The sequence below is a fragment of the Rhinopithecus bieti genome, unplaced genomic scaffold (assembly GCF_001698545.2).
Source record: "Rhinopithecus bieti isolate Rb0 unplaced genomic scaffold, ASM169854v2 scaffold_27006, whole genome shotgun sequence".
NCBI classification, from domain to species: domain Eukaryota; kingdom Metazoa; phylum Chordata; class Mammalia; order Primates; family Cercopithecidae; genus Rhinopithecus; species Rhinopithecus bieti.
Genome location: NW_016813373.1, coordinates 767,023 through 839,111, shown reverse-complemented (window position 1 = coordinate 839,111; position 72,089 = coordinate 767,023). Strand labels below are relative to the sequence as shown.

Below are 72,089 nucleotides of genomic sequence, written 5' to 3'. Positions count from 1 at the left end.
CCCTGACTCCTTGAGCCAAGAAGGCCATTCGTGTGGTTTCTCTGTGTGGCAGGGCACTGTGTATGTACAGGGAATGCAGGCCTTAGAGGAGGGGCTGTGTCTTTGTTGAGGGCGAATGTGTGATGGATGCATGAGGTTTCAGTTGTGTCAGCCAGCGCCCATTTAAGCAAACACCCAGGACTAGATGGAGCAGGAAACCATGAGCCTCTGTGGCTGACTTGGGAGATACCTTCTTTCTTTACAAGTCTGTTTCCGAGTCGGTGGTGCTCCTGCTGCTTCAGCTGGGCTCAGGACACCGAGTGCAAGATGCAGTTTCAGGATCTGGAATATGCAGAACCAGTGGGCTGCTCCGGGGAGGCTGGGAGAGGTGTTTCTCTCACTGATGCCATGGATGGCGTGGGTTCTGCTAGGTGGCTTGGTGAAGGAAAGGGCAGGATCCCTCTCACACATTCCAGACACTGTGGGGGTCAAATGTGAAGAGCAAGCTTACTTTGTCCCCCTGATATTTCTCTTGCCTCCTATAAAACAGAATGTATATTCTCTTCCCACCACTCATCAGAGCATCTTACAAATATTCACTCTGTGTGCTAAAGGCCTACCACGGCTGCAAGGGCCCAGGGAAGCTCAGCCAAGCTCTCGGGCAGATGTTGAGGAAAGGGAGGAAGAGGACCTCTCTCAGGGATCCTGTCGCAGAGATGCTAGGGAAGGGGCCATCAATAATTGCCAGAACAGCTTCCTTACAGCCAACGATGCTAGCCATGGCACCCAGACCCAAGTTACGGAGCCCACTGGCTCTGCGGATTCCAGATCCTGAAACTGCGTCTTGCATTTGGTGTCCTGAGCCCAGGTGAAGCAGCAGGAGCACCACTGACTCCAGAAGAGACTTGTAAACACACTTCATCTAATGGATGGGCCCAGCTCTGTGCTAGAATTCAAAGCTTAAATGAGACTCGGGCTTGCCATTGAGGAGGCACAAGTCAAGGGGAGGAAACAGGCCGCCAAGCAGATATAGATATACACAGTGCTTCACCCCACCCACAGGCAGAAGCCCCCTCTGTCTCTCTGCAAGGTCAGCAACTCAGGGGATGCGACCTCTGCCACAGCCCACAGGGTCACTTCCCTCACTTTCGGAGGAGCACCCAGTGAGCACTCAAATCAGCACCCTGGGTTTAGCAACCACTCTGTGATCCCAGCACCATGGAGTGCTGTTGGAAACCTAAACATTTATTCTTTCGCTCAAAACGCTGAGCGCCTGCCAGGTGGCATACATTGCACTGAATGTCAGAGCCAGGGATCCTAAGGCTCTGAGGTGGGGAGGACGGAGCTGGAGGCAGATTACACACCTTAAATGTGGGTGCAGAGGTGGGCAGGGAACACCACTGGGATGTGCCCATGAGGATGAGCCAAGAGGGAAGAACTGCGACTTGTTTACCAAAAGGCATTGACGGCTCGATGCTCCATCTTCCGTGGGAATTCACCCAGCTCTGTTCAGATCTTACTACCTCTACCCTTCCCAGTTCCTACCCCATGAAAGGGCATCTGAAGGTGCTGACATCAGAAATGGCAAGTCAGGACACACGTGAGTTACACAAGGCTTCCTGCTGCCCCACCCAGCCTCTTTGCAGCCACCTCCTGCAGCCCCAGGCACAGGCCTGATTTTGGTAGACTTGAAGTAATGCCCCAGTTTTGCCCTGGACTGGGACTGCTGCCTGGGGCAATAAGGGTGGCTGTTTTCCTCCTGTGGTTGCCCTCCTGGTTACCTTAGTGACTCATGGAGGCAGTGGGCCAGCCTGGGACAGAGGAGCAGGGGTCTGGTCCAGGGCCAGCCTGGGGCTCCGATCCGGGGCTTCCCCAGATGTCCAGGTCTGACTAGGAGCTATGAGGGAGGAGCATGCTCCCATATAGCCATAAGTTTTCTGTTCTGAGCTCATCAGTGTGGCCTGACAAAGGCTACAGAGAGGCCCTCAAGGGGGAAGAAAGAAAAGGCAGGGAGATACACCTTTTTTAGCCAGAGCTCCATCAGTGAGTAGAGGAAGAGAACATTCTCCTAGGAGAAAGCAAGGCACACTCTGTCCTCAAGGTGCCATTTTCCCCAGGCAATCGAGGCAAGGCCAGATGAGCTGTGGTGGGCCGGAAGATGAGCTTGTGGCTCCCCGCCCTATCCCTCGCACGCACACCCACCCTCAGGGGCTGAGGTTGGGGTGGCTGACAGGGGAATCCCTGGTTCAGGCTTTCCTTGTCTTACGCAAACTGAGAAGGAAGCCTTGAGAATGCCGGTAGTGCATGCAGGGTGGAGCTGAGAGGGTGGAGAATAAGGTTTTTCACCCACCCTGTGGGCCCTCCTGTTTCCTCCACCCTCCCTGTAATCTCCTCAAAACATCCTGACTTCACTGAGCCAAGGCCCCAAGCTTTTCATAGAAGAGCAGCAGCTTGCAATAGCTCCAGAGTCTGGAGATAACATCTCCCTCGGGATGGCAAGAAAAGGCAAGGGTGCTTAGGAGAGTGCAAAAGTCCTCAGGCCCCAGCCAGAAGTTCTGCCTCTGAGGTCCTCAAAGACACGGGCTCCATCTCCTGCTGTTCCCGCTTTGATTTTAGGGTGTCACTTTGCTGCACTAGTGCCAGTAGACGCCACACTGCAACTCTGCTTCAGGCACAAGGATTGGGATGGGGCCCTGTGTCTGCTCTGACAGCATTTCTGCCTCCAGCCCTCTCTTGGTCCTTGTCCTTCATGTCCTTTTTCAGTGTGAACGGGGTTCAGGAGAGAAGCCCAGGCCCTGCCATCTGAGGTCAATCCACACACTCCAGGAAGCTGTCTTGGGGATCAGCCAGGGGCACCCACAAAATGGACTAGGGATCATGACTGGTCTTTCCCACCCACAGACCACCTTCATTCCACCCAAAATAGCACAGCACTGACTCTACTTAAGAAGGATGCTCTGATCGCATGCTGGTGACTTTCACCTAGAAATGGAATCCATCCTTCAGGGCCCGGCCCCCTTCCTGACTCCGTGATGAAACCTTCCTGTCCCTTCCTGTCGACCCTGAGGCACCACCACCTTCTCCCTCCCGTCATGTACTCACAATAGTTAACATTCATGGGTCTCTTCCCCTGCACTAAGGGCTGGGATGGGTACGGAACAGAGTGCCCTCTATCCCTGAGGTGCTTCCCACGCAGAGATGTGGTGTATACAGAAACAGTCATCACGCATGGTTCCATGAGAGATTCCAAGAAAATGCACAGGAGGTGCAGGAGCCCCCAGGTAGCATCTGAAAAATGATTTCCTGAAACACGTAGGGTTTGGATGGTGGGGTCAGGAGAGGAAGGACTTTCTGGCAGAGTGGAGATGGGAAACAGCGGATGGATGTGCAGGGAACCACCAGGAGCTGGTCCCGCCAGAGTGGGTCCCAACCAGGCCAGCCATCCAGTAGGCGCCATGGGCACCCGAGCTTTCCTCCCCCGGGCTTCACTCTCTTTGGCCACTTTCTGCCCAGGGCCATCTGTGGGCAGTGACTTGGGGAGACTGCAGGAAGAAGAGACAACAATTGAGTCACTTGTTGTTAAAACCAAAAGCCCACCACCCTGGGCAACATTTTCCACGTGGGGGTAGCCCTGCCAACGTGTGCCCCCAGTCAGCATCAAGATGTCCCCCACGGGCCTCAATGTCACAAAGGACTCCTGAAAATACTGCCTGTTTGAGAGGGGACAGAGCTAACTGTGAAATACTCCTCAGCTTCCCTGCTGCTTACCCAAGAGTTGGGTTGAAGCTCAGCCTGGGGCGCCACTGCTGGGGTGGGGTGGGCTGTGTCAGGAGACAGGACGAGAAGGAGAGCGGGGAGTGCCCACCGGGGGCATAGGGCTGTGCCCAGGAGGGCACTGTTTGTCTTTGCAACCTAGCCGCCATCTCTGGCTGGATGCCTAAAATACCTTGGTCAGCCTCCCAGCTGGAGTGCCCAGAGGGAGAGCAGGAGGCGTGCGCTGGGGTCTGCATTAGGTTTTCACAATGGATAAAATCAGTTCTCTGATTGAAAGGTGAGGCCTTGAGAAATTAGTCACACAGGGGAAAACTGTGCCTGCCTCCATCAGAATCACCTGGGGATTCCCAGGAACCATCCAAGAGATTCTGATGCAGGGGTTCTAGGTTGACGCCTGAGTCCCTTCTCTCCCTCCCTCCCTCTCTCCCATTCTTCCTTCCTTCTTTCCCCATGTAAAGCCCCTAGAAAGCTGGGGCCAGGTGTGGTGGCTCACACCTATAATCCCAGCACTTTGGAAGGCAGAGGCAGGAGGATCACTTGAGGTCAGGAGTTTGAGACTAGCCTGGCCAACATGGTGAAACCCCGTCTCTACTAAAAATACAAAAATTAGCCGGGTGTGGTGGCGGGCATCTGTAGTCCTAGCTACTCAGGAGGCTGAAGCATATGAATTGCAACCCAGGAGGTGGAGGTTGCAATGAGCCATGATTGCACCACTACACTCCAGCTTGGGCAACAAGAGCAAAACTCTGTCTTAAAACAAACTCTGTCTTAAAAACAAAAAACAAACAAACAAACAAAACCACACTGGATCCTCACATGGCTAGAGATCCCTACTGTGTGCAGGGCAGGTGGCATCCTGGCCCTCTGAGACTGGCCTAGAGGAGGCTTCCTGGTGACTGCCTCCCAGAGCTAGACAGGTGTGTCCTTTGCCTCTGTCCTGCTGAAGGGAGTCCCTCATCCAAGGGGCAATGCTGCCACCTCCTGGTCAGTCTTAGAACTGTCCCCACTCTCAATGCCTGGTGTAAATAGAGACAGGGAGCCGGGAGAGGCCTGCCTGTCCTCCCTCTCTGGTTCTGCCTTTGAATATCTTATTCTAAGAGGTGGAATGTCCCCCAAACACGCGCCTCTTTTGGTGCCTCTTGTTTAAGCCTATCTTCCCTGGGAAGCCACCAGTCAACAGGTGGATCGCGCTCACCCACCACCTTGCCTTGAATTCAGTGCAAGTCAGCGTGTGTTTGTGGAGCACTTGTTATAAGGGGGCTGGCAATGCAGAGGACAATAACGCAAAGCCCCGCTTTTGCAGAAGGGAGTGAGAAATGGGGGTGATTCATGAATATGAATAACATCTCTGAGGAAATGTCTGAGCTGAGTTCTGAAGATAAGCCAGTGTTAACCAGTTGAAAAATGGAGAAGATTCCAGGTAAAAGGATGAGCAAGATATGAATTGCTGGCCTTTTTAATAGAAATTTAATTGCTATATTTTAATACACCTCTTTGCTGCCCCAAGAGGACAGACTACAAACCTTTTCCCTCAATTTCTGGGCAGGTTTAAAAGGTTAAGAGAAAGGAAAACAAGTTTTCAGTTGCTAATCATTAGGGTTTAGGGGCCTTCCAGGTCTATGGTGAAAAACAAGAGGGAGGCCTGGGTTTGAGAGACAAAGCAATGCAACCCAAGGAGGCAGGAGGCAGGGAAGATGCCTCCCCCAGTAGACAATTCTCTGGGTCAGTGTGGGGAGAGGATTCCAGGCCACTGCCCCACCCTGGTCCCCGCAGTGCCCCACAGAAGTGTCAAGGCCCAGAGGGAAATGTCTGCATAGTGCCAGGAAGCTCTGGATGTCAGCCTTGCAATGAATTCCCAGGTCCTCAGAATGGCAGAGAGGCATCCTGAAGCCAGAGACCTGTGATACAGGCTGAAAGAGCCCCAGAGGTCACCCTTGTAACCCATGTGGACAAATGGCCAAGGATCAGCCTCCTTGACTCTATGAGGGACTCAAGAACCTTGACATTGTCCCAGAAATAGAGAAATACAAGTTCAAACCCCAAAGAGGAAATAAAGGATCTCAATGTTCTTGCAGCAGGGTTTAGAGCAGATTCATACAGGTCATGGGTGCAAAGGAGATCAAGACAGGGCCCCTGTTATTGAAACAGTTACAGAGAGAGCAGTACACTTCTGAGTGGTGTGGAGCAAACCGCTCACCCTCTTGGCCTTGGTTTAATTTTCAGTGACAGGATGAGGAGGAGGAGCATAGAATCTCGAAGCCCTTTCCTGCTGTAAGAGTCTACGGGAATGCAGACCACATGTACTGTGAGAGATCGGGGGAGACACAAGGTGGGTCAGAATGACCAGAACAGTCTTCGTGAATGTGATTTTGAAAGCGGGAAAGAGGCAAAGGAATGATGACAACAAAGAATTTAGGGTGGTGGGAGTGGTCTGTACAGGGTGCTGGTGTGGGCCTGTGCAGGTCACAGACCAGGCCTGGCCAGTTGGGGAGGGAGTTTCTATGGAGGAACAGCCCGGAGACAGCAGGAGGGCAGTCAGTGAGTGTCAGCACTCTCTCTCCCTTTAGGAGAAAGGGAAAAGGCAGTGTTCACAGTGGAGAAAATAGGGAAGTTGGACCTGAGAATCCGAACTATATATATATGCGTGTGTGTGTGTATACATATATTTTTTTTGAGACAAAGCCTCCCTCTGTCATTCAGGCTGGAGTGCAGTGGCGTGATCTCGGCTCATTGCAACCTCCTCCTCCTGGGTTCAAGTGATTCTTGTGCCTCAGCATCTAGAACAGCTGGGATGACAGGCATGTGCCACCATGTGTCTATTTTTATTTTTTTATTTTTTTTTAATTTTTAGTAGAGATGAGGTTTCACTATGTTGGCCAGGCTGGTCTCAAACTCCCGACCTCAGGTGATCCGCCCGCCTTGGCCTCCAAAGTGCTGAGATTACAGGTTGAGCCACCATGCCTGGCCCCCAGTTACATTTCTAGCAACTTTCATGTTGAGCAGATGCTCCCCAAAGCCCTTCCTGAACAAGTCCTCAGACATTTGTGCTTCTGCCCTTGACTGGTAGAGACATGTAACATGTGATGAATGTGTTTCCATTGACACTGTGTGTACACTCAGGGAGAAAGCACAGGAAGGCTGTGGGCTGTATAGACACAGACCACCATGCTCCGGAGCCCCCCGCTGAGCCAGCCAGTGGGAGCTGAGAGCAGGTAGCCCATGCTCTGCTACCTCCTTTCCCTAGAGCTTTTCTTTAGATGCCCCCAGTCTGGTCAAAAACAAAGGTTCTGAGCTGTGAAATGTTCTGGTCATTGGTCCCAGAGAAGTTTTATAAAGTCTTGAACACAGCCAGGTATGCCTCACTCCCACACTGCTTGAACCTGAGTTAATCTTACTGTGACAACTTAGAAGACAGCAGCTTTAGAGGTGGTATGAGTGTTGGTATAGACCATGGGCTCTGGAATCAGACTCCATGGGTCTGAATCTTTGCCCTGTCACTTATTAGCTATGTGACAAAGGGTAATTTACTTAACCTCTCTGCCTCAGTTTCCTTTTGTACAAAATGGCGATGAAAGCATCTGCTTGTGTTGTTGTGATACGGGCCTGGCACCTGCTAAGCACACAATAAATGTAAGTCACAGTCATCTCACAAGGCATCAGGGTGTAACTCTGTAGTCTCGAGTTAGAGAAAGGAAGTCTCAAAGCTTATAGTTTGGAAGGGGACTGGGAACATTTTATAATGATTCCATTCAATTGTTATCTTGCTTTGTATCTTCTTGTCATTAGGATAACATGGAGAAAGTGTCCCAACTACAAAGCTGGTGAATGACACTGGGTGGTGGGTGGGAGGCCACTAGTCCAGGACGTTCTGCAGCTCTGGCAGTTCTACAATCCCAGCCAATTTTTGCCCAGACAGCACTAGGCCTTGTCTTGTGCCCCAGAAAGTTGTGGTCACTGGGTTCCCAGATGGCAGCTCTATACTTGTTCTAGGGCCAAACACAGAAGGGGCCAAATTTGATAATACTCTGCTTCTGGTCATAATTATTCTGCAAAATATTTATATATATATATACCTCTTCATGTATAAAGACAAAAAGTCATCCTTTAATGGCCCCCAGAGACCTCAGGAAAGAGCCCAATCCATAGCATGTCCTGCAAGTCTGCCATGGCACACTCACCCCTATAGCATCATCCCCCCATGCTGCTACATTCCAGCCATCCTGACCAGCTCATGGCTCCCCACACTCTCTCAGTAGCCCCCACCCTCTCCTCACTAACTCCTGATAATACTCAGGCCTCTGTTTAACCATTGTATGAAACTCTCCCACTGCCCCCCACCCACCTCCATTACCATCCCCACCCCCACCATGGCTCAAGTAATAGTTTCTTCTGTGTGCTCCCACATGCTCTGGGTTTACCCCATTGAAGCCCTTAAGACACTTTCAAACCACCTGCTCCCCTCTTTGCTTCACCAGACTGTAAACTAACTTGGAGATAGAAACTGTGTGTGGATTCCTATTGCTTCAGTGGCGCCAAGCACAGCACCATGATTTAAAGAGGGTGTTCGGCAAGGTTTCTTAAGGAAATGACACTCAACATGAGACTTAAGGGATGGAGGTGGGGAAGAGGTACAATTTCAAGAAAGGAAAGAACATGCCAGCAAGTGCAAAGGCCCCAGGGTTGGAAAGAACTTGATATATCCAAGGAACATGCTAAGGATAGTGTGGCTGGAATGTAGAGAGGTAGCGGGCTAGTGGCAAGGGATTTGGTTTGGAAGGTTCAAAGCATGGTGAGAAGTAATTGAAACATGTTACACTGGATAGAAACAATATCCTATATCCTCAACATCTTCTCTTCCCCTTTTTGCTCTCATGAAACATGGCTCTCTTCTGAGAATAGTTCCCTGCAGACTTCTCAAGTGGAGGATTAATTTTCTCTTCCACATCCCTCCTACCACTGGGTGGGGCAAGTGTCTTCCTCACTCCTTTGCTATTTCAGACAATTCTTCCTCTCTTGAAACTCCCCAGCTTTGAATAAGCAGACTGCAGCATCCACCACTCCTCCATGAAGTCTCCCACAAACCCCAGATGGCTTCCTCTCATTCCTTATATGGATCTCAGCACCTGGTTCACCATCATTTTCACCAACCCCACTTTTCATCATTCTAAGAACTACAACTCCGTGAAGCTGGCTTCTTGCTTCCCTGAGTCTGTGAGCTCCTCTCCTCCAAGAATCTTGTCCTTTACTCTATCAAATATGCAAATGGCCCAAATCTAAAGCTTGTCATCAATAACTGCACTCCCTCTGCAGTCTTAGTTTGGTGCAGCTCCCTCTCTGGCCAGCACCTCCTTAAACTTCCCAGGTCGCTGCCCCTGAAATCCCACCACCACCAGTCCTTCCACCCAGGAGGAGCCTGGCCCTTCCACCTTTTTAGTCATCCTGCTACCCTCAGGCTTCAATTCCATGGTTCATCACGTTAGTCACTTTTTTCATAACCCCTCATCTTCAGTACCTTTCTTTAGTTTCGTTGCATTTGTCTGGCAAAACTCTAACAATGGTGAACTCCAAGCTTCTGCCCACACAGCCAACATGCTGGGGGAAAGCACACCATCTTCCCGGCTGGCCTAACTTTAATTCATGACCACTAACCTCGCGTGGGCCTTTATTGCTGCCTGGCAATTATGAACCCATTCACTCTGCAAATGAATATTTTATGCCTTTTTTCTCTTTAGACTTCCCACGCCTCCTCCACTATCATCCATCTCAGCCAACGACCTTGCTTCTTATTTAGACAAAGCAACCCTAGCAAGAGTACTTCCTCAAGCTGCCACCTCCACATCTAACCACACACCTGTGCCTGTGTCCATGACTTCCGCTCTCCTTTCCCTGTGAACAAGTTGCCTGTGCAGAGGTCACTCCTGTATGGGCCCTGAGTCCCATCCTCTCTTACTTTCTCAAGGACACAATCCCATTTCTCTATTCCCACGTAATCACTCCTTGAACAATCTGTTTAGACTCACAGACTACAGTTCCTCTCCTCCCTTAAATCTACTCCAATCAGGTTTGATCCCCATGTATCTTAATTGGATGGTCAATTCTTAGTTCTCATTAATAGGAATTCTCAGCAATGTTTGACATCATGCAGCACCCCCTTCTCCTTGAACCATTTTCTTCCCTTGATCTCCAAAATATCACACACATCTGACTTCTCTTCAAACCTTTTGTCCACATCTTTTCACCTCTTTTGCTGGGCATTTCTCATCTCCCCTAATTATGAACTTTGGACTGGTCCAGGGCTCAGTCCTTGACTCTCTTCACTGTATATGCTCCCTTGGTGACTCAGAGAATCCGATGGCTTTAAGTGCAATCCACACATTGATAATTCAAATTGTATTTTCTACCAAGATCCTCATCTTGAAATCCAGATGCCTCTCCAATTGTCGCATCGATGTTTCCAAGTGGAAACCTCGTCCAAACTGAAGCTCCTGGACTTTCTCTCCTAAACTCTGTTTCTCCCATAGTCTTCCCCTGCTCAGTTAATGGCAGCTCCATCCTTCTGGTTGTTCAGGTCAAAAACCTAAGAGTCGTCCTTGACTCCTCTCTTTCTCTCACACCCCATAGCCAACATATAACAAAATCATGTTAGCTCTAACTTCAAAACATATCTAGAAATTGACCATTTCTCACCATTTGTGACAACTCTGGTCCAAGCCACTATCATCCCTTACCCAGATTACTGCAAAGCCTCCGAACTGATCCTCCTGAGTCCACCATTGCTCCCATCAGCTTTCTTAAAACAGTAGCCAGAGTGATCTGGTTAAAATATTACCCAGAGAAAATGCCAAACTCCTTTCAATGACCTGCAAGACCCTGTGTGATCTGGCCAGGACTGCACCTCCTCCTGCTCTTCCCACTGCCCATTCCACCCACCTAGGTGTCCTTGACCCGCACACTTCAGGCCTCTGCACTGGTTCTTCCCTTTCTGGCTTATCCCAGATATTTGCACATCTTACTCCCTTGCCTCCTTCAAGATTTTGCACGAAAGTCATCTTAATGAGATCAACTTTGCCCCTGGAATTTAAATTGCAGTCTCTACCCCTACACTTCCAATCCCCTTAACACTGCTCAATTTTTTCCCAGAGCACTTATTTGGGGAGGGGGTGTGGGTAGGGAGGTTTTAAAATTAAAATAAAAAATTATTTCCCTCCCATGCTACATATTCACTATGAGCAGCAGAGATGCTCTGTTTGTCACAGCCCTCCTGGGTTCCTGGCTGATGGAGCTGCCACCATCTCGAATGTTAGTTACTGGTTGCCCTGCGAGAAGGCAGAGGGAGCTCAGAGTCCCAGAGAGGCAATTACATGCTCTGCCTGAAAGACATGCTAGCAAGGGAGTGTGGGGAAAAGAGAGATCAGCCTGTTACTGTTACTGTGTCTATATAGAAAGAAGTAGACATAAGAGACTGCATTTTGTTCTGTATTTGAGATGCTGTTAATCTGTGACCCTACCCCAACCTTGTCCTTGCAAGAGACATGTGCTATGGTGACTCGAGGTTTAAAGGATTTTGGGCTGTGCAGGTTGTGCTTTGTTAAACAAGTGCCTGAAGGCAGCTTGCTGGTTAAAAGTCATCACCATTCTCTTAATCTCAAGTACCCAGTGACACGCACACTGCCAAAGGTCGCAGGGACCTCTGCCTAGGAAAGCTAGGTATTGTCCAAGGTTTCTCCCCATGTGATAGTCTGAAATATGGCCTTGTGGGATGGGAAAGACCTGATTGTCCCCAGCCTGACACCTGTGAAGGGTCTGTGCTGAGGAGGACCAGTACAAGAGGAAAGAAGGCCTCTTGGCGGTTGTTGGCAGTTGAGATAGAGAAAAGCATCTGTCTCCTGCCCGCCCCTGGGCAATGGAACATCTCGGTATAAAACCCGATTGTATGTTCTGTTTACTAAGAAAGGAGAAAACCGCCTTAGGGCGAAAGGCGGGACTTGCTAGTGCAATGCTGCTCTATGCACTAAAAAGGTTTATGGAGATGTTTACATGTGCATATCAAGGCACAGCACTTTTCCTTAAACTTATTCATGTCACAGAGAACTTTATTCATATGTCTTACTGCTGACTTTCTCCCTACAATGATCCTATTGTCCTGCCACTTCCTTTTCTTTAAGATGGTAAAGATAATTATCAATAAATACTAAGGGAACTCAGAGACCCGTGCTGGGTCCCCTGGGCCCACTTTTTCTTTCTCTATACTTTTGTCTCTGTGTCTCATTTCTTTTCTCAAGTCTCTCGTTCCACCTAACGAGAAATACCCGCAGGTGTGGAGGGGTAGGCCACCCCTTCAAGGGAGAAAACTGGAAATATATTTGATGGACAACATCAAATGATTACTAAGCAGTTAAAGAACACTTATTAAACAAACAAATCAATTTGAGGGAGTGACTCTGAGGTCTCTGCGTTGGAGAAGTCTTATTTAGTGGTAATTCAGACAAGGGAGAAAACATGCTGTGGGAGTCAGTGACTAATCAAACGTGCATGGTGTGAAAAAGTCCAGTTTGGCTGCCAGATTTTCAGACTGGGTGAGTGGAGGAAGGGTGATATCAACTAAAGAAAAACAGGCTGGGCACGGTGGCTCATGCCTGTAATCCCAGCACTTTGGGAGGCTGAGCTGGGTGGATCACCTGAGGTCAGGAGTTCGAGACCAGCCTGGCCAACATGGTAAAACCTGTCACTACTAAAAATACAAAAATTAGCCTGGTGTGGTGGCAGGTGCTTATAGTCCCAGCTACTCAGGAGGCTGAGGCAGGACAATCGCTTGAACCCGGGAGGCAGAAGTTGCAATGAGCCAAGATTGCATCACTGCACTCTGGCCTGGGCGACAAGAGTGAGACTTTGTCAAAAAGTAAAATAAAAAATAAAAAACAGAGACATAAGGAGGTACAAATTTAGGTGTGTTCCCATGTGCATGTTAGTAAAGTATAAATGAGACATCTACAGTTTATTTTCTATTTTTTTATTGTGGTAAAATACACAAAATATAAAGTTAACCATCTTAACCGTTTTTAAGTAATACAGCTCAATGATATTAAATACAATGATCCTCTATTTACAATGGCTCAACTTAAAAATTTCTGGCGTTACAATGGTATGAGAATGTACCACATTCACTAGAAACTGTACTTCAAAGTTTGAATTTAGACCTTTTCCCAGGCTAGCGATATGCAGTGTGATACTCTCACAATCTGGGCAGCAGCATCAAGCTGCAGCTGTCAATCAGCCATGCCATCACAAAAGTAAACCGTGATACTCTCCCGTGGACTGCGATGCAGATGATTCTGTTCAACTAGAGGCCAATGTAAGTGTTCTGGACATGTTTCAGGTGGGCTGGGCTCAGCTGCGATGCTTGATAGGTTAGGTGTAGTAACTGCATTTTCCACTTAGGAATTTTTTCACTTATGATGCGTTTATCAAGATATAACCCCATCATAAGTTGAGAAGCATCTGCACATTCCTATTGTTGTGAACCCCCATCTCCACCATCCATTTCGAGAGCTATTCTCATCTTATAAAACTGAAACTCTGTACCCATTTAAATAGTAATTCCCCATGCCTGTCTCCTTCAGCTCCTGGCAACCACCATTCTACTTTTTGTCTTTATAATTTTAACTACTCCAGGCACCTCATGTAAGTGAAATCATATAGTATTTGTCTTCAGTGTTAGTGGCTTATTTCACTTGGGATAATGGCCCCAAGGTTAATCCATGTTGCAGCTTATGTAAGAATTTACTTCCTTTATTTATTTATTTATTTTTATTTTTACTTTTTTGAGATGGAGTTTCACTGTGTCGCCCAGGCTGGAGTGCAATGGTGCAATCGCGGCTCACTGCAACCTCCGCCTCCAGGGTTGAAGCAATTCTCTTCCTCAGCCTCCTGAGTAGCTGGGATTACAGGCACCCACCACCACGCCTGGCTAGTTTTTTGTATTTTTAGTAGAGATGGGGTTTCGCCATGTTGGCCAGGCTGGTCTGAAACTCCTGACCTCAGGTGATCCACCAGCCTTGGCCTCCCAAAGTGCTGGGATTTCAGGCATGAGCCACCACATCTGGCTTTACTTCCTATTTAAGAATGAATAATATTCCGTTGTATGTGTATACCACATTTTGCTTATCTATTCTTCTGTTGAAGGATATTTGAGCTGCTTCCAGATTTTAACTATTGTGAAGAATGCTGCTATGAACATGGGTGTACGAATATCTTTCCAAGACCCTGCTTTCATTTCTTTTGGGTATATACCTAGAAGTGGAATTGCTCGACAGTAATACTTTTAACTTTTCAAGGAACCACTATACCATTTTCCACTGTAGTTGTACATTTTCACATTTCCACCAACAATGAACAACGGTTCCAGTTTCTCTGCATGCTTGCCAACACTTTTTATTTTCTAGGGTTTTTCTAATGGTAGTAGTTATTCTAATGGACGTGAGGTAGTATCTCATTGTGGTTTTGATTTGTATTTCCTGAATAATTAGTGACATTGAGCATCTTTTCATGTGCTGATTGGCCATTTGTATATCTTCTTTGGAGAAATGTTTATTCAAGTCCTTTGCCAATTTTTTAATAAGGTTGTTTGGTTTCTTTGTTGTCACATTTCTGGAGTTCTCTATGTATTCTGAATGTTATTCTCTTATTAGATATATAATTTGGAAGTATTTTCTCCCTTTCTGTAGGTTGCTTTTTCATTCTGTTGATAGTGTTCTTTGATGCACAGAAGTTTTTAATTTTTATTAAGTCTAGTTTGTCTATGTTTTCTTGTGTTCCCTGTGTCTTTGCTGTCCTATTCAAGAATGTATTAACAAATCCCATGTTGTAAAGCTTTTGTTCTAGGTCTTCTTCTGAGTTTTACAGTTTTAGCTCTTATATTTATATCTTTGATCCATTTGGAGTTGACTTTTGTATATGGCATTAGGTAAGGGTCCAACTACAATATTTTGTAGGTGCAGGCCTGGTTTTCCTAGCACCATTATTTGAAAAGGCTATCCTATCCTATTGAATGGTCTTGGCATCCTTCTCAAAAATAATTTGACTATATATGCAAGGGTTTACTTAGGTTCTCTATCCTATTCCATTGTCTGTGTCTGTCTTTATGCCAGTATCACAGTTTTGATTACTGTAGCTTTGTAATAAGTTTTGAAATTAGGAAGTGTGAGTCCTCCAACTTTGTTTTTTTCTTTTTCAAAATTGTTTTGGTTATTTTGAGTCCCTTGAGATTCCATATAAATTTTAAGATTTTTTCATTTCTACAAAAGTGGTTATTGGGATTTTGATAGGAATTGTATTAAATTGGTAGATTGGTTTGGGTAGTATTTACATCTTAATAATGTGTCTTCCAATCCATAAACATGAGTTGTGTTTCCATTTATTAAGTCTCCTTTAATTTCTTTCAAAGACGTTTTATAGCTTTCATTGTAAAGTCTTTAAGCTCTTTAGTTAATTCCAAAGTATGGTCTTCTTTCTGATGCCATTGTAAATGAATTTGTTCTCTTACTTTCTTTTTAACATTGCTTATTGTTAGTGGGTAGAAATATTGTTAGTGGATAGAAATGTATGTTGACTTTCTATTCATCTTCTTTGCTGAATGTGTTTATTAATTCTAATGGCATTTCAGGGGACACCTGCATTTTGACCTCACTTTTTTTTTTTTTTTTTTTTTTTTTTGAGATGGAGTCTCACTCTGTAGCCCAAGGTGAAGTGTGGTGGCGCCATCTTGGCTCACTGCAACCTCCGCCTCCCAGGCTCAAGCGATTCTCATTCCTCAGTTTCCCGAGTAGCTAGGATTATAGGTGCGCATCACCATGCCCAGCTAATTTTTTGTATCTTAGTAGAGACAGGGTTTCACCATGTTGGCCAGGCTGGTCTCGAACTCCTGAGCTCAGGCGATCTGCCTGCCTTGGCCTCCCAAAGTGCTGGGATTACAGGCATGAGCCACCACACCCGGCCATTGACTTCACTTTTTGCTGGATAAAATCTATTATTTTGGCACCAGGCCCTTTCTCAGTATAGTGTTTTTATTTTATGGCCAGTCACAGGGGACTGGCTAGGAAAAAGATCTGGTCCCTGCTCTAAAGGAACTTCCAGCCTGTGGTAGCGACACTGACGGTTATAGAGAACTTCAACAAATATGGAGAACAAGGAGGTGTTTTAGGGATATGCAAGTTAACTTCTAAGTTATAAAATTTGTAGGGACAGAGTTGTTCATAACATTTCCTTATTATCCTTTTAATATCTGTAGAATCTATAGAGATGTCATATCTTCTGTTCCTGATGGTTAAATTTAGGATGTTTTCTTTCTTTTTTACCTAATCAGTCAGATCAGAGGTTTTTCAGTTTTATTGATTTTCTCAAGAATCAGCCTTTGGTTCCATTGTTATTATTTCTCTGTCTTTCTTTCTTTTTTTTCTGGGATGGAGTCTCGCTCTGTCACCTAGGCTGGAGTGCAGTGGCGTGATCTCAGCTCACTGCATCTCCTCCTCTCAGGTTCAAGCAATTCTTCTGCCTCATCCTCCAGAGTAGCTAGGATTACAGGCGGATGCCACCATGCCTGGCTAATTTTTATATTTTTAGTAGAGATGGGGTTTCACCATGTTGGCCAGGCTGGCCTCGAACTCCTGACCTCAAGTGATTCCCCCCCTCCGCCCCCCGGCCTCCCAAAGTGCTGGGATTACAGGTGTGAACCACTATGCCCAGCCAATATTGTTGTTTTTCTGTTGTATTTGTTTTCTTTTTTTTCCTTTTGACTGTAATCTTTATCATTTCCTTTATTCTAATAACTTTAGATTTATTTGATCTTCTTTTCCCTAGTTTCTTAAAATGGAAACTAAGGTCGTTATCTGAGACCTTTCCTCTTTTATAGTATAGGCTTTTAGTTCTACAAGCTCCTGATGGTACAATTTGTGTTTGTTTTATTCACTGATAAAACCCTGAAGCCCAAATTGGTGCATAGAAAGTACTAAACAAATATTTGTCAGGTGAATGAATTGATGCCTCCCTCTATCCGAAACTCTCTGAATGGTTCCCATCTGACTCCAGATAAAGCCAGTTCCTTACATAATCTTCATGGCCGTACACAATCAGACCCTTGCTACTCTGTCCTCTTTTCCTGCTGTCTTTCCCTCAGCCTCATTGGCTGTCTGTCAAACATGCCAGGCAGGATCTGAACTCATGGCCTTTACATTTACTGTTCTGCCTAGAACACTCTCTCTCTCTTCCCTTCCCTGCATACCCCAAACAAGAGAGTGACATGGCTTACTCCTTCACTTCTTTCAGGTACTTGCTGAAAGTCACATCAGAGTCTTTCCAGATGACCCTCTACTCACTTCCCATCCTCTTGCCCTATTACCACCCACTTCCCACTTGATTTGTCTCCATAGCACTTCATAGTTTTCATCACCTTCTAAAGCACTCTTTAGCCTATTTTTTTTTTTTTTTTTTTTTTTTTTTTGTCCTGGCAAGAAATGTGAACTCCTTGGAAGTAGAAAGGTAGCACTTTGTTTTCTTTTCCTTTTCCCCTCTTTTCTTTCCCCTTTCTTCTCCTCCCCCTCCTCCTCCTCCTTCCTCTTTTCTCTCTCCTTCTCTCTCTCTCTCTCCTCTCTCCTTTCTCCTCTTTCTCTCCTCTCTCTTTTCCTGCTCTATCCCCAGGCCTTGAGCAGTATCAAGCTCATAGTAGGCGCTCAATATATATTTAACAAACTCATAACTTACAAAAAGATCGCTGTGGTTGTTGTGTGGAGAATGGATTGTAGGGGAGCAAAAATGCTCACGTGAAGACCAATAACAAGGCAACTTCAGTATTCCAGGAAGTAGGTGATGATGGCTTGTGCTACAGAAGTGGCAATGGTGGTGAAGGGAAGTAAATTACATCAGTATACAGTTTGGAGATTAAATCAATAGGACAAACTGATCCAACAGACAAGGTGGTGAAAAAAATCAGGGTAAAAGAATAACTCCCAGGATTTTGGCTTAACCAAGCCGATTGTTGGTGTCATTTATTGAGATGGTAACATCTCAGAGAGGAGTAGATTTGGGGGATTCAGTTTTGAATGGTTACGTTTAGGATGTTAATGAGTAAAACCATGCAGTTGGATTATAGAAATCTGGAATTCAGAGATATATTTTGGCAGTTTTGGAATATAGGTGAGATTTGAAGCCATGAGCATGAATAAAATCACCTAGAGAGAGCATATGGAGAAAACAAGAGATAAGAAGAGAGGAGAGGAGAGAAAGGAAGAGGAGGGGAGAAAAGAGGGAAAAGGGGGAGATAAAGGGAAGGGGAAGAAAATATTAAAGAAGAGAAAAGAGAAGAGGAAAAGAGAGAGAAGAGAAGAGACAGAAGAGGAGTTAAGAGGAATGGAGCACTTAGGGCCAAATTCTGGAGAAAGCCGACATTTAAAGACAGGAAGAGGCGGAAAAGAGACATAGAGAGAGTGTAGTGTCATATGAGGAGGCCAGGAAAGGAAAGTGGGGAAGGAGGGAGAGGCCAACCATGTTTACTGAGGCTGAGCGTTTCAGTAAGAGACAAAAAATGTGTATTTTGGCTTTTCCTAAATGGAGGTCAGCGCCCTTGACTAGAGCAATTTCAATTAGAGGGAGGGTAGAAGCTAGAGTATAATAGGTTTGAAGAGTAAATGGAACGAGAAAAAGTGGAGAGAGCATGTGTAGATAAGGGTTTCTAGAAGCTGGTCTGTGTGGGGAAGAAGCAGTAAGAGAGAAAAGTCCTCTCTTACATAGGACAGCATTGGCCTCTGCAGCTGGGCTGAAGTGGAAATTGTAGATGCTACACCCGGGTACAGAGGTACACACATGGAGATATGCTGCCCAGATCTTCCTCCAGAGAAGCACTTGCTGTGCAGCTGTGGGGAATGCAGTCAACCGACGCCTTCTAGCTGTCAGCTCCTTCAGAGTTTGCCTCAACTGCAGAGAGCTGCCTTGTCCGAGATCATAGCCTTTCTAGTGCCTCCTATATCTGGTGACCCGGATATTGAAAGAGCTGGCCTCTCTAGCCCAATGCTGGGCACTCTACCCAAGGAAACTTGTTCCAAAGCTTTCTGCCAGGTTGGCTGAGACTTTGTTGGGCCTCATCTTCCTCTACCCAATTCTGTTGATCCCCCTTCTCTTCAGATATGTTGGCCCCTAATATAACATCTTGTACCCCCAAATCAAAATTCAACTCACAAGAGAAGTCCAGCTACCCAAAAATAGCATAGAAGAGATGTGACATGACCATTGCTTATGTACAAAATGCTTTGGGATGTTTCTTAACACTGAGGGGGTTAGGTGGTTGGGCCCATCAGCAAGGCCAAAGCTTTGGGGATACCAAGAGAGAACAAGAAATGAGGAAGAGCCAAGTCTTCTTTGCTCCATAATGGTCAGACCAGCTGCACCCAAAACATCGTGTTCAGTTTGGAAGCCATGTTTGAAGAGGTCCATAAACATCATCAAGTACTGAGTCCTGAATAGAGAAACTCAGACAACAACAGGACTGCAGTTCTTTTCTCATTTTTTTTCTCAGCTACCGGTCTCTCCATGTTTTCTACTGTTTGAAAACAACACAGCTGTTACGCATTGAGCTCTTGCACTGTGCAAGGTGATGATGCAATGTGTCTCTGCATAACACATATAGAAGTTCCATAAGAGAGACGCTGTTAACCCCACTGCCCCTCCTACACAGACAGGCCTGAGAGAAGCCAGAGAACTTCATCAAGGTCATACAACTAGCAAGTGGCAGAGCAGGGATGTGAACCCAAGCCTTTCTGACTCCAAAGTTGTACTCCATGCTCCTGCCTTTCTCATTATATAAGTTGAGTATCCCTTATCCAAAATACTTGAAATCAGCAATATTACAGATTTCATATTTTGGAATATGTGCATATACATAATGAGATATCTTGGGGATGGGACCCAAGTCTAAACACAAAATTCATTTATGTTTCATATACACCTTATATACATAGTCCAAGGTTAATTTTATACAATATTTTCAATAATTTTGTGTATGAAATAAAGTTTGCATACATTGAGCCACTAGAAAGCACAGGTGTCACTTTCTCAGCCACCCATGTGGACAATACATGGTTGTTTGGCATCATCATTCCTGACTCTAAATGTAGATGCTACCAATAAGCAATCATTTTCTATACTTATTCACACATAAGTAAACAGTAAAAAAGGAAGATATATTATTAATACAATAAAAAAATAATGTGTTCTGGGTAAGTAAGCAGCACAGTAGCATCACCAGAATACCTGTATCAGCTGTCAGACAACAGCAGCAACAAACAACAGGCTTTCAACTACAATGCTGTGTTTTGATTAAAAGGTCACTGTGTGCTGTAATTTGTTTTTGTTTTTTTCTTTTTTCAGATGAGGAGAAACATTCAAAGCAGTTGGGGGGCAGGAAGTTGGTCCCTTAGGATGAGGAGGCATTCTGAATAAACTGTGTGTTGTGCACCTGCATTTTGGCTATGACCTGTCACATGAGGTCAGGTGTAGAATTTTTCACTTGTGGCATTATGTCGGTGTTCTGAAAGTTTTGGATTTTGGAGCATTTCAGACTTTGGATTTTGAGGTTAGTGGTGCTCAACCTGTACTAAGCAGACAGATGGCCACAGTAAGGCTGTTCTGATGCTTGGCAATGTCTTCACCTTTTCAGAGGAAGAATCCTAATGGGTGAGGGTAAATCACCCAAGGAGTTGGTGTGTGGCCCGGAAACACAGAGCTGAACAGGCTCAGGAAGCCCCCATGTCCACTGAAGGTACTGAGACAGTGTCACTGGGACTGGGGTGAAACTATAGCGGGGTGCTACCTAAGGAGCAACCTTTACAGTGGAAGATATGTCAACAGGAGAATGGCCTGCCAGGGAACAGGAAAAGGGACCCGGCAAAGCGAGAACTCAGGTCTATCCCCAGTACTGCCCATATAGGTTGTATGAGAGCAAACCTGCAGCCGGGGCCACAGGTAACTGGGCCCTGTGCAGATATAACTGGGAACCTCTGTTTTAAAAATCACCCATTTCCTTTTCTTCCTTCCTTCCCCTGTTACCCCTTCATTCCTTCCCTCCCTAGACACTCCCCTCATCAGTGCATGCTTATCTAATTATGCTCTTACCTAAGAACTCCCAGAGGCTAATATTAAAACAATCCAGGTGCCCCACTCCTCCCACTTAGGGGGAATTGTGAACAACTGGGCCAAAATCAGGATATACCAACCAGACCTCCTGAGGAGCAATTAACCAAGATAGCCATCGGAACAAGACACACAAGCCCAGTACCCTGTACCACTCCCACATGTCCCCTATACCACGTATCCCCTTAAAAACTCTATGGTAAGTTATAAAATGTAAGATGGTACTTAGAATGCTAACTTGCCATCTTCTGGGTTTGCTGGCTTTGCTTTTCCTCCCAGCAACGCTTGCCTCTGGTTTTCCAGCAGCAAGCAGCTGAACTTGGGTCCGGTTACGCAGCTGTGTCCTTAGGGTGCAGAAGAGGCACCAGGCTCCTGATACCAGCCCCAGCTCTGATTCAGTGCTCTTGGTGCTGTAGTTCAGCTGGTCTACACTGTCCTATGCACAGAGCCAGGCTGGTGAGCCTTCAGGAGTGTCCTGGGATCCTCCGCAGTCCCGTTTTTCCTGGTAAAGAAGGACTGTACATCACTGTGCAAAGAGCCTCTGCCATCTCTCATCCTCCCTCCCCTCCTAAGTGAGAAAACCTGGCTGAAGGGCAGAAGCTTGCTCTCCAGAGTAGCCATGCCTGGAGCCCTCACACCTCTGGCCTTCCCTAACTAACCTGGGCACCTGGGGTGGAGGTGGTGGTGGGTGGGTGGGGGAACGGTGGCAAAATAGAGATTTTGTCTCTGCAAGGCCAAGGACTGGGGCTGGCCCAGGCACTTTCATCTGATGAGGCCCAGCTATTAGCAGATCATTGATACTTTTTATTCCAAATGTAAGATTTCAATTCTACATATGTACAAGAATGTAATTTGCTTCATTGATGTTTTCAAACATGATGACATAAAATTGCTCAAAGTATGCCTTTATATTTTTATACTTTACTTATATTTTATTTATTTTTAACTCACCCAGCCCCCACTCCCCATTAGATTTGCCAGAGGTTTTCATGGTCTTTTCGAAGAATAGACATGCTCACTGTTCAATACAGGCAAAACCAGGCCACAGCTCATCCTGCCAGGAGAATCCACACCTACAGAGGGATGCCGCACTCCAGCAGCCCTAAAGGAAATTTCTTTCAAGAAACTTGCTTCACACCCGTGGCCAGAGGGCTATGAAGAGAGGTCTTCTCTGGTTACGCTCAGTGCAGCAGTTGAAAAAGGAAAAGGGAGGTATGTTTTTATGGAAACCTCAAACGCCCCTCCACATCTCCTGTGAATTACTTCTGTGTTCAGGCAGCCGAGCTAGACAGCTGCGAGGAGAGGCTTGTGGTTTTGATGGGGGCCTTGGAAAGAAAAGGCCCCTTGTACCCTGGCCAGCGCATGTAGGTGGTGTGACCTGGAGGACAGCGGAGCCAGGAGCTCCGCAGCTGTGTTGGAAGCCAGGCTCCCAGCGGCAATGTTCCGGTGAGCCAGAGGAGGAGCCAGAGAGCCGGGAGGCTCCAGCCGGGTCCGGAGAGAAACAGGTAGCACCTGCCCAAGGCGGTAAGCAAGGATCAGGGAATATGGCGGAGAATTCCGGATGGTGGCGAGGCCCCTGCCCTCCCCTTCCTCTCTTTTCTCCTCTCCTCCCCTCCCCTTCACTCCCCTCCCCTCTTCTCTCTCCCCTCCCCCTTCTCCTCTGCCTCCTCTGCCCCTCCCCTGTGTTCGTTCCTTCCCTTCCTCCCTTCCTCCCTCCCTTCCTTCCTTCTTTCCTTCTCTCTCTTTCCTTTCTCTTTTTCCTTTCTTCCTTCTTTTATGTATTGTCTTGCCTCTTTCCTTCTTCCTTCCTTCCTCCTCCTTTCCTTCCTTTCTTCCTTCCTTCCTCCCTCCCTCCCTTCCTCCCTTCTTTTCTTTTCTGTATTGTCTTGCCTCTTTCTTTTCTTTTCTTTTTTTCTTTTCTTTTTTCTTTCTTTCTTTCTTTCTTTCTTTCTTTCTTTCTTTCTTTCTTTCTTTCTTTCTTTCTTTCTTTTTCTTTCTTTCTTCTAAGAACAGAGAGGAAAATTTTCTTTTCTTTTTCCTTTTTTTGAGACTTGGTCTCACTCTGTTGCCCAGCCTGGAGTGCAGTGGTTTGATCATGGCTCACTGTAGCCTCAACCTCCTGAGCTTAATTGATCCTCCTGCCTCAGCCTCCTGAGTAGCTGGGACTACAGGTGCGTACCACCACATCCAGCTAATTTTTTAAAATTCTTTGTGAAGGAGAGGTCTCCCTATGTTGCCCAGGCTGGTCTCAAACTCCTGGGCTCAAGGGATCCTCCCGCCTCAGCCTCCCAAAATGCTGGGACTACAGGTTACAGTCGTGAGCCACTGCACCTGGCCCCAGATTATTCTTATGTACAGCAGGGTTGATGCAATGTACAATGTTTTTCAACTGTGTTTGACCAAGAATCAGAGCAAACCAGACTATGAGATACAGTTTTCATTATATACCGCCAGACTATGTATATAAACCTAAAACAAAAATTACATGAAACTGTACTTTTATGTGTGAGATACTTTGATATATTCTACTGTCTTCTGATCTATTCTAAAAAAGAATGTTGGTTGCAGCTCACTAAAATGATTCACTGTCATATTCACAGATTGTGTCCTGCAGTTTGAAAAACACTGACATAGTAAAGCTCAACAAATGTTTGGTGAGTAACTGAATGATGGAACAAATAAATGAATATTTCAATCTTAACACCAGTAAAATAGGCTGCACTAGATAATTTCTTAGATCTCTTCATTAAAAATACTGAGGTCAATACCTTTGTTTTTAAATTTCCAACAGCTTCATCATGCCCCGGGCTCTGGTAAGCCTCAGTTGTAGGGATTCCCACTGATATAAGAGATCAGAGGGTTCTTTTTCAATGTGTTGATTAATTAAAGATAAGCAGTATCTTCCCTTCTAACCTCCCCAGACCTTCCATCCCTGAGCCCAGAAGGACCAGCAAAGTCAGAAGGTAAACCTAAGGTATAGAAGATTCCCAGAAGTCTCATTTGTGTGTTGTTCCTCAGTTTTCTACAAGGTTCCAAGGCTGAGGTGGAATGTGGAGGAGTGGAGGCCTGAAGTCTCTGTGTCCTTGAAAGGTGTGGTAGCCAGTGTGGGCCAAGACGATACGCTGCTATGCCAGTAGACAATTGGAATCTTCAGCCTCTTGTACCCTGAGGGTTCCATGAACCCATCCCACTGCTTGCAATGAAGCCCATCCCACTGCTTGCAGCTTATCCTCCCTCGGCCTGGGCCAGAGGCTTCTGGGGTCATCTAGCAGGGCCATTACAGTACAATGTGGGTCTTGAGAAGCTTGGAAAGGACTGGTCTTCTGGTGAGCTACAGAAGTGGCTCCAGAAACCACTGCCCCAGTAGGACCTGGTTATAGCTCATTCCCAGGGTAAGGGCTTCAGAAAGTTTGAGGAAAAGGCTCCAGTGGAGACCAGAGGTAGGTTCTCTGCTGTTTAGACAGGAGGTAGAGGCCACTTCCTACCCCATATTATATTGTTAGCTAATACTGATTGGGCACTTGTCCATCCCTTGTACTCTGCAAAGCACACCATCTCATTTAACCCCACAACAACTCTATAAGCTAGATATTAAATATTATTATTAGTCATAATTTATAGATAAAGAAATTGGGGCACAGAAAGGTTAAGCAACTTGCTCACAGTCATGCAGGGTGTAGAAATAGGATTTACCCAAGTAGCCTGATGTCAGAGCCTGTATGCTCCATCCATTGCTACACTGTGCAGCCTTCACTGGGGCAGGTGGTGTTGAGTTAGTGAAGGGAAGGCATTCTACCTGGCACTGTTCCGCAGGGGGTGCCAGGAAGTACTGACATGTGACGTCATTGCCATATAACGTCATCCCATCCAGAGCACAAACCTTCCACTCTGTCATTGATTGCCACATGTGCCAAGTGTAGCACACAGCGACAGGCCCAGGTTTATGACATCACTGCTCTAGGAACGTTATTGGCCTCAAAAAAGGCTGCTTGGTCAGTCTCTCAGTGGGAACGTTTAGGGCTAGGAGACCAGAATCAGAGAATGACACCCTTCTGGAAGCAGAGTAATTAAGGGCTAGCATTCTAGAAGAACAGGGATGGAATAAAGATATCAGCAAGCTCCCAATAGCTCTAGGATAAAAATAATAAGGGTTATAATTTATTGAAAAACCACTATACAGCTAACACTAGACCAAATGCTCTTAAAATGTGGTTTCAGGTTATTTCACAACCCTGTCATGAAATTATTCTTATTCCCATTTTATGGGTGAGGAGCATGAGGCTCAAAGAAGTAAATGGATTAAGATCATCCAACAAACATAAGTGGTATTTAAAGCCAGGCCTTTCTGACTCAAGATTGTGTACGGAGTGCCTGTCCAATTCTGCTTTCTGCATGTGTATTCATACTCAACAAAGTTTGATGCCTGCGTGAAAAACAATATTTAAAGTCTCCACCATGTCTTGGCCACTTAAGTGCGTCTATCACTCTTCCTCAAGGATGATGAAGGGCTGGGGCAAGTAGAAGATTAGATAGTACCTCACCAACCATTCACACTGTTTGGAAGCAGCTCAGGCAGAGTGCTGTGATGACAGCTGGCAGCAGAGCATGGGTAAGAACATAGGCTCATCTTCCACATGTCACTCCACTCCACCCATCCAGTCGTTGACAGGCACAAATGAGCTCCTGCACCATGCCCACCAAATGCCCTTCTCTCTCCCAGATGTCTTGTGTTCCTCCCTCAGTCTCTCCCTTTTCCTCTTCCCAGACAGGCAGGCAGACCCTTGTTTTCACTACTGCCAGTCAGCAGCTCAGGGGAATTGCCAGATTTTAGAGGCAGACTTGCAAATAATAACAAATACATAAAAGAACACCTCTTTTGTTTCCATGCCTAAGGAACTGGGCAGAATGATACAGATTTCAAAAGTTCTTAAAAGCAGGAAAAGGATGTGGCCTTAGGGAAAGGGCCTTCCACTCTCCATGTCTGGTGGTCCTTACAGCGAGTGTTGGGAAGATTAAATGAGACAGTAAATGTGCTTGTGCTGTCAAAAGGGAAACATACCCAGGAAACAAAAGGGATTCCTGTCCCTTGGAGTTTGAGCAATAGGTTGACTAGCGGGATAGGCAAGACCTGGGATTCAAATCTGAGGCCTGATCTGCACTTGCTATGTGCCCACTCATTAGGATGGTGAAGTCTCACATAGATAAAAGGCCCATGGCACTTCAAAACAGCATTCTTAAGATGGCTTGGGGGATGTATCAGGGTAAGTGACTCAGGGAGATAAGGGCCTTGTGTACACCTTGTCTCTTGATTTAGCCTCCAGGCCACTGCTGGTCCCATTCACCACTAGGTGGCCTATCCCATACCAGTGAGATAGTAACACCAGTGTGTCTTGAAAACCAAGGAGGAGTCACGCGGTCAATTTAACGTGGAAGTCCCAAGGTGTCTGGTAGTTACTCAATTGTTACGGTTTCTAGAAATAAAGCATGATGGAAAACAGGCTGTCCAGGCTGGATGAGGAATAGGTGAGGAGACTCTGCAGGCACTTAGTGGGAACCATCTCTCTGGGCAGCAAGGCTGAGGGAGAAGAATGCCTTCTGGGGGAATGACTGTAGTGACCACAGATACCCAGGTCATAGAGCCTTGAGGAGGAGGGACTAAGAGTTTCCAGGAGGAAATAAGGGTAGAGTCAAGCAAAGGCCAAGTGCACAGGCTCTGAGGGACAGTGTTTGGGAATCTAATGTGGTAGTGGTTAAGAGTGCAGACTCTGATACCTTGGCTCAAATTGCAGCTCCACTATGTAGGAACTGTGTAGCTGTGGCCCTTAAGCTGCCTATGGCTCTGTATCCTCCATCTGTAAATGGGGGTAACACTGGTAGTAGCTACTTCATTAGGATGTGATGAAGATTAATTGAGGCATTGTGTGTGGCATGCTAGCATAGTGTTGGCACTAGTAACTGCTCAATAAACGTACCATTGCTGTAAGGCTGGGAATGGGAGGGACACACACACACACACACACACACACACACACACACACTCATCCCAGCTCCAACTTTCATCTCCACAGGCTCCTTCACAATCAGTGAAGAATTAGGTACTTTCTTGCCAAAGATATCTGAAGCTCAAAGCCTGTACCATATGGACACTTGGGATATTTTGAGCAACCATGTTGGAATGCAGTTTAGTGGCAGCACCAACTGATAACGTGGCTATGGGAGCTATTTTAAGTGTTCACCTACTCTCCCTATCCCATGCCCTCCCCAAATGCCAGTGGTTCTCAACATTTTTTGGATCATGGCCCCTTCAAGAAATGGATGACTACTAAGAATCCTCTTGTCAGAACAGCACATTCCACGTATTTGCCACATTCTGCACTTTATTTCAGCGGCTCTATGGACTTCTGAATTTGAACCCTATTCCAGATATTCAGACTCAGAGACTTAGAGGTATGTCTCTGCTGCCTGCCTCTTTCCTCTGAAACCATGCCTTAAAAACATCAAGGGGACAGTGAAACCTGTTTTTCTGGATCATATTCTGAAAATTGCTGTTCAGAAGAGTTGCAGCTTCAACAGGGTCACGGGGATATAAAAGAAGCCCTGGAATGATGTCTTCCCTAAAAACAAAAAAATCATCAATAATGAATAGGAAGAACCAATATTGTGAAAATGGCCATACTGCCCAAAGCAATTTATAGATTCAATGCTATTCCCATTAAACTACCACTGACTTTCTTCACAGAGTTAGAAAAAAACATTTTAAAATTCATATGGAACCAAACAAGAGCTTGTAGAGCCAAGGCAATCCTAAGTAAAAGTAACAAAGCTAAAGGCATCATGCTACCCAACTATACTACAAGGCTACAGTAACCAAAACATCATGGTCTGGTACAAAAACAGGCACATAGACCAATGGAACAGAAAGAGAACTTAGAAATAAAACCACACATCTACAACCATCTGATATTCCGAAAACCTGACAAAAGCAATGGGGAAAGGAGTCCCTATTTAATAAATGGTGCTAGGAGAACTGGCTAGCCATATGCAGAAAATTGAAACTGGACCACTTCCTTACACCTTACACAAAAATTAACACTAGATGAATTGAAGACGTAAATGTAAAACCCAAAACTATAAAAACCCTAGAAGAAAATCTAGGCAATAACTTTCAGGACATAGGCATAGGGAAAGATTTTATGAAATTGCCAAAAGCAATTGCAACAAAAGCAAAAATTGACAAATGGGATCGAATTAAACCAAAGAGCTTCTGCACAGCAAAATAAACTATCAGAGTGAACAGACAACCTATAGAATGGGAGAAAATTTTTTCAATCTATCCGTCTGACAAAGGTCTAATATCCAGAATCTACAAGGAACTTAAGCAAATGTACAAAAACCCCCACAAACAGCCACATTAAAAAGTGGGCAAAGAACGTGAACAGACGCTTCTCAAAAGAAGACATATATGCAGCCAGCAAACATATGAAAAAACGCTCAACACTACTGATGATTAGAGAAATGCAAATCAAAACCACAATGAGATACCATCTTATGCCAGTCAGAATGGCGATTATCAAAAAGTCAAGAAACAACAGATGCTGGTGAGGTTGTGAAGAAATAAGAACATTTTTACACTGTTGGTGGGAATGTAAATTAGTTCAAGCATTGTGGAAGACTGTAGCAATTCCTCAAAGATTTAGAACCAGAAATACCATTTGATCCACAATCCCATTACTGGGAATATATCCAAAGGAATATAAATCATTCTGTCATAAAGATACATGCATGCATATGTTCAATGCAGCACTATTCACAATAGCAGACTTGGAATCAACCCAAATGCCCATCAATGACAGACTGAATAAAGAAAATGTGGTATATATACACCATGGAACACCATGCAGCCATAAAAAGGAACAAGATAACAAGATCATATGCTTTGCAGGGACAGGGATGGAGCTGGAGGCCATTATCCTCAGCAAACTGACAAAGGAACAGAAAACCAAACACCGCACGTTCTCACTTATAAATGGGAGTTGAACAATGAGAACATATGGACACAGGAAGGGGAACAACACATACTGGGGCCAGTTGGGGGAATGCGGGGTGGAGAGAGCATCAGGAAAAATAGCTGATGCATGCCGGGCTTAATACCTAGGTGAAGGAAGGGTTGATAGGCTCAGCAAACCACCATGGCACATGTTTACCTATGTAACAAACCTGCACATCCTGCACATGCATCCCGGAACTTAAAATAAAATTTTAAAAAATCATCAATAATAACAATGAAAGCAGCTAACGTTTTTGGGTACTTGCTATGTTCCAAACACTGAGCTAAGCTCCTTACATGCGTTATCTCATCTAATCCTCTCCAAACTTCCATGATGGCAACAGTATCGTAGTCCTTGTTTTGCAGTAAGACACTAAGGCACACAGAAGTTAAATAACTTGCCCAAGATCACACAGCTAGTGAGTAGTAAGATTCAAATCCAGATCCAGACCCTACTGTCAATCAGTATACTTTGTGACCACCTAGTGATGTCACAGGAACCACACTTCCATCACCTATTTTAATGCCGTCAATGTTCATCCTAATAAATGCACATTAGACTTGAGTGGATAAAAATTCTCAATGTACCGAATCTTCTACCTTGGGCCAATCCTTCTCTTCAAAATGAGCCTGCATGGGAACCAATGCTGAAAGTGTAAAGAGACTCCAGACAGGCCTGGCATCTGTATGCATAAGACAGAAAACCATCTCCCTGCACCCCTACTCCCAGTTAAAAGGCTAGGGGCATCTTTGAGCCAATGAATGGGCTGCTGCAAAGAATTCTGGGAATCCCAACCCCTGAATTCTGCGACTCACAGTCCTGCAAAAGGTGGGTACTAGAATAGGGAGGTGAGCATATAGGCCAAATACTCTGTTCTGCCTTCCAGGAGGGAAAAAGCATGCTACCCAGGAAGCCCACAAGTGACATGTGGCCTGTGGGCATACCAGGGCTAAAGTAAAGGATGGACTGCTCTGTGGAAGGAAGGAGTGAAAGTGAACAGGAGGCATAAAGCCACATGCAGGACGACTGAGAGGAGGGAAGGAAGGCTGGCTTTGGCAGGGAGGGGAGGCAGGAGCAGAGGGAGTCAGAGGATCGGTTCAGGCAGTGAGAGAGGGCAGCCCCACTCTATTTCCCAGGCTGCACTCTGGATGCAGGCAGGAAGGTTGAGTGTATTACACTGGCCCCACCTCCAGAGGCTCTCTCTGCAGCTGCTGGACTGGACACAAAGCGTGAGAGACAGAGACACCATCTCTGCTGATTTGTACCCAACTCTGGTTCCTGTTGCTGAGAGCCCACGTGTCACAGAAGCCAGGGCAGGGGGCCCACACTGCTGTCTGCATTTCCCAGGTAAGCAACTGTCTGTGTGTGAGCCAGGAGTGGAGAGCAAGGCCTGAAGGCGGTGAGCAGATGAGAAAGTGGGAGGTGGCTGCCTGGGATGGACTTTAGTACAATCTGAAAAGAATGAAGGAAAGAAGAGGGGTATGGCCTGGGGTTGCAACAAGCCCTTAGGGTAGGCTTCTGCAGAGTGTTGATGGATGTATGAGGTTGGGGAGCCAGACGCTGCATTTGGTCCACTCCTAGCTGGCAAGTGCAGAGGAAGTTCCAGCAAAGGACTGTGCTCTGACAGCCTCTGGGGACTAGCACATCTGGGGAGCAGAGAGGCCCGCCATACCATGGCATCAGTGTTCCTCTTTCAGACCAGGTATATTTGTGTAGACTGCCAGAAAATCTCTCCCTGTGCCCCTGCCTGCCTCCAGGTCTTCCTGGTGGTCGAGAGCACGCCTGTGACAGCGACAGGAGGAAGAAAGCAGGACATATTCACGGGGGATATGGCTTCAGATGGAGGAGGGATTCCTCATCTGAAAAGAGAGTCCCCTGACAGGCTCTGGAGAAGAGATTGGTTAGCTAGTGGAGGGCTGTGTGCCACCCTAAGGAGGCTCCCCTGTGGCCCAGAGGAAAAGAATGAGACACAGGCTGTGGAAAATGGGGTATTTGTGTTGGAGGTGGGGTGGAGAGCGGGTAAAGTCAGTGATCTGTGAACAGTGCCACAGAAACAGGCAGTATGCTGTCATAAAGAGAGAAAGAGACCTAAGACATGCGTTTCATACAAATCCAGCATTCCTTTGCTGTCCCTGCTGGGGGACCCACAGCCCCAGATCAAGCCTGCTGGTCTGAGTAAGTTCTATGAGGTTGGCTAGTGGTATGTCCCCTCTATGAACTACACATTCACTCCCTAAGATCCACTATGCTGAAAATATGTCAGACCTGGGCTCCTGTCAAAAGACATGCCAGCTACCCTCTGCCATGTGATGGGTGAGGGAAGCAGTGAGGGAAGAGGAGTGGTCCCTGGGCTTGAGGGCACAAAGAGACATTAGATGCTGAACTCCAGTCACAACTGCAATGTGTCCTCCCTCCATCCACGGCTTCTGTGTCCAGAGTAGAAAGTTAGGATTCCTCCATACTGCTCCCTCTTCATACACACAGGGTAACTGGGCTCATGATCAGGCAGACACCAGGAAAGAACAGTTTAATGAGATGGGGATAGGGTAACTGGACCAGCCAAATACAAAGATCACTCCTTTTATCCCTTCTGAGATGGCAGTGAAAGGTGGGCAGAGGTAGAAGGAGCTTTCAGAAGGTAAATACTCAGTGACTAATACTCTTGAGCACCCCAGGCAGTGGTCTCTGCAACATGGGTCCTGGCTCTGATGGGCAGCCACTGGCCTCTCTCTTTGGCGGAGGGCAATCTGGGTCAATGAGAGCAGGGAGGAGCCCAGCAGCGAGGCCCTGTAGCCAAGGTTCCTTGGCCCAGAAAACACAAGGGGCTTTGATGCCTACAGAAAGCCACGGCTCTTCACCCCAGGATGCTGCAGCTGCTCTTGGGCAGAGCCCAGCCCCAGAGCAAGCTTCAGTCTGAAGGCCACAGCTGGGAGGCAGGACCATTTGGGGCTTAATGGCCTTAAAATTAGAGAGAAACCCCACTGCTGCTGTCTATGAGCTGTGTGGCCTTGGGCAGGTAAGTAACCTCAATAAAGCTCAGTTTCCTGGTCTGTAAAATTGAAAGAATAATATAATAATAATAGCATCTATCTCTCTTTTTTTTTTTTTTAAGACGGAGTTTCACTCTGTCACCCAGGCTGGAGTGCAGTGGCGCGATCTCAGCGCGATCTCGGGTCACTGCAAGCTCCGCCACCACCACCAGCTAATTCTTTTGTATTTTTAGTAGAGACAGGGTTTCACTGTGTTAGCCAGGATGGTCTCGATCTTCTGACCTCATCATCTGCCCACCTCGGCCTCCCAATAGCATCTATCTTAAAGTTTGCTGAGAAGAATAAATGAAATTATGTTTGTGAAGCAGTCAACATAGTGCCTGGCTCATAACGTGTGCCCAGAAAAATGAGTTTTAATACTCCCTCTGGGATTCTCAGAAGTTTCTCTCCAGACTAAAGCAGATTTAGCCCTCTGGCCAACAATTTTCCCCCCAGAGAGGCCCTCAGTACCCTGCCTGTCTAGTAACTCCTTTAAAATCTGTCACTCACCCAATCCTTTTTAACCAATTCTCCAGCAGGCTTTCTCTATGTCTTCAAGCTAAGATAAAATTAGTTTGAAAATAAAATCCAAACGGCTCTCATGTGTCATGCCTTATGTTTGAAATCCTACATCTGGCTTCTTGAGTCAGGAGATGTGTACCCCAGCGGGCATCTGCGGTATGCCAGGGGATCAGTATGGCACACTTGGGGGAAGACTAAACATTTAAACCCAAGGTAACTTTAATACTATTTTCTATAAAACAAACGCGACTGGCTGGGCACAGTGGCTCACGCCTGTAATCCCAGCACTTTGGGAGGCTGAGGCAGGTGGATCACAAGGTCAGGAGTTCAAGACCAGCCTAGCCAAGATGGTGAAACCGTGTCTCTACTAAAAACACAAAAATTAGCCAGGCATGGTGGTGGGTGCCTGTAATCCCACCTACTCAAGAGGCTGAGGCAGAGAATCACCTGAAGCCAGGAGGCAGAGGTTGCAGTGAGCCAAGATCGTGCCACTACACTCCAGCCTGAGTGACAGAGCGAGACTTCGTCTCAAAACAAAACAAAATGCGACATAAAATGTAAAACTCTCCTGAATGTTTATGATGAAGCAAAATTTCAAAGACAGGTCAAGCTCTCAGTGGGCATCTTCTGCCCCCTGGGTGCTTATGGGTAGCCTTCCTGGCAGGAGTTCCTCAGAAGTTACAAGGGCCTGAGAAACCCCGCTTAATCAGTGAGGGGCAGCTGGTGCCTTCCTGACTCACCCTCATTCTCCCAAGGGCTGCTCCTTATCTTTGGAAGAGGTGGCCTACACAGCCCAGGGCCTGAGAGGTAACCCTGGCTGACACCATCATGGGATGGCAGACTTCCACTCCTGGCAGAGAAAGCAAGAGCCAGCCTGGTTTCCAGCTTCCCGAGTGGAGGACACTGTAAGAGTGCCTTAGGAGGACCAGAGCTTGCTTCCTACCATCTCATCAAGTTGTCCCCCATGCTCACAAAGGACACATTTGGTTAGCGGTTGGGGATGAGCACCCTAGATAGGGCAGGGCACAGCTGGCACCCAGCAAATGGCCCACTCTGGCTATTCCTGACAGGATGGTCTCCTGGGGCTTCTAGCAAGTGGGATCTCCAGAGGGAATAAGGATGACTGTAATTCTCAGCAAAGCCAGGCCTCTGTCCTCAGTAAGGTTCAACAATATGCCTGGGATGGAGACCAGTTGGAAACAGAGCTGTAGTGGGAACCTCAATCCCTCTGCTCATGAAAGTGATTAAGTACATTTTCTGTGATTTTCTCTTCATACTTTTATTTTTGCAGGTATCCTAAGCCAAGCAGACTACTCCTCCACAGAGGAGCAGGCAACAGAAGCGCCTGAACATCATGGCACAAGTGGACTCCCAGGACAGGTGGGGAGAGGTGTCTCCTCTCAGCAGCTTGACTGAGGAGGCTCATGACACCCAGATGCTGAGCATGAACTTAAAGAGTGACGATGAAGATGGTGGAGAGGCCAAAAAAGAGGGGCCTGCTGACCTGGTGGCCAGTCCAAGGGGCAGCTCCCCAGTAACATATGACAATCCTGACTTGCCATGGCCCCATCCACTGGACAAAGAGGAAGAGAAATTCTCTGACTCCTCCAGTGCTGGGGGCATGGGGCAGAAACCAGTGGAAATGTCTGAGAAAGCCAGCGGGAGCAGAGATGTGGCAAAGATCAACCAGACCCAGGGTTTCCCAGGAGCAAGCACAGCTCTGGGTACCCTTCCCAGTGGTCTCGCACACAAGTTAGGTCAGATGCAACCTCTTGGGGACCGACTACCTGCGGGTGATGATGGAGACTCGAGGGCCAACCAGGACACAGTCTTGGCTGTCCCATCCAGCTTCCCCAGCAATGGAAAGTATCTGTGTGCGCACAAAAGTGCAGACACGTCCGCAGAGAACTCTTTGTTGTGTTTCCCCAGGCCAGGGAGCAACTGGGACCTCCCCACGCGAGAGACACACACACCAGCCCAGGCGTCGGCCACCCCAGCCAGCCTGACTGCTGCGGTCCTGGCAAAAGCGCGAATCAGCAGGAAAGTACAGAACCAGGCGGGCGGGCGCGAGGACGGAGAGGCTGAGGTGCGTCCGTACAGGCGCCTGCGGGGCGGGCGAGCCTTCCAGAAGCCCAGCAAGCCACTGAGCCCCGCTGAGACGCGCGGCGGTGCCAAGCGCTACGCGTGCGAGCTATGCGGGAAGGCCTACTCCCACCGCGGCACGCTCCAGCAGCACAGGCGCCTGCACACGGGCGAGCGGCCCTACCAATGCTCCTTCTGCGACAAGGCCTACACCTGGTCCTCCGACCACCGGAAGCACATCCGCACTCACACAGGCGAGAAACCCTACCCGTGTCCAGACTGCGGGAAGGCCTTCGTGCGCTCTTCGGACCTGCGCAAACACCAGCGCAACATGCACAGCAACAACAAGCCCTTCCCGTGCTCCGAGTGCGGCCTGACCTTCAACAAGCCGCTGTCGCTGCTGCGCCACCAACGCACGCACCTGGGCGCCAAGCCCTTCCGCTGCCCCGCCTGCGAGCGGGAGTTTGCTGTGGCCAGCCGCATGGTGGAGCACCAGCGCGTGCACTCGGGGGAGCGGCCCTTCCCCTGCCCCACCTGCGGCAAGTGCTTCACCAAGTCCTCCAACCTGTCCGAGCACCAGACGCTGCACACCGGCCAGAGACCCTTCAAGTGCGCTGACTGCGGCGTGGCTTTCGCGCAGCCCTCGCGCCTCGTGCGCCACCAGCGCATCCACACTGGCGAGAGGCCCTTTCCTTGCACGCAGTGTGGCCAGGCCTTTGCCCGCTCTTCGACCCTGAAGCGGCACCAACAGATCCACTCCGGAGAGAAGGGATTCCTCTGTGCCGAGTGCGGCAGGGCCTTCCGCATTGCCTCTGAGTTGGCCCAGCACATACGAATGCACAATGGAGAAAGGCCCTACCAGTGTAAGGACTGCGGCCAGGCCTTCACCCGGTCCAATCACCTCCAACGACACCGAGCCAAGCACCGCACCTGCAAGAAGGAACCCATCCCTTCCTCCTCTGATGAGTGAAGACAGCATCGTCGTCGACCTCATTACTTGGAACCTTCCCAGGTGGACCCACTCACATGGTATTGCCAGCCTCACTGGTCAACCTCGCCTCCCAGTAGGTCGCGGGTCATGAGTGGTCCATTTGATTATATATTTGATCCGTTGAACAGAAAGTCATCACCGAGAGAGCACCCAGGTGTGTGGTTTCACATCGGTGGTTCTGAGTGTCTGAGGTCATAAACAATTGGAAAAGGGAAAGACGAAGTAGTGAGGGCTGATCAAACGTTGAGTTCCTTGGGTTGGAGAACCTGAATCAATCAGAAACTGCTTCTAGAATTACATGTTGGGCACTGGGCAGGGCTCCAGGGATAAGGTGGGGAAAAAGACTAACCTGTCCTACCCTCAAAGCCATATGCAAATACTGAAAAGAAGTAATGAAGGACTAGTACTCTTTAGAGAAGGATTTTTTTTTTTTTTTTTTTTTTTTTTTTACATAGATAAAGGAATCTCCAGAAGTGGTCCCTATGATGAACTCCCCCAAAGCAACGCCTTTGTGGGAGGGACTCAAACCCAGTCCAACATCCCATCATTTCACTTGACTGCAGAAATGGCTTTACCCTTAGGATATTTCTTTATGAGTCCTGGCTTTCAAGTAGAGAAGGGCTTTATCTTAGAGAAGGTGGTTTATGTCCTATTCCAGTTATTCTGGAAGTTCAGGACGGCCTTAGCATCTGAAAAAGAAGCACATTCCTCTTTATAGTGGAATTTAGTACGTAGATCTAACCCGAGTCTCACCCACAAAATTCATACGTGCCTTCTCTCTGGCTGCCTTTTTTCCTTTTTGCACTCTGAGGGCTTAAGTCATATGTGATATTTACAAAGCAATTGGCCCATTTACAGAGAGACATATATAATTTCTCCACAAAGCCTTGACCATGGTTCATGAAACCTTTTGGGTTCATTTACATTTGCCTGAATCATTAGCCTTGACTTGAAATGAATAAAACACCCTTTGCCCAAGTGCCATTGGCTTGTCTGCATTTCAAAATCATTAAAACCAGGTATGAAAGCCTACATGACTCACAGTTACCTAATGAGGTTATTTCAAAGTTTGCATTACTAACATCCATTCTTCAAAGTGTATTGATGCATATAGTGATCGGTATAAAGTCAGTAGTTCTTAGCTGAACCTCAACTGTGAGGAATCTATGGCTCCACAGATGTCCTTGGTGCATGTAGGCAAATGGCACTTCTTATCTTACCGAAGTTAAATAAGATATTCCATAAGAAGGTATAGTGCCCTTCTGGGGGGAGTACCTTCAGTATATTCCTAAAATTGCCACCAAAGAATGCCAGATCTGAATTTCTCTTAGGTTCCACCTGATTTGGACCTAGGGTGTGACCTCTAAATATCATTCTCATGACACATGGGGGCGCGAAAGAGAAGTAAGAGAGAGCGAGAGAGAGCTAGACAGCTAGATAACTAGATAGTCTTGTGTCTTGTTTGACCAAGGTAACCTTAATAAAAGGGTCGGTCCCCACCCTTTACTGTTGATGTGACCTTGGGCTTCAACTTCTGCATCTGCATGGGCAAAATAGAAGTGATAGTAGTAGGTAAAAGTTAGAGTGATCCTACTATATGATGGAAACTTTGGCTGAATGCAAGAGCTTTAAATTGGTAGATAAGTCACAAGATGAAATTGTGACTATGAAGAGAGCAAAAGCTAACTTTTTTTTCTAGATAATCAATACAGTATTTGAAGACTGAAGGATTACTCCTTTTCATTGTATCCTTTCTTAAAGATGGTCATTAGTATCGTTTTTATAAATTAAAAAATTTGGTTTTGTTTTATAATTTTTATGGAGTTGTTCCCCTAAGCCTGGTTGCATCAGAATCACCAGGCTGTTTGTTAACCATATAACTTGCTGCGCCCTAACCTTGAATACTGATAAAGGTCTGCAGTGTGGTATCAAGGTATGGCTTCCACATGGGCATAGCTTTGGAGAAGGAGTGAGTGTACTTGTTAATAGGCAGAAAAGCCGGATTTGCTTGTGCTGGGTATCTTTGGTGCTGTATACTATGTTTCTGGAATATAAGGGGTAGAATATACTGAATAGGTCCAAGAGAAGTTCATTAGTCCTTCAGGCCTATCACAAAACAACTCAGATTTTAAGGAAAATTGTCTCAACCAGTCTTTTCTCACATCAACTGCAAGGGTCATGCTGAGTAGGTATTAGAGAAGAAAGGAATCCCATTGGAACCAGTAGTCACAGATCACTGGACCAGACAGTGGTACACAAGTAGAAGGCAACAGTACATGGAGTGGACAAAACAGAAGCCAACCAGCTGTGAGGTGGCTTGGGACAAATTCTGCCCAGTAGAGTCTGTCCATTCAAAGTGGGGGCAGTTGAATCACATCTTTGGAGAAGAATCAATGCTTGAAGACAGGTTATTCTGTCTTGCATTTGTGCCCCAAATTATGCTGAGCTACTTTCCGGTTTTCTATTAACCCACTGTACATCACAGCAGACAATCTTATTTCTCTATTATATAATTAAAAATCAGGGTAAAGCCAGGTATGGTGGCTCATTCCTGTAATACCAGCACTTTGGGAGGCCAAGGTGGAAGGATTACTTGATCCCAGGAGCTTGAGACCAGCCTGGGCAACATAGTGACACTCCCATCTCTATAAAAAAATTTAAAAATGAGCCAGGTTGGCCAGATGTGGTCACTCATGCCTATAATCCCAGCACTTTCGGAGGCTAAGGCGGGTGAATCACCTGAGGTCAGGAATTCAAGACCAGCCTGGCCAACATGGTAAAACCTCATCTTTACTAAAATTACAAAAATTAGCTGCGCATGGTGGCAGGCACCTGTAGTCTCAGCTACTCAGGAGGCTGAGGCAGGATAATCACTTGAACCCAGGAGGCGGAAGTTGCAGTGAGCCAAGATCGCACCATTGTACTCCAGCCAGGGTGACAAGAGGGAAACTCCATCTCAAAAAACAACAACAAAACAAATGAACTTGGCATGGTGGCACACACATATAGTCCCAGCTACTGGGGAAGCTGAGGCAAGAGGATTACTTGAGCCCAAGAGGTGGCAGCTGCAGTGAGCTGTGATCATGCCACTGCAATTCAGCCTGGGTGACAGAGTGAGACACTGTCTCAAAATAAATAAAATAGGAGCAGGGCCTTCTTGGTGACAAAAAGAATTTAAAGCTTCTCTCTGGCTTAATGCTGTTTCCGCAGTATAGGTTGCCAACATTAATTTGAATATACCCAGTAAAAATGTTCATTTGTAAGTTTCCACTTAATAAAAATTCCCCTGATGGGTTCACCAGTCTACAGTGCTCATGACTCGTATTCTTTAGATCATAATAGCCAACACTTACATTGTGTTCAGTATGCGCCAGGAACTGTTCTAAGTGTTTTATATATGTTAACTGTAGATTTTAAAGCAAACTTATGGTGATTCTTATCCCCATTTTTTTAAGATTAGGAAATCAAGGGAGAAAGATACCACAGCTAGAAAGTGGCTGGCATAGTAATGATTTGACATTTAGACATGCTTGCTCCAGAGACTGTTCACAGGGTCAACTGCCTGTGTTTGGAATGGAGTTGTTGATATGCGTTTTTAAAGTGGATGACAATAAATTCAAACGATGATAAAAATTGAAACATAGCACAGCAGAAATCATGGCATGACTCAGGAACAAAGACCTGTGAATGACTTAATGAATCTGGGAGAGTCTGGGTTGGCAGCTCTTAATCATTAATGCCTTGGAAATTGTCAATAATCTAGCCAGGGGAAATAAATTGGAGTTAAAGGAGTAATACTTCCTTGAAGGCCCACTGTTGTTTCATATCACTGACTAAAGAAACATTCTGTGCCTGTGCCTTACACAGAAAAATATATCAGCAATTAATCTTGGCACTCAACATTTACACACTCCATAATCTAAATGCATGCACATTGAAAAGCTATATTAACCTGATATGAACACAATAGATCACCCAGGAATTCCAACTAGACCTTAAAAAATCTTGCTTGGAAGAAAATTTTGTGTAAAGCATTAGTGTAATTGCCAGAACACTCAAGCAGATGTCATTGCTAGACTCAGAACTAGAATACGAACTACAAACTCAATGACCCATGAACATATTGCCAAAGATGGAGTGACTCAATGTTTCATCAAACCAGAAGAGGGCAGCTGTTTTAAGTTGACAGGAAAGCTCATTTTAACATCAATTTCCCCTCTCCATTCTGCATTAAACCATGCCAGTACCATTTTCCACTGTCTGGATAATGTTTTATCTCTGTCTCCTCCTCATTTTCTCCTTAACCACCCCCACCCTACAACTTTCAGTCAAATTGGTTCAGAGTTTCACTGTTTAGGAGTGTAAGGAACTCGGCAGATTGCTTCAGCAAATGAATAGAACTGCTATAAAATATAAGTTATCACTAAGATTTAAAGAAAACCTCTTAAAACAAAGAAGACATGGAAGAAGCAAAAAACAGGGATACAGGGATTCTCTTGTGGTAGTTCAGATGAAGTCAAGGACAAGTGGGGACAGAGGTAAGATGAGAAGATGCCAGAGATTTCAGGGGTGGAGTTAATAAGGCTTGGTGAAAGGATAAAAATAGCTACCATTTAGTGAACACTTTTTAGGGATCGGGTACTACATTCATTATCTCAATTAATTCCTACAACAATCTGTTATGAAAGGTCCTTGAAAAATATTCCCACATGGGGTCTGCAATAATTTTCCTTTCCAGGAATGCAATCAAGATTAATAGGTAATGGTTATTGTCTGTTATTGTTAAGCAAAGGTCAGTAAGGTCTACGTGTCCTTTCTAAGAATAGGCTGCCTGTCTGCAACAAGGAGAATGTGTAGCAAATGTCTTGCCTTTTGGTTTAGAAGTTATGCCTGCTTACATTTTTATTTTCCATCATCACTGTGATGGTTTTAAAAATGTGTTCACAAATTCTTTGACATACCTCCCTTTAAGAGTGGAGCCTAGTTTCCTTCCCTTTTAGTGTGGGCTGGACTTAGTGACTCAGTTCTAATGGACAGAATAAAGCAGAAGTGATGGTGTGTGACTTTGGAGGCTAGGCATAAAAAGTACTGTGGCTTCCATAGGATGCTTTGTTTCTCTTTCTCTCTCTTTTTCCCTCATTCACTTGCTCTGGCAGAAGACAGCCACCATGTCATGAGCAGCCTTGTAGAGAGGCCCTGTGGTGAGGAACTGGGGTGTTCCACCAGCAGCCACATCAGTGAGCTTGTAAGTGGATCCCCTAGCCCCAGTCAAGAGTTCAGTTGATTGGAGACCTGGCTGACTACTTGGTTGAAACCTCATGAAAGACTAGCAGCTAGAACTGTGCAGCTAAGTGGCTCTCAAATTACTGATCCCTGGAAACTGTGTAAAATAATAAATGCTCGTTTTTTTTTAAGATGTTGAATTTTGGTTGGTAATTTGTAATGCCACAATAGATAACAAACAATAATATAAAGAATAATTTCCTCCTAACGAGTAAGAGACTAGTCACTCAGTGTCACTGTAAGCCCTGATTTCTGCCCTAAGTAAGTTGCCAGAAGGGTTGGAAACATGTCTGCTTCCTCTTGCCACATTCTCTCCAATGGCCACCCACTAAGGCTGGTTGAGGCCCAGTTGTTGCATGGATACCCTTGTGTAATCTGTCCCATTGCCAAGTGAGCCTTAATAGCTCTAGGGCCCCGGAAGAGGGAGCCTTTGAGAAGGGGGCAGAAATATCTGGACACCAGCATCACATCTGATAAGGAATTGTAAGTATGAATCCCTTTTGGTCACTCTCTTTCTTGGTATATTTCAATTCTTAATTCAGAGATAAGTAAATCAATGTATGGTCTTCCCTAGAAAGGGGAGAAATTCCTAGTTCTCCAGAGCCTAAAACACAATCCTTTGGGGGCTATATTATAATATTATCCCCATTTTGCAGAAAAGGAAACACCATGCAAAGGATTACTGCCCGTATAATTACAGATGTGAAGGAAAGCATTTATTACAAGTATACTAAAGATGGTGCTTTTGTATTGATATACCAGTCCTGAGAAAAGTAGTAAAGAACTAAGGATAAGGATGAAATTAGAGTGAGTGAGTCTGAAAATCACTCCAGAGTTTCCGAAATGCTATAACCAATTAGATCTGCAACTGTTTCCTAAATCTTCATGATGAAAGTGCTTGTGAACCTTTTCTTGAATCACAAGCTACTTCAATACAATCACAAGAATCCAATAAAAGCTGCGGACCCTATCAAAAACCCCTCATTACTGATGTTTTGTGTTACAATTTCAAGGAGTCACAGGCCTCCTGAAGCTCATCAACTGGCCTAAAATTAAGATTCTCTTTTGAATTCCACTTCCAAATATGTCTCCGGCACCAAAACCCAGGAACTTAAGTCAGTTATAATAGCAAAAGGGCTAACACAGACTTGCAAAGTAAGCCCTATCAAAGACTATCTTTTGGATAATTTTTAAAAGAAAAAACAAACAAGACAACTAAGACAACTTATACTCCAAAGGGGTAAACAAATTTCTTCAAATACTGAAATGAATGTATTACTGATACAGGAAATCAGTCATGTTCTGTCTTATAAATGTAACGATTACTCTTGGAATATATAAAATGGTATATGTAGTTTGAAAAATCATCCAAATAAGTATTGTCACAGCTTTTAAGAAAAATAAATACTTTCTTTTGAAAAGTACAATAATTAACGACAAAGATAAACCAGACTGCAAATGGACTTGAGGAAAGAGGCTACATTTACATTCAGAACTGCATGCAAAGCATCGCAGGGATTGCAATTACGGAAAACTTCAGTAAAGACTAGTCCTTCAGAAACCAAGCAGAATACCAGATTACGAAAATGTCTCGGCTTCTTGGTAAGGCTTATTTATTTGAGAATTAAATAACTTTTACAGTTGAGTTTATCAACTATAAAAATTGTTGATAAACTCAACTGTAATAATATAGTTAATTTTCAGCCATTAATAACAGTATTATCTATATCAGTAAATACCTATCTTATTCCTGCTAGAAATAACCATGGCATTTCTGAGGGAGAAAAACTGCATTCTTAGATTGATTTCAAGCCATTCATGAGAGGCAGGGTCTGAAGCAAAAGCCTGAACTGAGTAAGTTAGTGACAGAAAACTTGTTTTATTGAGTAGATCTTAATAGACATAAAAACAAAAGGTGAAGATAAACTTGACAGCTCAGCCACTAGGGTCCCTCCACTTCATGAGTCCATCATGCCTCTTCAACGTCCCTAGCTGAGTGACAGCATGAGCAGAGGAAGCACAGGAGACTGCTTTCTCTCCAGAATGAATCTGCTGAGGGTTGCAGGGATGCCAGCTGAGTGAAAGTCCCCGACACTCAGTAGAAAGACTGCAGTCCAGAGTGCATTTATAGATATCTTTTTAACCTGACCACCTGGACAAAGGCCACACCACACTCTTGGCACTTTCATGGCTTGCTCTGCTGAGGGGCCACCTTAAGGCTTGACAGCAGGTTTGATTTGTGAAAACCCTTACAGCAGAGAGGACAGATGTGTGGTTTGCAGTCCTCCTTCCCTGTGTTTTGTTCATCTGAACTGTGCTGGCTTTGGTGTACCGTGGACTAGGGATCTCTCACACTACACTTTCCATAGTCATTTTGGAGCACTCCATCTCATGCACAGTACACAGGTGCCTCCAAACATCCACTGTGCGGATGAAACCTTTATCACTTTCAGGTTCCGTACATGGCTGGTCTCCAGAGTGAATCAATTTGTGCATGCATAGGTTGGCAGCCCAGAATAATTCCTTGCCACAGGTGGGGTGACAGTAGGAATCCTCCCCTAAATGGTTCTGCTTATGCTCTTGAAGTCCTGTGAGGTCCTAAAACGATGTCCAACAATTGTGCTGTTGATCAGAGCAATCTTCTCTAGAGATCGGATCTATGTCTTCATCATAAAATGTCAACAAGGATCGTATTTTCATCATCCTCAATAGACTGTCCCTGAAGCTCTTCTGCGTGTTCAGAACAAAATGGTTCTATGCCTTCAACCTCATACTGTAGGTTAAAGTTGGTTCTAGAAGTGAGCGAGATCCCTGTAGGGGTTTCACTCTGTGGGTGGTAACAGATTTCATAAGTTTCCTCCTCTTCACACTAAAGTCCTACCAGAAGCTCCTGCCGACCTGAGAAACCTGCTAAGACACAGCCAGCAAGGAGGGTGGCGAGTACTCCTCCTGAATATCCATATGCAGCCTTAATTCCTAACTTATCTTTCCTGAGCTCAGGCTAGAATCATCTGAAGATGCCTTCTCTGTGTCCTGGGCATCATCTGACTGCCTTGCTACCTCTGTGTCCATTCTCAGGCCACTGGGCTGGGTATTCGTTTTTGGCTTTTTGGTGAAGGTCCTTTGACCTTACACACTTCCTGAACAGTTTTGACATAACTTTAACTTTTAAACATCCTAAAGGAAAAGAAAATAACTTTTATTCATAGAATTTGCTAAAATCTACTCTAGGAACTACAAAATTATTTCCATTTTTCTCAACAGATAAATGGTTTCTATTTATTTAATTTGAGACAGAGTCTTACTCTGTCACCCAGGCTGGAGGGCAGTGATGTGATCTCAGCTTACCGCAACCTCCATCTCCTGAGTTCAAGCAGTTCTCCCAAGTAGAATCAGGCCTCAGCCTCCCAAGTAGCTGGGATTACAGGTGTGCACCACCATGCCTGGCTAATTCTTGTATTTTTAGTAGCGATGGGGTTTTGCCATGTTGGCCAGGCTGGTCTCAAATTCCTGGCCCCAAGTGATCTGCCTGCCTTGGCCTCCCAAAGTTCTGGGATTACAGGCATGAGCCACCACACACAGCCAATAATTTCTAATTCTAAAAGGAAGTAGAACAGTAGTTGCTTGACCTTCTGCCAAGATGGTGTTGGAAGTTTACACTTTAACCACCACTCCTAAAATACGTTGCAATGCAATTATAGATAAGCTATAACAAGAGAAAATACTTAAAATATTGCTGTGCTTAAGATTAAGATTAAAACCCTCATGGACTATAACTAAATAGAAACACAACGGAGTAGTTGAGACTAAAGATGTAGGCTTGTTGGGTTCCATGTCTGAGAATTGGCAGAAGTGGCTGAGAGTACAGTTCCCAAAGTATAAATAAAATAAAAATGAAACTTAGGTAGAAAAAGTTGTGCTCACAGCCTGTGAGATGCTTATATAAAGCTGGAATAACAGTTAGAAGAAGATACATCCTCTGAACCAGAATGTGGTCACAATAAGAAGAAATTAGTAATCTAGAAGCAGGAGAGAAAGGGATTACAATGAAAAGTTGGTTCTTTGTAGACACAAATGGAAAAGACAAAGCATTAGCAAGACTGTTAAAGGGAAAAGGGAGAGGGCACCAAAATATTAGAAATGAAAAGGGAGGCTAAGCATGGTGGTTCATGCCTATAATCCCAGCAGTTTCAGGCTGGTCTCAAACTCTTGGCCTAAGTGATCCTCCTGCCTCTGAGGTAGCCTGAGGCTAGGAGGATCACTTGAGCCTAAGGCTAGGAGGATTTTTGAGACTGAGAGGTCAAGGCTGCAGGAGCATCACTTGATGCCAAGAGTTTGAGACCAGCCTAAGCAACACACTGAGACCCATCTCTACAAAAAATAAAATATAAATTAGCTGAGTGTGGTGATGTACACCTTTAGTCCCAGCTACTCAGGAGGATGAGACAGGAGGATCACTTGAGCTCAGGAGGTCGAGGCTGAAGTGAGCCATGATTGCACTGCGGCACTCCAGTCTGGTGACAGTGAGACCCATCTCTAAAAAAAAGAACTAGAACAGAATAAATAATACTTTAATAAATTATACCACCTAGTGCCTATAAATTAAAAATCTTCGGTGAAATGGAAAAATTTCCAGAATAATATAAATCATCAAAATAGCCCTGGGAATACAGAAGTTCAAATCAGACTGGGTGTGGTGACTTATGCCTATAATCCCAACACTTTAGGTGGTAGACGTGGGAGGATCACTTGAGCCCAGGAGTTTGAGACCAGCCTGGGCATCATAGGGCGACAATGTCTCAATAGAATATTAAAAAATTAGTCAGGTGTGTTGGCGCACACGTGTGGTCCCAGCCACTTGGGAGCATGAGGTAGGAGGATCACATAAGCCTGAGAGGTCAAGGCTGCAATGAGCTATGATCACACCAGTGCACTCTAGCCTGGGTGACAGAGCAAGACCCTGTCTCAAAAAAAGAAAAAAGAAAGAAAGAAAACATTCAGGCCAGGCACGGTGGATGACATCAGTAATCCTAGCACATTGGGAGGCCAAAGGAGGCAGATCTCTTGAGGTGAGGAGTTTGAGACCAGCCTGGCCAACATGGTGAAACCCTGTCTCTACCAAAAAATACAAAAATTAGCCAGGCATGGTGGCATCTCCTGGTCCCAGCTACTCAGGAGGCTGAGGTGGGAGGATTGCTTTAACCTGGGAGGCCGAGGTTGCAGTGAGCAGAAATCTTACCACTGCACTCCAACCAAAAACAGAAAAACAACAAAAAAAGCCAGGTGCAGTGGCTTATGCCTGTAATCCCAGCATTTTGGGAGGCCAAGGTGGGTGGATTACCTGAGGTCAGGAGTTGAAGACCAGCCTGGCCAACATGGTAAAACCCTGTCTCTACTAAAAATACAAAAATTAGGCATGGTGGTGCCCGTCTGTAATCCCAGCTTCTCAGAAGGCTGAAGCAGGGAATTGCTTGAACCTGGGAGATGGAGATTGTGGTGAGCCAAGATCGTGCTGCTGTACTCCAGCATGGGCAACACAGCGAGACTCTGTCTCAAAAAACAAAACAAAACAACAAAACAAGAAATTTCAAATCAATAACCACTAAAAATTATTAATCTATTATTTAAAATTTTATTCCCTTTCCCTCAACCTCCAAATAACTTAGGCTTACATGGTTTTACAAGTAAATTTTATCTATCCAATCTTCAAGGAATAGATAATCCTTTTCTAATACAAACTATCTTAGAAAATGAAATGAGAGCAGGCAACTTTTACATAAGACTGGATTAGGAAGATATAAGGGAAGAAAATTATGACTGCATCTCACATGTAAATACAAATATAAAACTCCTAAATAAATGTTAGCAAATAAAATCCAATAGGGAAAAATATATCCTCAAAACCAAATAACAATGAAACAAAAAAAATATGACTATGGAAGGTTTATCCCAGGAATAAAAAGATGTTGCAATATAAAGAAATTCTGTTGAAGTAATTAACCACATTAACTGATGAAAATAAAAGAAACAGGGTAATCATAACAGACATGATAGAAAAAATATTCAATCAAACTCACTAGAAATCCATAATAAAAACTCTTGGAAACTATGAAATTAAAAGACACCTCTTTAGATTTTCTTGACAACAGAGGTTAAGACAAGACCAAAGTACTAAGTGCTCTTTTTGGGAGTTGATTCCAGGAAGTAGGAGTGAGGCCGTAAGGAGGATGAAACAAGCAAGGAAGGCAAGCCAATATAAAGGTGCGTTATCAAGATTGCTGCTCTAAGCAAGAAGGTCTCAGTACCACTGAGACTTCTAGGAGCGTACAAAGAATTGTCCATCAGAGGAAAGAAAGACTAGAGGCTGAGGCTTCTATTCATAAGCTACCATCCACCAATGATTGACAGATGCCCACAGGCAACATTAACACCCCCAGCCCAGGACTCCCAGGTTGTACCCACACTAGGACTGAGTGGGCTCCTGTGGTTTCTGAGAAGGCCTGCTATTGCAGAGAAGTCACTGGGCAAAAGAGAAAGACACATGACACATGCGTGAAGTGAGATGCTGTTAGCATGAGCCACCAGTGTCTGTTGTAGCTGCAGCTGTAATTAGAGATGGAGAGAGGGCATGTGATGCTGGGTACTAAAAATGTCTATCATAGCTAACTAACAAAAACCTACAACTGACTGGGTGTAGTGGCTCATGCCTGCAATCCCAGCACTTTGGGAAGCCGAAGTGGGCAGATGACTTGAGGTCAGGAATTTGAGACCAGCCTAGCCAACATGGTGAAATATCATCTCTACTAAAAATACAAAAATCAGCTGGGTGTGGAGGCTCCCACCTGTAATCCCAGCTACTTGGAAGGCTGAGGTGGGAGAATCGCTTGAACCTGGAAGGTGGAAGTTGCAGTGAGCTGAGATCGTGCCACTGCACTCCAGCCTGGGCAACAGAGTGAGACTCTGTCTAAGAACAAAACAAAATAAACAAAAAACCTACAACCAACATCATAGTGGTGAAATGCTTTAAAGTCAGAAACAAGAGAAGGAGCCTCCTGTTATGAAATTACTGTTCAACATTGTATCTGAAGACCTACCTGATGCTGTAAGTTAAAGACAAAGAAGTATAAAAATCTAAAAGGAAGAGACACAACTGTATTTGTAGATAAAATAACTGTCTACAAAAAACAGTCTAAGAAGATTTACAGATAATTCATTAGAACTAAACACAAGATTACCCTATAAAAATTAATAGATTTCTGTGCAAGCAATAATCAATTTTTAAAATGTAATTAAAGTAATATTCACATTAACAATAAAATTTGTATGATCATTGGGAATAAAATCCAATAAAAGATTAACAGACTTTTATGGGCAAAATTGTAGAATGATATTGAGGAACATAAAATAGAACCTTATAAAATACAAGATAGATCAACTTTATGCTCATGGATGGAGGGACTCAGCACCATAAAGATTAAATTATCTGAAACTTAAAGTCAACACATTCCCAACAAAAACTCCAATGCATTTGTTTTAAGGACCTTGAAGAAAATGATTCTAAGATTCATGGAAGGGTTAAAGTCCCATGAATGGCCAAAATAATTCTGGGAGGGAAAAAAATAAAAATGAAACATGGAGGGGTCACCTGACCAGTTAGTAAGATGTATTTGCACAGCAAGTCATTTTAGAGTCATTGAGTCAGTTTTATATTGACATAAGGTTAGACAAATATTTTCATAAAACAGACTAGAAAAGCCAGAAAACCCAAGCATACATATAGGCTCTTGGTATATGATAGAGCAGGCATTACAAATCAGTGGAGAAAGATCAAGTTATTCAATATTGGTGTTGGAACAACAAGATATACGTCCAGAAAGAAATAAAATTAGATTTCCTCCTCGTGCCATGAAAGATTAAATATCTAAGTGTAAATAACGAAATGTTAAAACTGTAAGAGGTAAACTTACATACCTTTTATAGCATAGGAGATGATTTTCTTTAATAAGACATTAAAAGGAAGTATAAAGGAAAATAGGGTGGAATTAGACCACATTAAAAATTTAAAGTTCTGTAAAACAAAGGGTGACATGACTAAATATAAACGGCAAGTGACAGATTGGAAGAACATTTATGACACATATACTTGTCAAAGGAGGACTAACCATAATCTATAAATAACTCAGACAAATCAATAAGGAAAACGTATCAAAAACATGGGCAAAGACAAGGAAAAAATCCGAAGAAACGTGAATTGCTAGTAAACATGGGAAAAGATGCTCAACCTCAGGAATAAACAAGGAAACCCAAAATAAAGTGTAACTCCATTTAACTTCCATTGGATTGGCAAACATTTCACAAATTTCAAAACCTCCTTATGCAATTCACTGAAGACACAACATTTCTTGTATAATATTCCTGACAAAAATGCACAACCCAATCAAATCACGTGTAAACCATTAGGCAAACCCAAATTTAGGAACAGGAAACAAAATAACCTTCATGTACAATTGAAATACATCAATGTCATGAAAAAAACTGTTTCAGATTAAAGGAGATTAAAGAAACATGGCAGCTAAATACATTGTATGTTCTGGTTCAGAAAAAAAAATTGCTAGAAATGACTTAATTGGGAAAACTGGTGAATTTTATAGTTCTACATCAATGTAAGTTTCTTGAATTTAATAATTTTATCATGGTTACATAAGAGAATAGCTTTGTTCTTGTGAAATACATGTGTGAATATTTAGGACTGAACAGTCATGATGTCTGCAATTCTCAAATGGATTAAAAATTATGCGACGAGGCGGGCGCCTGTAGTCCCAGCTACTCGGGAGGCTGAGACAGGAGAATGGCGTGAACCCGGGAGGCGGAGCTTGCAGTGAGCTGAGAGCCGGCCACTGCACTCCAGCCTGGGCGGCAGAGCAAGACTCCGTCTCAAAAAAAAAAAAAAAAAAAAAAAAAAAAAAAATTATATAAGTTAAAAATAAATATGTACGAAGGGAAGAATGTGATAGAGACAGGAGACAGCCAAGGGTCCCGGACGAAAGCCCGCCTACAAGCCTAAAACAGCGTGAAGGCTGAAAAACCGGACTGCTGGTCCGGGATGGATGAAACCTGCCCTTTCCTGACTGATTCTCTCTGAATAATGCTCACCTGCGCACTGGGGGAAAGGGGTGGAGCCAGGGGAAGTTCATTCCCTGGAAATGGTTGCAGGGGGAGGAGCCTGGCCTCTTCAGTTCCTGTGTGGTGGCTTGGGATTCAATCTGTAAGGTGGAGGTCTGCTGGCAGGGCTGTCTCTCATTTTGCTGAGAGTTCCTCTTTCCTTTTTTTCTTTTCACCCAATAAACCCTGCCCTACTCACCCCACAATGTGTCTAGGTGCCTGAATTTTCCTGGTTATGTTACAAGAACCCTTTTTTTTCCTGCAACATTTTTGGTGCCCAGAATGTGGGATCTGAGGAAGAGTCAGTAAAATGCAGACCCAAAACCTCTCACTTTCATTTGTGAGCCTTTTGGTCTTATGGCATTTTTCTTCTGTTTTTCAAGACAGTAACAGCACCTATCTTTTCTTTTAAAATATTGCAGGTGGTCCACACCCACCTCAATGGCCACATGCATGAGCAGGATGATTGGGTGAGCTGCGACTCCCCACCCCCACTTCTCTCCCAGCGGGGTGCATGGCTGTGTCTGCAGCATGTGTGTAAGGTGAGGTCACACAGAATGGGAATGAGCCACAGCAGCTGCCCACGCCCCAAGGCAGCCCCAAAGGACTGGCTGGCCAGACTCAGTCCAAACCCAGGGGAAAGAAACCATTTGCATAAGAATAAGAGGTTCTTTCCCCAGGCATCTTTCCAATCCTGCACTTTAAACTTCTTTCCTTTTCTCTACCCTGTCAGCCGTTAACTTTTAAGGAGTTTTTTTTGTTTTGTTTTGTTTTGGTTTGGTTTTGGTTTTGGTTTTTGCTTTTAGAAGATGTTTTACTAGGCCAGGAATTTTTATGACACATATACTTGTCAAAGGAGGACTATCCTTTGATAGGAACCTCATTCTCTGGGACCTCAACCTGGGGGCCAGGGCGGGGGAGCTACCCTCACAGTGACTGCAGGAACAGCAGCAGCCCAACAGCCCAGGGAGTGGCCCGGGGAAGGGACGGCCCATCTCGGGGTCAGAGCTTGGGCCAGCAGAGGCTGGCATCCATGCAGGGGAGGGCCCAGCATGATAGGAATGATAAGGATCACTGTTTATATTCTCTTGCAAAGTTTTTTTTTTTTTTTTTTTTTTTGAGATAGAGTCTAGTTCTGACACCCAGGCTGGAGTGCAGTGGTACCATCAGCTCACTGCAACCTCCACCTCCCAGGTTCAAAAGATTCTCCTGCCTCAACCTCCTAAGTAGCTGGAATTACAGCCATGCACCACCACGCCTGGCTAATTTTTGTATTTTTAGTAGAGACCAGGTTGCATCATGCTGTCCTGGCTGGTCTCGAACTCCTGACCTCAGGTGATCAACCCGCTTCAGCCTCCCAAAGTGCTGGAACTACAGGTGTGAGCCATTGTGCCTGGCCACTCTGAAAAGTTTTAATTATGTAAAAGGATTTGTGAGGTTGGTCTTAAGCTGTAGCCAATCTGGTGTGCTTTGCATGATTTTCTGTATGGTCAGCAGCAAATTTTGCGATAGGCCTCCATCTTTTTTCATGTGCCTGGGAGCATGACCTGTAACCATGTGGCAATATTTTGTTTAGCCTCTGCCACTTTACAAGGCAGCTAATTCAATCCTGGCTTAGGAAATCAGTACTTTCAGGTTGATAGCTGCGTGGCTTTTGCCATTTACTGATTGCCATTTACATTAAAGGTAACCTTTAAATGTTCTGAATTTTGTAAGAACTGCTTACCCCCTTTGAAAATACCTTACACTCACAGTTAAATTATAATCTTAATTAAGACTTGTTGGTGTCACCTGTGAGGTTACCGTTAGTAAAGTTTGAAAGCCAGAAATATTGGCAGCTTGGCGAGGCTAAAGTAGGATAATAAGGAAGTTAAAAGGATTTTCTTAGAGCATGTTCAGCTTAATTAAAACTGGATATCCAAGTTATAGGTATATTTAAAAGACCTTTATTTATTTATTTTATTTTTGTAGACCTTGTTTTGCTGGAGAAATGCTTTTTTTCTCAGCCAAATTAATTCTTTTTCTCCATTTTGTCTTGCCACTCTTAAGGCACACATGAGAAGCCAATATTCCAGTTAGGATACTGGCAAAGGAAAACTCTTAATGGCTGCCGGATTTTCTTCTGCCTGTCTGTGTAGTTACATATGTGTTGTGAGTGTGATGTCTATTTAAAAAAAAAAAAAAAAAAAACTCTAATTAATTGACTTGAAGGATAAGTGCTTGGATCAAAAAAATTTTTAAAGGGAAGATAAAAGCTGTGGTACCCTTCAGTTCACGATTTTAATCTTTGAAAAGTAAAAGCAGCCTTAAAGATTATCAGTAAAGTGCAGATGTTGCCAAAATGTAAATAGGTGGAGTAGATTGTGCAGGTCAGATACTAGGTTTGCTAAATGTTTTGGGGTTATAAACTGCTTTCTTGGTTTTTGAGAACTGCTCAACTTCCTGCCTCACAATTGGTAAGGCCTGGGGACATACAGAACCAACCACACGCCTAATTATGCTGGAAGGAGTCAAACCTTGGCTTCACTTGGTACATAATTAATACAACTTACCAGGTTTTACATTAAAGTTAAAAATTGCTAGGAATTACCATTATAGCATGTAATAGAAACTACTGGAAATAGATTTACATGCAACGTATGTAAGAGCAGTAAAATGTGTTTTTAATAAAAGATTATAAGAAGGTGTGGAAATGTACATTCTTGCTTAGGGTTAAAGGATTGTTTTGAATTAGATAAGATAAACCTCAAAGTTCAAACAAGCTGTGGAAGGACTGTAAAAATTCATCTTGCAAAAGAAATTCTGCGTGTGAACATATAACTAAATTAAAGGTTATTATATGGTTTTTCTGTAAATTGAGCATTGAAATAAAAGCACAAGGTACTGTTAAGGCACTCATCTGCTCTTTAGCAAAATTTGTAAATGGCTGTAAAAGGTTTTTGCTTTTTTAAATTTTTGAGTCATTTTAGCAAAATAAATAACTTATGGTAATCTGGAATTCTGTTTCATAACATCAAGTGTTTTAAACCTCTCACATATTTAATCGGCTTCCCCAAATCAAACTTCAGTTTCAAAATTGTCTTTCCTGATGCCTGGCTTTTGGATGCTACAGAGGGTCCCTGAAATACTCAAAAGGGAGGTTAATGGGATTAGTTAACATGTTTAGGTACATGGGATTGCCCAAATGATGTTCAATCTTCTTTAGGTTACATTTTAGTGAATAATATTAATATGTATTCCAAAATTGTATGGGATTTCTAAAATTCTAGTGTCTAAAGTATATACTCTCAATCCTCATTAAGGTTGTTATATTAAGTTATTGTAAACCCCAGAGATAACCAATCTTCTTTGTCAACTGTGTTTCTAACTGTAACTACCCTGGACATTTTGTTATTCAGAAAAGTGTTGTCTTGCTTTGAGCCTTTTCAAAAGATGGTTTATAATAAGCTACAGGACTCTGCCAGGTACACTCAAATATAGGTTTCTGAGAACTCTGGAGATTATAACATTGAAATAAAGGAAAAACTTTATAGCCTTTAATAATTGAGAAAGGCGTTAACACAATTTGGAGCATGTTTGTTTCTTTCTGCCTGGTTCCTCTAGAATTTGGAAACTGTGAGTATTCTTAACTGATGACAATATAGTTATTTCCATCAGGACTCATGAAGAGCTGAAATGCTCATGAATATAAAGCGAAACAAGACTAACTGAGTGGACTGAACTAATAGAAAACTTCAGTAATCTTTCTGACTTTTGCTTGGAGCATTGTTAATCCTTGTTTTGTTTTTCAGAGTTATGGAAACTTATTTTGAACTATTTATGGCCTTTAATAATTGAGAAAAGTGTGAACAAAATTTGGAGCATGTTTTTTTCTCTCTGCCTGGTTCCTCTGGAATTTGGAAACTATCTGTGAGTATTCTTAACTTATGGCAATACAGTTGTTTGCATCTAGTGCAATAAGAATCCATTTTCTTTTGCAACAGGACACAATTAGAGAAACTGGTTGTTTTTACCAAAGCTTTGACTAGAAGGGAATGTTTCCCTTTAAAGAGTCATGCTTGACTTGCAGAGCTGATAAAACTAGGTCTTATACCCTTGTCTACACAGTCTCCATACAGGGTTCCTGACCTGCAGTGAGTAAAGAATGTCACTTTCCAACAGGCCCAGGAACCACGTGCTCTTGGGACCTCAGGAAGAGTGGAGTTTACCCCCTCACAGGTATTTGAGGATACAAACTCATGGCTGGGCTCAGCTTTAAAAGGTCTTACCAGAGATTCCTTGTGGAACAGTTCCACCAAAGCCAACCGAAAAGGTCTATGTAGAAATAATTATTCTTGTTGCACTTTATGCAAATAATCAGGTCAAGTATAAGACTAACATCTATTTCGTAAATAATGCAGTCCTATCATGATTTGTTTTTAAAATAAATGAGGACTAAAGAAAGATAAATTATATTTCAAAACTTATACATTTATCATTAAATTCTAGACTCATTAGTTGTTTTCAAATTCTTGCCTAGATTTTAAACTAATTCTGCTTATTCCTATAAACCAACCAGTGATCTCTGGCTGCAGCTCAGAAGGAACAAGAGGGATGGGTGATATAAAAATTTGGATCAATATTCTAGTTCTGAGCAATTATCCTGCAATTCCTGCCAGGTGATGGGAATAAATAGGGTGCCCATAACCCAGAGGTTTCCTTTTTGGGAAAATAAGACCAAGGGAGCTAACCAAAGCCAAGACCCATGCATTCCAAACCTCAGCAAGCATATCTATAGCCACCAATTATCTGGATGTCCTTTTCTCTCCCTTGTTGGAGGAGGACTCAATCCCACAGCTTCACTGTAGCATTTGGCTTATGATAAGGAATCCATGCAATACCCCAGAGACCCACTCAATTCCAAGCTCAGGTAAAAGCCCTAGGAAAGAAAACTGGATCTGAGGGATGCAGAGGCAGACAATAACAGAAATTAAAAGGCACAGCAGAGGTGAACATGACTAATTCCTGCTGATTAAGCCAAGCTTCTGGTTTCATGGATAAAAGTCATGCTAGTATCCATGACGTAAGTGAGGTCTAAGGAATTCAAAGGCTACTGACAGTAGGTTAGATAGGGCATATGTAGGTAAGAGCAGATACTTCCACACCCTCCAGGTCCCCCTGATAACATGGGTGAAAGGCACTTTGACACTCATGGGTGGTACCCTGTCATGGTCACCGGGACTTGGGGATACAAGGACGGAAGAGACAAAGAGCAATGCCCCACTTTCTTTCCCTCATGTATCCTGAGTATTTTCCAGGGAAAGAAAGGAAGCAGGGACACCTGCTCCCTGCTTTCCAGATGAGTAGTCATTTATCTTCAGTCTGTATCCCTTTCAAATGCATCCAGAACCCCTGGGACTCCTCTGAAAAAAATGCCTTCTTTTTTCCTTTTTCCTCCTCTGTCCTCTCTTCACTGATAGGTAATTGTGTCTTCGTACTACAGGAATATCCCCTTGGATGCATCCTCCAAACTGGAAAAAGTTAATTTCCCAAACCTTAAACTCATTGGCATAGGATTGGGCTTGGGGAAAGGGAACCCAGAAGCCTGACATGCTGACACAAGGGTAAAAGTTTTTTTTCCAGTTGGGCTTTTGGCCTCCTTCTCCCAGTGCAAACTGGTAAAATGCCTTAGAATTTTTTTAGCTGTCCTTACTTCACCTTGTTTTGTTTTAATACCTATTTTCTAACAACCCGATTTGTTTCTCCTCACCTCGGGCCATCAAACTCTAAAAGGTCATGCATCCAGAGCCTCAGATGATGGCCCCTTTTGCCAGAAACTGTTAGATAGGCTTCTGAGGGAGATCTGACTGCCGTTTTCCCAAAACAGCAACCCCTGTCAGCAGGAGGCAGTTAAGATAGTCTTACCGTCCTTATCCTTATCCTTATCCTTATCCTTATCCTTATCCTTATCCTTATCCTTATCCTTATCCTTATCCTTATCCTTATCCTTATCCTTATCCTTATCCTAACAGCAGATAGATGTACTTCTTTAGAAGGGGGAATGATAGAGACAGGATACAGCCAAGGGTCCCTGGTGAAAGCCCACCTTCAAGCCTACAACAGCCTGAAGGCTGAAAAACTGGACTGTTAGTCCCAGAAAAAGCCCACCCTTTCCTGACTGATTCTCTCTGAATGATGGCCACCTGTGCTCTGGGGGAAGGGCGTGGAGCCAGGGGAAATCCCTGCATGGGGAGGAGCCTGGTCTCTTCATTTCCTGTGTGGTGGCCTGGGATTCAATCTGTAAGGTAGGGGGCCTGCTAGCAGGACTCTCTCTCACTTTGCTGAGAGTTCCTCTTGCCTTTTTTCCTTTTCACCCAATAAACCCTGCCCTATTTACCCTACAATGTGTCTGCGTGCTTAAATTTTCCTGGTCGTGTGACAGGAGCCTGACATTTTCTACAGCGGAGGGAAGGGAGGAAAGAAGAGAGGGAGAGAGATAAACAGAAAAAAAGGCAAGTGCAGCAAACTGTTATTAATTGGTGAATCTAGGTGGAGGTTATACAAGATGTCATTGTATTATTCTAACACCTTTTCTGCTAGTTTGAAATTTTTTTCAGAATAAAATGTTAAAAGTGCATATTTATATCAAGTGTTGGTAAGGTTGTGGAGAAATGGAAATTTTCATACTCGGATAAAAGGAATGCAAATTATTGGTACAGTTCTTGAAGAGTAATATAATGTTTAATATTATGTTGATGTAATACTATTAAAATAGTATGATGATGATATGATAGTAATACCAATAATGATCAATATATCTGTACCTTATACCTTAGCAATTCAAATGGGATATGGGAAGAAAATAGTAGAACTTTGTATTTATCTTTTAAGAAAAAATTGACATTTTATAATGGATATTACATGTTAATACAATAGGACATTTATATAATTTATAAATAGAGACATATTGAGGATAAGCAGTTAAGCTTTTTCATTGGTGAGGCAACACAATCAGCAAAGCAGGAGACCACTCCCCTTAAGAAATTTAAGTGTACATGAAGACATTATAAATATATGTAAGAATATTAATTGCAGCATAATTTGTAATGGCAAAACTTTGGAAACATTTTAAATATTCATCAGTAAAAGAATACATAAATCAATTGTGTTTTATTAATATAATGGGATGTTAAATAGCAGTTATGATGAATGAAGCAAAGCTGTAAGTACAGGTTTAGAAAATGTTGAGTGAAGAAACCAAGTCACAGAACCATAAGTCTATTCATGAAAATTGTCTTATTCAGTTGGCTGTTCCAACAAAGTACCATAAACTGGGTGCCTTATAAACAACAGAAATTTATTTCTCACAATTCTGAAGGCTTGGAAGTCTAAGATTAGGGCACCAGCAGAGTCAGAGTCTGGTGAAGGTCCTCTTCCCAGTTGCAGACTACTGCTGACTTCTAATTGGATCATGACATGGCAGAAGGAGAGCTAGCAGTTCTTGGACCTCTTCTTATAAAAGGCACTAATTTCAATCACCTTCCACAGGCCCCATCTTCAAGTATTATCCAATCAGGATTAGGATTTCAACATACGCATTTTAGGGTGGACACATTCAGTCCATTGCATAAATCTGGGCACAGAGAAAGACATGAATAGAAGGACTACAAAGTGGAGAGACATAGGGAGAAGATGGCCATTAACAAAGCCAAGGGGAGAGGGCTGGAACAGACTCCCCCTCACAGTCCTTAAAAGGAACCAACTTTTAAGACACCTTGATCTCAGACTTCTAGCCTCCAGAACTGAGAGTTGAAATTTTTATTAAGTCATCCGGCTTATAGTACTTTCTTATTATAGCCCTAGCAAACTAATACAGCATTTATAACTTGGCAATTTTGTTATTTTTTTTTAAAGTATGTTTTCAACCAGAAGGAAAAAACCCTTCTTCCCTCAAAAATGTAAAATGAGGAACTAGAAGGGGTGAAGCTGATCTGCTATTTAATAGAATATCCTTATATATTTTAATAGTAAAGTTAAAATTTTATCTGTTATCAAAGAGGTTTTGTTTAATAAACCTGGTGGGTCAGTCTTATGGAGCAAGGGAAAACAATTCCCATGTGCTCAGAAGAGCGTTTTGTAATTTCCTAATTAGGGATAAGAAAGACAATTCCCAAGTTTCCTTCAGAGAAGACTGGGGCAATAAACATAATTAACTCTAAGAGGTTTAATAATAAATCACCAAATCTCATGAGTATAATAAATACGACTAGGGAATTATTTTAATATAGTCTCAATGTAATAATCACAAATTCAACTTCAGAACAGTGTGAATTACAAATATAATGTGGATATTTTCTTGGCATAGATCTCAGGCCATGCTATTTTTAAGGTCATTTGTTATTGGAAGGAGAAGGGGCATGATAATATATAACCTTTGAACTGCTGACAGAATTTCAGCAAGAGTAACAATGTCCTCCTGCAAACTCTTGATGATACCTTGCTAGAGAAAAAATATGAAGCTGAATAAATAACAGAATATGAATATGGCCCATGAGAAAACTCATTTAAGACCACCTGTAGAATTCTGCAATCACATACACAGGTTTTCTTGTTAGCAACATGCTGGTCTCTCTAATTCCCAATAGCATCTTGCTCTGATATTGTGAGCCTTTAGCACTTTGAAGCTCTTGTCCTCACATGTTCAGAACAGTGCCTGGGATATGCCTTTGACAAGTGTCAACTGATGAATAAGGTGAGACAAACAGTTTGATATGAATCCATATTTATTGGATCTCATAAACCCAAAGCAAGCTTATTGACAATAAGTACAGCAGATGGGGTCAGGGTGGGGGCAGCAGGGTTGCTTTGTTGCCCAGGCTGGAGTGCAGTGGTGTGATCACAGCTCACTGCAGCCTCAAACTCCTGGGCTCAAGCAATCCTCCCTAGTAACTCTATCGAGTTGCTGGGATTATAGGCATCAGCCCCCATGCCCAACCAATCAGGTGATTCCTCTCCTCTCCTTTTGTGTTGGGCCTATAAAAGTCCATTGCTCACACTGTGCAGCACTCTGAACTTTTGGTTCTCAGTGATGCATGATTCCTGAGTCATTCTTTGCTCAAATAAACTGGTAAATTTAATTCATCTAAAGTTTTTCTTTTAACATATGTAAAATATTATTATAGAAAAAAGTGTAACTATTAAAATAGTGTTTCAAAGGCCCAAAAGCACAGAAGTCAATTAGTGTAGACAACAACAATGAAATACTATAGACAATTTTTTTTTTTTTTTTTTTTTTTTAGACGGAGTCTTGCTCTGTCGCCCAGACTGGAGTACAGTGGTGCAATCCTGGCTCACTGAAACCTCTGCCTCCTGGGTTCAAGCAATTCTCCTGCCTCAGCCTCTTGAGTAGCTGGGACTACAGGTGGACACCACCATGCCCGGCTAATTTTTGTATTTTTAGTAGACGGGGTTTCACCATGTTGGCCAGGATGGTCTCGATCCCCTGACCTTGTGATCCACCTGCCTCGGCCTCCCAAAGTGCTGCGATTACAAGCGTGAGCCATCGCACCCCACTGACAACTTTTAAGAATAATCACACTGACGAGAATGTCGAGATGTTTCCTACAATAATTAACTTTTAAATAATATTTACACTAGAGATTAAGAAAGAAATGGAGACTAAATAGGAGAGGGAAATGTTAGTCTTTTACACTTTAAATACTAAGAATATCAAACTAATATCTTTTCCTCACAAAGTAGCATTTATTAACTTTAGTACATGTTTTCTCAATATTTTTCCAAAAGAAATAATGGTTTCAACGACCCATCCTTAACTATCCCCCACCCCTTTCCATCAACCTCCTTGAGCTCATCATATCAAGATCTTCTTGTTTCCCAACAAGTCTTCATTAAGATTTATTCTCCAAGCTTTAGTTCCATCCACTCACCTACCCAACCTTAAAACATCTATCTATACATTTGTCAATCCCTTTTCTCCCACATATATGTCCATCCTTGTAGTGATTCCCTCGCCCACCTGTCTGTCCATCCTCAATCCATCCATGCTACATTTACAGAATACTGAGATAAAGGCATTACCCTAACAACTTGATACAGGAAGAAGTAAACAGAGAATTACATCACAGTATTAAACATGCCACCAAGGAGAAGCATCCCAGAACCCATGGTAGTATAGTAGAAAGACCTGTACTTCGAGGAAAGATACTGGAAGAGGAGAGTTGATACACTGACTGAATTTTGAAGGTAAAATAAGCATTAGGAAGGTAAAGGGGTATTATGTACAAAGACAAAGAGAAATAAGAAAGCAATATGAGTCTGGAGAAACTAATTTGACGTGACTAGAAGGTAAGTTGAATAATGAGAGATGACTGAAGAGGCGGACAAAGTGGAGATGGCAGATAGCCTTTCCTTCAGTTATGGTTTCAAACCCTATGAAGAAAGCTGCTGGGTTTCTATCCACCTGCATATTTTTTATTATTATTTTAGTTAGGTGTGCTTTTTTCAAAGATAAACTATTCCTTTTGCTTCTTCCAGTTTTCAACTGAAAATGTGGAGACCTCTCCTCACAGATGTGTTTTGAAAATTGAAAAGCATTTTAAACAGCAACCTAAGTAAATTAATAATACAAGACAAGACATAGACCTATTTAATTGCTTCAAAGAAAGTAAAATACTGGGTAACTTGTCAGGTATGTATCCAAATCTTTTCCCACAACTTCTGCTCCAAAGACTATGCATTTAGTAATAATAGAAAAATCTATTAATATTTAGGTTAATACTACAATTTAGTAATAATTTAGAAATCTCTAGTTTGAAGTATTCATGAGGAAATTACGAACTACTACACATCGCTAACCGGTAGCATTCACATGCCAGCTGTGGTCTATTATTTGGTGACATGCGGGGACTGCTTCTAAGTTGAGGGGCTTCTATTATCTGAATATATCAAGGACAAGATGATGTGACTTGCAGCCCAGTTGGGGGTCAAGGGGAAAGGTGGTAGAGGTGAGGAATAAGAGAAGTAAAATGTAAGTGCAAAGGTTTTATTCTCTCTGTTTATGGATCTTTCCTCATATCCCCGCACTGACTCCACCAATTCTGCTTCCCAGTGAACAGCCTATGGGGTACCTGCCTGTCAATACCTGGAGCGTCACCAGGTTGGGGGGCGGGGAATTAACAAACAGCCTAAAGACTTTGAGGTAGAAGCAGCGCAGGCCTCCTTATAACGTGGGCCAACTGCCCGGTCCCAGACTCTGCGGATCCCCCCCGAGTAGTCTCCTGGATCCTCCCTCTTCTGGCAGGCGTCCAGTTCCCGCGTGCTCCAAAGGGCTGCCCGCTGGCCGAAACCACAAGGGGGCGGCGCCCGACCCACCCAGCGGGCAGAGGGCGCTGCCTGCTCCGCTCTCCAGGGGAGGGGTCGCCCCGGCTCTCGGGGGTGGGGTGCCCTCCGTCCGCCCCGTCCCCCTCACCCGCAGGCCACCCGACTTCCCACCAGATGGCGGCGGCCGGGTCCTAGAGGCCCGCAAGGCGGGCCCTGCTCAGCTCTCTTCACTGACCGGCTGCTGCGGTAAATCCTGCCCCGCCCATTCGCGGTAATCCAAGGTAGGGTCCCACAGGCACCGCCCCGTGCCCTGACAGATAAGCCTCCTGGCCAACCAGGCTTCGTATCTTCCTCTAAGCTTTGCTCCGTATCCCCACCCCAGCTTTGAGCCCCACCCCCAGCGGACAAACTCCGCCTCCAGTCCTCCTCAGAGGAAAGTGAGCTCCAGGAGAGGAACCTGTGGGTCTGCGCAGCCTGAGTGCACGTAGTTCTTAGTACCTGTAGTTCGTGTGGTGCTGGGCGGGAGGGTCGGGCCCAGGGGAAGACAGACTAGCCCCTGCCCTGCCCAACTTCAGTCCAGCCAAAGAGAAGTAAACTAGGGTGTTCTGGGTCTCACTGTCTTCTTATGAGGGCACCAGTCACATTGCATTTGGAACCCACCCTATTCTAGTATGAACTCAAATTACTGTACCTGCAATGTCCCTATTTCCAAATAAGGCCACATTCTCAGGTACTGAGGGTTAGGACTTTCACATATCACTTTTTGGGGGACAAAATTCAGTCCATAACACTCAGTATCTTCATCACATAGGTGAGAATAAAGGTACCTTCCTTGCAGAGCCATTATGAGAACCGTGTATGAACTTATTTTTAAAAATTCCTAGCACAATATCTGACACATGATAAATAAGAAAAGTGAAATATAATAAAACCAGTCCATTGGAATGATACATTCCTTTTTTTTTTTTTTTTTTTTTGAGATGGAATCTCACTCTGTCGCCCAGGCTGGAGTGCAGTGGCACGATCTCGGCTCACAAGCTCCACCTCCCAAGGTCACACCATTCTCCTGCCTCAGCGTCCTGAGTAGCTGAGACTAAAGGTGCCTGCCACCATGCCCAGCTAATTTTTTGTATTTTTATTAGAGACAGGGTTTCACTGTGTTAGCCAAGACAGTCTCGATCGCCTGACCTCGTGATCCGCCCACCTCAGCCTCCGAAAGTGCTGGATACATTACTTTTAGTGGGGAAAAGCACAATTACTTTTGCATCAGTCTTATAGTTATCAATACTATTCTTTAAACAGTGTTTCTAATATTTTCTGCTATTATCCTTTACAGTCACAAGCAATGAGTTCTGCTTTTCACCCTCTTCTTGCCTCACCCTATTTGTGTTTCTATTTTCACTTTTTTAAAGTATCTTTATCTATATGTGGGATATACCTTTTAAAAACTCCAGCACACACCTTAATGAAGAGCTCCCAAATATAATCAACAAATGTCTCAGGTGATATGTCCTGGAAGTGAGGGAAGGAAAGGTGAGAAAAAGTAGTGTTTTGCACTGTTTATAATATATTATCTCTAATTCTCATTCCAACCTCATGAGACAAGCATTATTAACCTTGCTTTTGGAAGAAGAAACTCGGGCTGAGAGAAGGTTAAGTAACTTGCTTAAGGTCAGAGCTAGCATGTGGTAGGCACAACATTCCCCCCAGGTTTGTCTGGCTCCAAAGAGCACATGTATTATTCTCCCCTCTTTCCAGCACCTTGTGGTATTATTGCCAAACTCACATTATCTTTTCCTATTTCCTTTCCAAGTTGTCACTTGGAGCTGTCATTTTCCATATTCATATATTTCACTAAATCCTTGCTTCTCTTTCCCAAAATTGGCCAGGAGTAAAATTGTGAAGTATATAGAAATCTTCTTTTGATCATTTGGTAAACTTTAACAAGGCCTTGTGGAATACTTTGGAGATTGACGATCATACCCAGCCTTTTCTCTTTTTCTGCATTCTAAGAGACCAAGATGTTCTTCCTTCTGTGTAAGGCCTACCCCTCCTTTGTGCTCTTAATCTCATCCCTTTTAGCCTCTTTGGGGATCTTTATCTCAGAACTGTATCTTTCATCATTCCCATGTCCTCTGTGCTTACTAATATTCCCTATTTTTTTTTAATTCCCTTTATAGCATCCACCCCCCGAGTCACCACCCAATGGCTTATTTTCCATCTTTTTCTTTCGAGCCCTGGAGAGAAAAGTATAGTCTACAGTTGTCAACTCCATTTCTTCTTCAACTAATCCACTGTAGTCAGATTTTGATCCCACCTTCCACTGAAACTGCTCTAAGATTACGTGAAAGCCTTTTAAATACCAAAGCTAATGAATGCTTTGAAATCATCATCTTACTCCATTTCTCTGCTGTAGAGGACATTTTTTGTTACCTCATTCTGTTTAAAACTCTACTTTTTCTTGGCTTCTGGAAGATTGCATCTGTCTGTGCTCCTCTTAGTTTTCTTGGGATTTTTCTTCCTCTGCATTCTAATATGGCCCACTGCCTGTCTCTCATTGCATGCCATCCCGGGAATTATTCCACTCTGATAGCTTCAACCAGTGCCTTTATACATAGGTATGCAACAGAGTCGTATAGCTGATTCTGTCCTCACCTGACCTCCTCTTTAATATTTCCAAAGGACTTTCTCTTAAGATGAATATTGAAGAAAAAGTGAAAATTCACTGTCAGCCTCTCAAAGTAGAGAGAGAGGGCATTCCAAGCAGGCAGTTTTGATATCATGTACAGAGGTACAGAAGTATGAAAGACCAGTAGAAATTGAGAGGGCCGTGGTAAGTTCAGTATTGCTGCAGGCTGAAGTGGAATAGGTGTGGTCAGGATGTGTGGAGAGATGAGAAGTGAGGCTAAGCAGATAGGCAGCGGTCAAGTGATATGAAGGGTCTTACTAGCCATGCTAGATGGTTTCAAATTTTGCCCTGTGTATGGTGAGCCATTGTGGGATTCTGAGAAGAGTAGGGTAATTGGCTCTTAAGTTTTAGAAAGCTTACTGTTAGGAAAGTAAAAGAAGTCTGAGACTAGAAGCAGGAGGCCAAGGAAGAAGCTGTGGTAATAATCCAAGTGAGAGATGGTGATGAGGTGAACTAGGACAATGGACATGGTTTGGAGAGTAGGGACAATGGTGTTTCTAAAGTGGAATCAGGAGAATTTGTTGACAAATCAAATAAAAGGGAGGATAAAAAGGTGGACTCTAGGATGATGAGGTTTCTGGTTTGTGTAACAGGGTAGATGAAGAACAGTTCAGCACAATGGATTATAGGAAGTGAAGTGTATTTATTGGAAAAAAATTCATGTATTGATTCATTCATCAGACAGACATTTAAGCATTTTCTACATGCTAGACACTATGCTAAGCCCCAGAATAATTTCTAATTTGGACATAACTTTGAGAATGCCTTCAAACATCGAGATGGAGATGTTTAACAAACAGGTAGAGATAGGCATCTAAAGCTCAGCAGACATGTCTCCATTTTGTTGTTATTATTAACAACATTGTCACATATGTTCTTGAGGCTAAATTTTTGCCCAGATGCTTAATTATCTACGCTGTGCAGAAGATATTAGAGAAATGAGAATGGCTGAAATTTATAATCCCATGCCTTGTCATTGATAGTACTTTGTTTAATAATGTCCTTGTCAACTTTTGTTCTTCTATGATTGACATAACTTTCCGAAAGGAACAAATGTGCAACTAATGACTGAGTGGTGTGATATAACTGATTTCTGAAAAATTTGATATAGAATCACAGGGTTAAATATCCTCTTCATAAGCATTTTTATTACTCTCAGAGACATTTACTACCTTCTTCAGTTTAACATTTCAGTGTTCTTAGACTTAATGTTTTAGATATGATTACTACTTATATATTGTGATAGCATTATGAATAAGCATTATCCTTTTCATTTTTCCAAAGGGGAAAAATTTGGAAAGTCATAAATATATATACCTTTTAACTCAATAATTCAACTTTTTGAAAATTCAACTACTCTAAGATCATCTAAGCAATAGAAAAAGCTGTATGTATGATGATGTTTATCACAGCTTTATTTATAGCTTTTAAAGGAAAGGAAGCTGCCTTGGTGTCCATGGGAGTAAATTATAGTTATTTTATGTGTAACCATTAAAATTATGGTTGGAAAATTATAGAGAGACATGAAAAGTGTATATGATAGAATGTTAGACAATTCAGGAGAAAATTTTAAGTAGACTATAATTATAATCATGTAAAAAATACATATGAAAAATAATGTAAGTATATTGCCAAAATGCTAACAATAGTTATATTTGGGTGGGGAAATTATAGTTTGTTTGTTTGTTCCCAAATTATCTGAGTATCAGAGATTGATCCTAGGGATCCTAGGGATCATTTGCCCTTTCTCTAGTAAAAGCACCCTGACTCAACAGAGGGAATTGCAGGTTCCTTCTCTGAGTTCATGTGATTTCAGTGGGGTTGACTCCACGCCTGCCGGAGACATAGCCCAAGCCAAGATCATCAAAAGCAATTAGACCCAATTCTAGGACTTTTATTGGAACTTTAGGAAAAGATGCAAGTTATTTCCACTGTGGATTGGTAAGAGGATAGAGTGGAAGCCTGGAGCTGTAGGCAGCCATATAGTCAGAATGGGGGTACAATCTATCTGTGAAAGGAGCCGAGACAGAGGAATACAAAGACAAGATACGGCGACAAGGAGACTGGATTCTGAGAACATTGAGCCCCAGCACCTAACTCTGTCTGCGGTGAAATTATCCGTGGAATTTTCAGTTATGTGAGCCCATAGCTTTATTTTGGCATCAGCGAGTCTATATTTTTTCTCTTTTAATTGACAACAAAAAGAGTCCTAATTAATTTGATAATCAGATTTTGTCACCTTTTTGTTATTTTTTTTTAAAGCATATACATCATATGCATTCCAAACCATCCTAAACATTCTAAAGTTTATACTCATTTCTTGACCTGCACTAGAAGCACAGGTGAAATATTGATTTTAACTTCAGGATTCCAGAAATTCCAGAAATCTTGACTCAGCCCGGTCACATTGCCTTCATAAAGTTACTGCCAGTTTTAAGCAGAGGGAACAAAGTAATACAGAAGGATTTTGTTGTTAGTTGGGCTAGTATGTGATAATTACAGTAATGTGTACTTTTTGTTTTGTCTCTCTAGAACCCCTCCCTTCTTCTGCTGACAGCATTCCCTGCTTCTTTTTGGGAACTATTGCCTTACCCAGCTCTGCCAGGGATGGGCAGATTATGTAAATGTGGTCATTCAGGATCCTTTTTGGGATTTTCCAAATAGAAATTAAGGAAAAAGACTGTTTTTCCTGAAGTTGAAGCGGAAAGATGCTAGTGCCCTTGACTTCTTCTAGACGTCTTCTAGAGGATGCTGGTCTGAGAGAAGGAGGAAAGCAGAGGCAAGATATAAAGTCCAAATGGTAAATAATTCGGTTCTAGTAAGTCTCCAAGAATAGCTACATTCCCGTCCTTTGCATTATTTGATTATATGAGCCAATAAAATTTCCCACACCCCCTAAGGTACTTCCTATTAGATTTGTTCACTTGCATCTGACAGTCCTAGCTAAATGTATGTCTAGTGCCCCGGTAAATCTAGGTAGGGACATGTAGCCTAATCTAAAGGTCATGTCACATCTATCTGTTCTTCCCTAAACCTGCAGATCTTGAGACCCTTGCCACTTTCTAATCAGTGGCATGTTGGAGATCAAGCCAAGGATTTTTACTTTGTGTATGAATGAGGAAGACAGAAGATACTGCAAGATGGCAAGGCATGTTTTGAAGCAGGAAGTTATTATTTTATTTTATTTTTTGAAACGGAGTTTCGCTCTTGTCACCCACGCTGGAGTGCAGTGGCATGGCTCACTGCAACCTCCGCCTCCTGGGTTCAAGCAATTCTCCTGCCTCCGCCTCCCGAATAGCTGGTATTACAGGACCCGCCACCATGCCTGGTCAATTTTTTTGTATTTTTAGTAGAGACAGGGTTTCGCCATGTTGGGCAGGCTAGTCTCAAATCCCTGACCTCGTGATCTGCCTACCTCAGCCTCCCAAAGTGCAGGGATTACAGGCGTGAGCTACCACGCCTGACCTGAAGCAGGAAGTTCTAAATCAGCTTACCCACTTAAGTGAAAAGGAGTGACAAAGAGAGAACAGGATGGCTAGTCACCTGTGAGGAGGCAGTTCATTAGCTGTAAAGAAAAAGGAAATGGAAGAGAGAGTATCTACATGGCACTGAAAAATGAAGGAAGCACCCACTTAGAAATGTGATCCAATCAGTGACTTGAAACCCAACTGGATTAGCAATTCCACTCCCTTGGGAAGGGGAGAAGAGCAAAAAAGTGGTGGAAGGAAAAACAGGAGAGTTGAGAATGGAACAGAAGTTGCATGTTGGTTTAGTGCTAGGAGAGTTTTACAGAGATATACTATACTATTCCAGTTTTTTTTTTTAAACAGAAGGAATGCTTGCTAGATATTCAATCATCAAAGACAAAACATAGCAGTATATTATTTATGATTTCTCATTGATATTATACTTCTTATATGAACAGCTAAGTTTGAAGCTCTAAGGAAAAGAAAAGCTCACATAAGACCTGGCTAGACAGGTATGTATATTGAAATTCAATCTTTTCATAATAAAAATCAATAATAAAGATTCTTACATTTTCTCTAATATGAATCGAAATGCACATGATTTTAGTTGTCATCAGCAGTGTTATATAAATTAGCAAACACAAGAAAAATATGAAAATGTTGTTAATATTTATAAATTTAGAGATGCTATTTATATCCTATCCCTTTGAATTTGATGCTGATATATAGAGTTAGTGAGTTAACTTGGAAAAACAGCTTTGAACATGAAATACATTTACTTCAAAGTCAAAGCAATTTTTCTAAAAGGATGAACTAGTTTTGCAAATGTACATGCAAATTTTAAAGGGAGCTGATGTCTTGGTACATGATTCAGTTATTGGAAAACTTCTAAGTATGTTTGAAACAACTTGGGTATATAAATCTATTTTTTCAACTGTAAATTTTATGAAATCTGACTACAAGTATTTCTGATGAAAATTTAGCATCTGCACTGAGATGTGCTGTAAGTGTAAAATATACACCAGATTTCAAAGACTTAGTATGACAAAAAGAATAGAAAATATTGCAATAATTTCTTATATTGATTACATGATGATATTTGGAATATGCTGGAATATACTGTTCTATCTCAGCGTGAAATTTAAGGATGGTGTGGAGGAGGTGGGAGTAACCTTTCTGAGCTTAAATTTCAGTTTATTCCCTTTTACCCCTCCACTGCATTTCTCAAGCGTTCCTGTGGAAATTATTTAGCCAATGAGCCTCCACTGGAAAACAAATGACAAGCATGGAGGAAATGTTTATGTAGTAACAGATAGAAAAACATTCTCACTAATAATCAAAAAGATGCACAGTGAAACAGTGATGAATACTCTTTCTTGGATCTTCAACTCAGCTGTGTACACACCCTAAATATGCATGTTCCAATTTATAAGGGTGAGCCACTGATTCCAGCTTGAGTTCAAGGGAATTGCCTGAGAGTTCACAGCTCTTGTTTTTCCTGCCTGGAAGTCTTTACCAGAGCAATTAGGCAAAAGAAAGAAACAAGACATTCAGATAGAAAAGGAAAAGGTGAAATTGTCACTGTTTGGTGATGACATGGTTTTATATATAGAAAAATCTGAAAACTCAACAAAACTATTGAAACTAATAAATAGATTCAGTAAAGTTGCAGGATGCAAAATCAACACGCAAAAATCAGCATTCCTATACACTAACAACATTCTATCTGGAAAAGAAATCAAGAACAATCCCATTTACAGTAGCCACCAAAAAAAAAAAAAAAAAAAAAAAAAAAAAAAAAAAAAAAAAAAAGCTTAGCAATAAATTTAACCCAGGAGAAGGGCCTATACACTGAAAACTATAAAATGTTAATGAAAAAATCGAAGACACAAATGGAAAGATACCCCTTCCGATCAATTCATCAATTGGAAGAATTAATATTGTTAAAATGTCCATACTACCCAAAGCAATCTACAGATTTGAAGCAATCCCTATCAAAATTACAATGTCTTTTTTTTATAGAATAGAAAAGATAGTCTAAAACTGATATGGAACCAGAAAAATTTTGAATAGTAAAGGCAATCACTAACAAAAAGAGCAAAGCTGGAGGCAACACAATACCTAATTTTGAACTATACTGCAAAGCTATGGTAATTTAAACAGCTTGGTACTGCCAAAAAAATACATACATTGACCAATAGAACAGAATAGAGACCCAAGAAATGGGTGCACGTATGTAAGGTCAATTGATTTTCAGAAAAATAAGCCAAGAATACACAATTGGAAAAGGATAGTCTCTTCAATAAAAGAGTCTTATAAAAACTGGGCATCCATATACAGAAGAATTAAACTGGACCCTTACATCATATGCAAAAATCAACTCAAAATGGATTAAAGCCTTAAATATAAGACTCGAAATTGTAAAAGTGCTACAGGTTGAGTATCTGTCACTTAAAATACTTGGGACTGGAAGTGTTTTGGATTTCGTTTTTTTATTCTGGAATATTTGCATTACACTTAATGGTTGAGCATCCCTAACCCAAGCATCCAAAATACAAAATACTCCAATGAGAATTTCCTTTGAGTGTCACACCAAAACTAAGAACGTTTCAGATTTTGGATCAAATTTCAGATTTTCAGATTAGGGATACTAATTTTTTTTTTTTTTTTTGAGATGGAGGCTTTGCTCTGTCACCAGGCTGGAGTACAGTGGCATGATCTCAGCTCACTGCAACCTCTGCCTCCTGAATTCAAGTGATTCTCCTGCCTCAGCCTCCCAAGTAGCTGGGACTGCACACCACCATGCCCAGCTAATCTTTTGTATTTTAGTAGAGATGGGGTTTCACCATGTTAGCCAGGATGGTCTTGATCTCCTGACCTCGTGATCTGCCCACCTTGGCCTCCCAAAATGCTGGGATTACAGGCATGAGCCACTGCACCGGGCCTAGGGATACTAAATTTATAGAATAAAATATAAGGAAAAACTACATTACATTGATCTGGGCAATACTTTTGGACTTTTTTAAACCCCAATGATCAGGCAACAAAAGTAAAATAGACAAATGGGACTGTATCAAACTAAAAGCTTCTTCACAGCAAAAAAAAAAAAACATTTAGCAGTATAAAGAGACAACTTATGGATTGGGAGAAAATATTTGCAAGCCATACATCCAGTAAGGAGTTAATATCCAAAATATATAAGGAACTCAATAGCAAGAAAACAAAGAAACCCACTAAAATTGGGCAAGGGACCTGGGAATAAACATTTTCTCAAAAGAAGATTATATAAATGGTCAACAGATATATTTAAAAAATGCTCAACATTGCTCATCATTAGGAAAATTCAAATTAAAATCTCCATATCATCTCACACCTGTCAGAATGGCTATTATCAAAAAGCTGAAAGAGAACAAGTGTTAGGAAGATTTGTGGAAAAAAGGGTCCCTCTTGTATATAGTTGGTAGAAATGTAAATGAGTACAGTCTTTATGGAAAACTGTATGAAGTTTCCTCAAAAATCTAAAAATATAATTACCATATGACTTAGCAATTCCACCTCTGTATATTGACTCAAAATATTTGAAATCAGTTTGTCAAAAATATGTCTGCACTCCCATGTTCCTTGCACTACTATTCAAAATAGCCAAGTTATAGAATTAATCTAGATGTTAATCAACAGATGAATGGATTAACAAAAAAGTGGTGTGTATATATACAAAATGGAATACTTTTCAGCCTTAAAGATTCTGTCATTTGTGACAATATAGATGGAATTGGGAAACATTATGCTAAGTGAAATAAGCAGGCACAGAAAGACAAATACTGCATGTCCCCACTTACATGTAGAAACCAAAACAATTGAACTCAGAAGTAGATAATAGAATGGTGGTTACAGAGGCTGGAGGGTGAGGAGAATGTGGAGATGATAGTCAAAGGGTACAAAATCTCAGGAGAAAAAAGCATTATTTTTTCTTGAGAGCTATTGTACAGTATGATAAATATAGTTAATAATAGTATATTCTACATTTCAAAATTGCAAAGAGTAAATTTCAAATGTTCTCATCACAAAAAAAATTTTAGGTGATATGTTAATTAGCTTGATTTAGTTATTACACATTATATTCATAAATCATAATATCACTTTGTACCCCATAAATATATACATTTATAAATTGTCAATTTATTAAAAAAAAAAAAAAAGGAAAGATACATTTGGTTTGAGATGAACCTATAGTGGGCTCCCCTCCCCACTTCCACAGAAGGAAACTAGATATTTGTCTACTAATCAGTGAGGAAAACTGCATGTTTATAGGGAAGTGAGGTTGGCATGTTATGTTATGAAATCTGCTGGGTGGCTTGGATAGTATCTTGTTGGAGAAAGGACTCCTAGTCAAGTTTTAGACCTAATTCTGCTCCTAAGATACTTGCCCTGGAAAACTCACTGATGTCCCTAAGTCTCTTTTCTTTAATTTGAAAATTGGGCATTAAAACAGCTGAGCTTCAGAGTCCCTTTAAGGTCTATTATCCTAAAATTATGTAATTTGTGAATCACAATAATTTCAGAAAACAT

At 43.2% G+C, this 72,089-nt stretch overlaps 1 protein-coding gene across 1 annotated transcript; it reads left to right on the top strand.

The window, feature by feature from the left end:
• The first annotated feature begins 30,176 nt into the window (after positions 1–30,176).
• ZNF648 (zinc finger protein 648) lies at positions 30,177–37,327 on the top strand. Its single transcript, XM_017848053.1, has 2 exons — positions 30,177–30,323; positions 33,819–37,327. Exon 2 carries the CDS (start codon positions 33,882–33,884, stop codon positions 35,577–35,579), a length of 1,698 nt encoding a protein of 565 aa, XP_017703542.1. The 5' UTR covers positions 30,177–30,323; positions 33,819–33,881; the 3' UTR covers positions 35,580–37,327.
• The last annotated feature ends 34,762 nt before the right edge of the window (positions 37,328–72,089 follow it).

Coding starts and splice junctions, on each gene's coding strand:
- ZNF648 (XM_017848053.1), top strand. CDS start 33,882: ATGGCACAAGTGGACTCCCAGGACAGGTGGGGAGAGGTGTCTCCTCTC.